Source organism: Balaenoptera borealis (genome assembly GCF_965194805.1).
Source record: "Balaenoptera borealis genome assembly, chromosome: 1".
NCBI classification, from domain to species: domain Eukaryota; kingdom Metazoa; phylum Chordata; class Mammalia; order Artiodactyla; family Balaenopteridae; genus Balaenoptera; species Balaenoptera borealis.
In genome coordinates this window covers 8,736,211-8,808,299 of record NC_138860.1, presented here as the reverse complement: position 1 = coordinate 8,808,299, position 72,089 = coordinate 8,736,211, and the positions used below count along the sequence as shown (strand labels likewise).

Genomic DNA, 72,089 nt, shown 5'->3' with positions numbered 1-72,089 from the left:
GTGTTTCTTAAAATGACATTGTAGTGTTAGTGGATGATAGGTCTGTTTTTAAATAGTAATTGGGGTGAACTTTGAGAAATTGAAAATCACATTATTTGGAGTTGGAATGAATATTATAATAAATACTTGTTGAAGGAATGTGATTAAACTGGATTCTGTCTATTGTTTTACCAATGAGGAGACAAAGAGGTTAACTGATTTTCTAATTGTTTTATATCTAGTTAGTCACAGAACTGGTACTAGAATACCTTTTTAGAATATTTTTATTATAGAAAATTACAAACCTTTATGAAAGTAGAGGAGATAGTATAATAAATGTCTTGTTTCCATCAGTACCTTCAAGCATATTCTGTTCATTTATTCAGTATTGTTTTTATCAATGCCCATCTTTACCCTCTGCTGTTCCCAGATTATTTTTATGCAAATCCCAGAAATCATATCATTTCATTTGTAAACATTTCAGTATTTAGCTTGAAGTGTTAGAGACAAAATATCCACAGTACCATTAATTCATTAAATAATAATTCCTTATTGTCATTAAAAAGTTTTTCTATTTTATATTGGAGCATAGTTGATTATCAATGTTCTGTTAATTTCAGGTGTACAGCAAAGTGATTCAGTTATACATATACATGTATCTATTCTTTTTCAAATTCTTTTCCCATTTAGGTTATTACAGAATATTGAGCAGAGTTCCCTGTGCTATACAGTAGGTCCTTGTTGGTTATCTATTTTAAATATAGTAGTGTATATATGTCAATTCCAAACTCCCAATTTATCCCTCCCTCTCACCTTTCCCCTTTGGTAACCATTAGTTTGTTTTCTAAGTCTGTGAGTTTGTTTCTGTTTGTAAATAAGTTTATTTGTATCATTTTTTTTTTTTTTTTTAGGTTTCACATATAAGTGATATCATATGATATTTGTCTTTCTCTGACCTGATTATCACTTAATATCCAGTCAGTGTTCACATTTACTTGTTTGTCTGATACATTTTTTTACACTTCATTTGTTTGGACTGGAATTCAAATAAAGTCCATACATTGTGATAAGTTTTATCTCTTAAGGATATTTTAATATACATGTTCTCCCTCCCTGACCCTCTGCTTCCCTTCCCCCTAATCTCCTTTTGTTTTTTCAGTTGTTGTTCATGAATCTAGGTCATTTTTCCTGTTTTCCCAAGTTTGAATTTTGCTGGTTGCCTAGAATACAATTTTCTAACATAAAATTTGTCATTTAGACCTACTTAAAAAAAAGAAAAGCTGTGCCATCATATTTATTTCTATTTGAAAAAGAAAAAATTCAAAAATAACATCTCAAGAAAGTTTTACCATGGGATTCCTTAAATGACCTTATTAATTTTCTGAAGTGTTTGTTTCTCTTTTCTCTTTGACACTTGGATGAAAACCAACTTTTAATTAATGCAGAAAAATACAAATCAGAACTGTGACAGGAACTTTCATAACGCTTAAGAGTTTTTGTTTTGTTTTTACTGATTAGAGCAAATCCAAAGCAGTTATATTAATTTTTTATAATTATTCAATTTATTAGCCATTCAGAATATGAACCAGATGGACATGAAAATCCCTAGTCTTCTAAGAACATATAATAAAACTCTCAGTAATGCTAATTGGTGATATTTCTGGGTACAGGAGTGTCATCATTTGCCCTTTCTGGTTTATATAATGCACAGGGCTTCAGGTTTTATCTCTGTAGGCTTCTGAGAATGCTCCTAGAGGTTTGTAATGGTAAACTGGAGACAACTCATGAATTTTCACTTTATTGCATAAAAACAAAGGGACTAAAATATATATTAAAGAAGTGTGGAATATGAACTTCCAATCACACTTAGGTAGAATTAGCTAATCCATCTTAATTGGAATAATATCTGAACAATTGGTGCTACATTGAAAATTTCTCTAAAAACAAAGTCATCTCCCTCATTAGAGATTTCTGTTCTCCTTTTGCTCCTTTGCTGACCTGACTTTCCTCTGGGCACTTTAATTTCTGCAGCTGTGAAAACACTGGCATCTTAAACAGAGCTGCCAGGGAGAAGTGGAGGAAGCCCACATGTGATTTCTTTTAATTTGAAACACTTAGGAGGGGACGCTGGGTGAAGGGTATATGAGGACTCTCTTAACTATACAATATTTTCAGTTTTTCTTTAAATTTAAAACTATTCCAAAAGAAAAATATTTTAAAAACTTGAGTTTTATTAATTTCACTATATATTAGTGAAATTTCATTAAGTAGGAAATACATATTCACTCATGCTTTCTTCAGCCTACCCCAATTTAATACTTAAAAAATAAAATCAGAAAGGAAGAATAATGTAAAGGCTTATATTTGGCATTTTAATGGAACAAAAATGGTTATTTTGTCTATTTCAAGGTTAACACCATTTACTGAATGTTTTCTTCTCAAAAGAGATGTCTGTTTAATGGCCACCTTATATTTTCACAAAAATAAAATTATAGAATGAGAAATATCACTTATTACAAGATGAGTTATTTTATTTATGAAAAGGGTAAAAATTAATAAATTCTGTGATTCCAACAATTATTGTTTCATGACATTGGAACTAACCAGAACGCTTGGAGATGAATTCTTAGTAGCCAAGCATTCTGGATGGTTGAGAATTTACACTTTAAGTGTGGAAGTTTTAACTATTACTGTAACAATTTTGAATATTATATTCCTCTCTGAAATTATTGTTTAATGCTTTCCTGGTGACTTTGCATCCTGCGTCTTATTCTGTCTTGTCTTAAATTTCTCAATTCCATTTTTCATAAGACTTCCAGAGACATCTTACTAAATATAAAAAATATTTTGAATTTCCTTCAGTGACTTTCTTCAGGCTTCAGGATAAAGTCCCAAGTCCATCCTGTGACAGATGACACTCTTATGCCCAGTCCTTGTGGACCCTTCCATCTGTTCCTTTCACCAACTTCCTCTGCCCTGGGTTCTTGTCATACAGACCCAGTTTTCACTCACTTTTTCTGTCACACAAAGTGTGAACATTGCCTGAATACCTTCTTCTACTACTGGCCTTGGTTAAAGCTTAATCATCTTTTAAATAGAAAAGATTTAAACAGACAATCCTCCTCCTCTTCTCCCTTCCTTCAGGCTACCACAGACACTGATGACCTCTATCACATTGCCTATGATGCTGTATTGTAATTGACTACTGGTTTGTCATCATATAAGATGGTAAATATTATGGACACGGATCATTTGTCATTGTTTTTCCAGCATTTATCAAGGTATCCTGCATATAAGAACCAATCAATAAATGGTGGTGGTTGTTGAATAATTATGACATTATAATTATTGGAGTTTACTGAAAAATATAGGGTTATATCATATTACATCAAATGCTGTGCTTTTTAAACTATTGAGTTTTCATGGTATAGTTGTTCTGGACATTCCTTCTCTGTTTGGTTGTCATTGGCCAATGCTTGATCCTCCAGTGTGATCTGTCCATGGTAGCTATATCTTTTTCTGATTTGATAATTTTCATATATTTTTTTTGTTTTCATCTCAAGTGAGAATGTGAGATTATTCTGTTTGTGACTAGAACTATTTGCTTCTAAGTGCATTAGTTAATTCTGTTCAAGAGCTGATTAATTAAATGCTATGACTAATTTTATAGTACTGTTGGTTTGATACGTGTTCCTTGAATTCTTTTTTTTTCTTTTTTTTTTTTAACATCTTTATTGGAGTATAATTGCTTTACAATGGTGTGTTAGTTTCTACTTTATAACAAAGTGAATGAGTTATACATATAAATATGTTCCCATATCTCTTCCCTCTTGCATCTCCCTCCCTCCCACCCTCCCTATCCCACCCCTCTAGGTGTTCACAAAGCACCGAGCTGATCTCCCTGTGCTATGCGGTTGCTTCCCACTAGCTATCTATTTTACGTTTGGTAGTGTATATATGTCCATGCCACTCTCTCACTTTGTCACAGCTTACCCTTCTCCCTCCCCATGTCCTCAAGTCCATTCTCTAGTAGGTCTGTGACTTTATTCCCGTCTTACCACTAGGTCCTTCATGACCTTTTTTTTTTCCCTTCTATTCCATATATATGTGTTAGCATACTGTATTTGTTTTTCTCTTTCTGACTTACTTCACTCTGTATGACAGACTCTAACTCCATCCACCTCACTACAAATAACTCAATTTCGTTTCTTTTTATGGCTGAGTAATATTCCATTGTATGTATGTGCCACATCTTCTTTATCCATTCATCCGATGATGGACACTTAGGTTGCTTCAATGTCCTGGCTTTTGTACATAGAGCTGCAATGAACATTTTGGTACATGACTCTTTTTGAATTATGGTTTCCTCAGGGTATATGCCCAGTAGTGAGATTGCTGGGTTGTATGGTAGTTCTATTTTTAGTTTTTTAAGGAATCTCCATACTGTTCTCCATAGTGGCTGTATCAGTTTACATTCCCACCAACAGTGCAAGAGTGTTCCCTTTTCTCCACACCGTCTCCAGCATTTATTGTTTCTAGATTTTTTGATGATGGCCATTCTGACCAGTGTGAGATGATATCTCATTGTAGTTTTGATTTGCATTTCTCTAATGATTAATGATGGTGAGCATTCTTTCATGTGTTTGTTGGCCATCTGTATATCTTCTTTGGAGAAATGTCTATTTAGGTCTTCTGCCCATTTTTGGATTGGGTTGTTTGTTTTTTTGATATTGAGCTGCATGAGCTGCTTGTAAATTTTGGAGATTAATCCTTTGTCAGTTGCATCATTTGCAAATATTTTCTCCCATTCTGAGGGTTGTCTTTTGGTCTTGTTTATGGTTTCCTTTGCTGTGCAAAAGCTTTTAAGTTTCACTAGGTCCCATTTGTTTATATTTGTTTTTACTTCCATTTCTCTAGGAGGTGGGTCAAAAGGATCTTGCTGTGATTTATGTCACAGAGTGTTCTGCCTATGTTTTCCTCTAAGAGTTTGATAGTGTCTGGCCTTACATTTAGGTCTTTAATCCATTTTGAGTTTATTTTTGTGTATGGTGTTAAGGAGTGTCCTAATTTCATACTTTTACATGTACCTGTCCAGTCTTCCCAACACCACTTATTGAAGAGGCTGTCTTTTCTCCACTGTATATGCTTGCCTCCTTTATCAAAGATAAGGTGACCATATGTGCATGGGTTTATCTCTGGGCTTTCTATCCTGTTCCACTGATCTATATTTCTGTTTTTGTGCCAGTACCATACTGTCTGGATTACTGTAGCTTTGTAGTATAGTCTGAAGTCAGGGAGCCTGATTCCCCCAGCTCCATTTTTCGTTCTCAAGATTGCTTTGGCTATTCGGGGTCTTTTGTGTTTCCATACAAATTGTGAAATTTTTTGTTCTAGTTCTGTGAAAGATGCCAGTGGGAGTTTGATAGGGATTGCATTGAATCTGTAGATTGCTTTGGGTAGTAGAGTCATTTTCACAATGTTGATTCTTCCAATCCAAGAACATGGTATATCTCTCCATCTATTTGTATCATCTTTAATTTCTTTCACCAGTGTCTTACAATTTTCTGCATACAGGTCTTTTGTCTCCTTAGGTCGGTTTATTCCTAGATATTTTATTCTTTTTCTTGCAGTGGTAAATGGGAGTATTTTCTTAATTTCACTTTCAGATTTTTCATCATTAGTAAACAGGAATGCAAGAGATTTCTGTGCATTAATTTTGTATCCTGCTACTTTACCAAATTTATTGATTAGCTCTTGTAGTTTTCTGGTAGCATCTTTAGCATCCTCTATATATAGTATCATGTCATCTGCAAAGAGTGACAGCTTTACTTTTTCTTTTCCGATTTGGATTCCTTTTATTTCTTTTTCTTCTCTAATTGCTGTGGCTAAAACTTCCAAAGCTATGTTGAATAATAGTGGTGAGAGTGGGCAACCTTGTCTTGTTCCTGATCTTAGTGGAAATGGTTTCAGTTTTTCACCATTGAGGACGATGTTGGCTGTGGGTTTGTCATATATGGCCTTTATTATGTTGAGGAAAGTTCCTTCTCTGCCTACTTTCTGCAGGGCTTTTATCATAAATAGGTGTTGAATTTTGTTGAAAGCTTTCTCTGCATCTATTGAGATGATCATATGGTTTTTCTCCTTCAGTTTGTTAATACGGTGTGTCACATTGATTGATTTGCGTATATTGAAGAATCCATGCATTCCTGGAATAAACCCCACTTGATCATGGTGTATGATCCTTTTAATGTGCTGTTGGATTCTGTTTGCTAGTATTTTGTTGAGGATTTTTGCATCTATGTTCATCAGTGATATTGGCCTGTAGTTTTCTTTCCTTGTGACATCTTTGTCTGGTTTTGGTATCAGGGTGGTGGTGGCCTTGTAGAATGAGTTGGGGAGTGTTCCTCCCTCTGCAATAGTTTGCAAGAGTTTGAGAAGGATAGGTGTTAGCTCTTCTCTAAATGTTTGATAGAATTCGCCTGTGAAGCCATCTGATACTGGGCTTTAGTTTGTTGGAAGATTTTTAATCACAGTTTCTATTTCAGTGCTTGTGATTGGTCTGTTCATATTTTCTATTTCTTCCTGGTTCAGTCTTGGCAGATTGTGCATTTCTAAGAATTTGTCCATTTCCTCCAGGTTGTCCATTTTATTGGCATATAGTTGCTTGTAGTAATCTCTCATGATCGTTTGTATTTCTGCAGTGTCAGTTGTGACTTTTCCTTTTTCATTTCTAATTCTATTGATTTGAGTCTTCTCCCTTTTTTTCTTGATGAGTCTGGCTAATGGTTTATCAATTTTGTTTATCTTCTCAAAGAACCAGCTTTTAGTTTTATTGATCTTTGCTATTGTTTCCTTCATTTCTTTTTCATTTATTTCTGATCTGATCTTTATGATTTCTTTCCTTCTGCTAACTTTGGGGATTTTTTGTTCTTCTTTCTCTAATTGCTTTAGGTGCAAGGTTAGGTTGTTTATTTGAGATGTTTCCTGTTTCTTGAGGTAGGCTTGTATTGCTATAAACTTCCCTCTTAGAACTGCTTTTGCTGCATACCATAGGTTTTGAGTCGTCGTGTCTCCATTGTCATTTGTTTCTAGGTATTTTTTGACTTCCCCTTTGATTTCTTCAGTGATCACTTGGTTATTAAGTAGTGTATTGTTTAGCCTCCATGTGTTTGTATTTTTTACAGATATTTTCCTGTAATTGATATCTAGTCTCATGGCATTGTGGTTGGAAAACAAACTTGATATGATTTCAATTTTGTTAAATTTACCAAGACTTGATTTGTGCCCCAAGATATGATCTATCCTGGAGAATGTTCCATGAGCACTTGAGAAAAATGTGTATTCTGTTGTTTTTGGGTGGAATGTCCTATAAATATCAATTAAGTCCATCTTGTTTAATGTATCATTTAAAGCTTGTGTTTCCTTATTTATTTTCATTTTGGATGATCTGTCCATTGGTGAAAGTGTGGTGTTAAAGTCCCCTACTATGATTGTGTTACTGTCGATTTCCCCTTTTATGGCTGTTAGTGTTTGCCTTATGTATTGAGGTGCTCCTGTGTTGGGTGCATAAATATTTACAGTCGTTATATCTTCTTCTTGGATCGATCCCTTGATCATTATGTAGTGTCCTTCTTTGTCTCTTGTAATAGTCTTTATTTTAAAGTCTATTTTGTCTGATATGAGAATTGCTACTCCAACTTTCTTTTGATTTCCATTTGCATGGAATATCTTTTTCCATCCCCTCACTTTCAGTCTGTATGTGTCCTTAGGTCTTAAGTGGGTCTCTTGTAGACAGCATATATATGGGTCTTGTTTTTGTATCCATTCAGCCAGTCTGTGTCTTTTGGTGGGAGCATTTAGTCCATTTACATTTAAGGTAATTATCCATATGTATGTTCTTATTCCCATTTTCTTAAATGTTTTGGGTTTGTTATTGTAGGTGTTTTCCTTCTCTTGTGTTTCTTGCCTAGAGAAGTTCCTTTAGCATTTGTTGTAAAGCTGGTTTGGTGGTGCTGAACTCTCTCAGCTTTTGCTTGTCTGTAAAGGTTTTAATTTCTCCATCAAATTTGAATGAGATCCTTGCTGGGTAGAGTAATCTTGGTTGTAGGTTTTTCTCCTTCAGCACTTTAAATATGTCTTGCCACTCCCTTCTGGCGTGCAGAGTTTCTGCTGAAAGATCAGCTGTTAACCTTATGGGGATTCCCTTGTGTGTTATTTGTAGTTTTTCCGTTGCTGCTTTTAATATGTTTTCTTTATATTTAATTTTTGATAGTTTGAGTAATATGTGTCTTGGTGTGTTTCTCCTTGCATTTATCCTGTATGGGACTCTCTGTGCTTCCAGGACTTGATTAACTATTTCCTTTCCCATATTAGGGAAGTTTTCAACTATAATCTCTTCAGATATTTTCTCAGTCCCTTTCTTTTCCTCTTCTTCTTCTGGGACCCCTATAATTCGAATGTTGGTGCGTTTAATGTTGTCCCAGAGGTCTCTGAGACTGTCCTCAGTTCTTTTCATTCTTTTTTCTTTATCCTGCTCTGCTGTAGTTATTTCCACTATTTTATCTTCCAGGTTACTTATCCGTTCTTCTGCCTCAGTTACTCTGCTATTGATCCCTTCTAGAGAATTTTTAATTTCATTTATTGTGTTGTTCATCGTTGCTTGGTTCCTCTTTAGTTCTTCTAGGTCCTTGTTAAATGTTTCTTGCATCTTGTCTATTCTATTTCCAAGATTTTGGATCATCTTTACTATCATTATTCTGAATTCTTTTTCAGGTAGACTGCCTATTTCCTCTTCATTTGTTAGGTCTGGTGTGTTTTGACCCTGCTCCTTCATCTGCTGTGTGTTTTTCTGTCGTCTCATATTGCTTATCTTACTGTGTTTGGGGTCTCCTTTTTGCAGGCTGCAGGTTCGTAGTTCCTGTTGTTTTTGCTGTCTGTTCCCCATGGCTAAGGTTGGTTCAGTGGGTTGTGTAGGCTTCCTGGTGGAGGGAACTAGTGCCTGAGTTCTGGTGGATGAGGCTGGATCTTGTCTTTCTGGTGGGCAGGTCCACGTCTGGTGGTGTGTTTAGGGGTGTCTGTGGCCTTACTATGATTTTAGGCAGCCTCTCTGCTAATGGGTGTGTTTGTGTTCCTGTCTTGCTAGTTGTTTGGCATAGGGTGTTCAGCACTGTAGCTTGCTGGTCGTTGAGTGAAGGTGGGTCTTGGTGTTGAGATGGAGATCTCTGGGAGATTTTCGCCATTTGTTATTATGTGGAGCTGGGAGGTCTCTTGTGGACCAGTGTCCTGAAGTTGGCTCTCCCACCTCAGAGGCACAGCCCTGATGCCTGGCTGGAGCACCAAGAGCCTTTCATCCACATGGCTCAGAATAAAAGGGAGAAAATATAGAAAGAAAGAAAGAAAGATGATAAAATAAAGTAAGATAAAATAAAGTAAAGTTATTAAAATAAAAAATAATTATAAAGAAAAAAAATTTTTTAAGTAAACAAACAAAAAACGGACGGACAGAACCCTAGGACAAATGGTGAAAGCAAAGCTATACAGACAAAATCTCACACAGAAGCATACACATGCACACTCACAAAAAGAGGAAAAGGGCAAAAAATAATATATCTTGCTCCCAAAGTCCACCTCCTGAATTTGGGATGATTCGTTGTCTATTCAGGTATTCCACAGATGCAGGCACATCAAGTTGATTGTGAAGATTTAATCCGCTGCTCCTGAGGCTGCTGGGAGAGATTTCCCTTTCTCTTCTTTGTTAGCAGGCCTCCCGGGGTTCAGCTTTGGATTTGGACCCGCCTCTGCGTGTAGGTCGCCTGAGGGCGTCTGTTCCCCGCCCAGACAGGACGGGGTTAAAGGAGCAGCTGCTTCGGGGGCTCTGGCTCACTCAGGCGGGGGGAGGGAGGGGTCCGGAGGCGGGGCGAGCCTGTGGCGTCAGAGGCCGGCGTGACGTTGCAGCAGCCTGAGGCGCGCTGTGCATTCTCCCGGGAAGTTGTCCCTGGCTGACGGGACGCTGGACGTGGCGGGCTGCACCGGCTCCCGGGAGGGGCGGTGTGGAGAGTGACCTGTGCTCGCACACAGGCTTCTTGGTGGCGGCAGCAGCAGCCTTAGCGTCTCATGCCCGTCTCTGGGGTCCGCGCTGATAGCCGCGGCTCGTGCCCATCTCTGGAGCTCGTTTAGGCGGCGCTCTGAATCCCCTCTCCTCGCGCACCAGGAAACAAAGAGGCAAGAAAAAGTCTCTTGCCTGTTCGGCAGCTGCAGACTTTTTCCCGGACTCCCTCTGGGCTAGCCATGGCGCACTAGCCCCCTTCAGGCTGTGTTCACGCCGCCAACCCCAGTCCTCTCCCTGCGATCCGACCTCCGAAGTCCGAGCCTCAGCTCCCAGCCCTGCCCGCCCCTGCGGGGGAGCAGACAAGCCTCTCGGGCTGGTGAGTGCTGCTCGGCGCCGAGCCCCTGTGCGGGAATCTCTCCGCTTTGCCCTCCGCACCCCTGTGGCTGCGCTCTCCTCCGTGGCTCTGAAGCTCCCCCCTCTGCCACCCGCAGTCTCTGCCCGCGAAGGGGCTCCTAGTGTGTGGAAACCTTTCCTCTTTCATAGCTCCCTCCCACTGGTGCAGGTGCTGTCCCTATTCTTTTGTCTCTGTTATTTCTTTTTTCTTTTGCCCTACCCAGGTACGTGGGGAGTTTCTTGCCTTTTGGGAGGTCTGAGGTCTTCTGCCAGCGTTCAGTGGGTGTTCTGTAGGAGCAGTTCCACGTGTAGATGTATTTCCGATCTATCTGTGGAGAGGAAGGTGATCTCCGCATCTTACTCTTCTGTCATCTTCTCATCTCTCCCCTTGAATTCTTGATTATTTCAATCTAATCAACCATTGTTTTTATATTATTCAATAACAGCTTCTATTTTTCTGGAACAAGCAAACTGCTATCACGTGCTATAAACATGAGCTTGCTGAAATAAGTTTAACCAGGTCAATTTCAACGTTAAAAGCAAAACATAGCCAACAAAAACTTTTAACTTAAAATTCACAAGGGTAAGTAAAAAAATATTTATCACCAATCTCTTATTCTGTTTATGGAAAGATGGGTACATCATGTCATGTTATCTCAAATGATCAGAATACTTTTTACAGTAAGAGTTGGAATGATGTTTATTTTTCAGGTTGATAACAACGAATTTTCTAAGTGAAACCGTGTGAGGATTGACTCTTTTCCTTCTAGCTTATAGATGAGAAAATCGGTATACAGAAAACTAAAGAGTTATATTGACCCCTCAATTTTGGCCATTTTTAGTGGTAATACCACCTCTTTTCATTAACTCTGTTTCAAAGGCAGTGATCATTTAACTCCCCTCTCTCCCATAACCTGTTTTTAATTAAAATATCATGTTATGTGCTTTGTCACACAATAGATTTAGGTGTCTCTTTCCTTGGGCGTCTTGTATCCTTGCTGAGACTATAGGACTTAAATTCATCTTCTCAAACAGTTAAATGTTCTCAGCAACGTGCCCTGGATTGACAAACTGAAAAGCAAGTTGGGCATATCGACGTGAGCAGGAGTGTGGAGAGAGTGCCCTATAAACTTGTTTTACTCAACCTTGAAGACAGGTTAAGTGTTAATTCCCTGCTTCCTATAAAGTACATCAAGTGTATATGCAGTGTTCCTGAGAGTTTCCTAATGAACTGAAAATCAAACAATTTGAGGTGGGAAGAAATATATTTCATCAGCCTCCTGCGCAACGATGATTTCCCTCAGCTTGTCCTACATACTTGATTCTGATTAGAATAAGGCAAAGGAGCTATTTTAACCTTTCTTGATAAAGAAATTGCACTTGTTATTAATAGAATCTCAGATCCCACATCATTGGGATTGTATACGTTGATTGTTAACACGCAGGCTAGCAAGGCACACGAGACAGTTAAGTCGAGGAATGTGTTTTAGAGGCCGTTTCTGGATAGAGAATTCATCATTTTTAAATGACCCAAATGACAAAGATGACGGGATTGATGTGATGACCTGGCTAAGGAGGCTTTCAAAACTTGTGATTAAAGTAAACTCCTCCTCAAATTGTTCTACTCCTTTTTGACATTTCTTATAGTTGGGTTAATAAACATAATGGTGGTGGCTGATGTTTAAAGAAAGAAGAAACGATGTCTTTGGGGAAAAACAGACTCAATGCAGAGATTTCTAAATTAAGATTCTTGTGCTACAAAAACACAGATGAAGGACAGCAAGACCAAAATGTAAGGATAGACCCCAGGCCCCCCTTACGTTGCTGTTCCCACTGCAGGTCTGAGTAGAAGAGGGCCACCTTGAGGCTTGTTGATATACTGCAGGGTGCCTATTAACAAGCTAGCTTCCCAGGTTCTGAAGTCAACTGGCCTCTACTAGGAACAGTGAGGCTTTTGAGAAATAATCTACATAATTTTGACCAAAACCCTACTCTGCCTAACGAGTAATAAATCGAGATGATTTCATAGTTAGCATGATGCTTTATGTTTCATAGAGCAAGTTCAACATGTAGTCTCAAGTGTTGTTCACAAGGACTTTGGAGGCACCATCATCATTTACTGACGAGGTTCATAGAGATTAAGTTACGTATTTGCTGAATAACTAGAACATGAAACTGGATTTTCTGATTTCAAATCCAGAGCGATTCTTCCATTTTGCTGTCTGGATTTTTACCTGAATGTTATCGTGGAAGTCACCTTGACACAGAACATCTTTCAGTGATCAGGCATTGATATCTACTCCTATATCTGTTACTGGTTCTTGCAACTAACTTGTTACAGAGTGTGGCTTTTTCTCTTCATGCACCCTGCATTTCAAACTTTGCATAGTAAAACATGATACAAAGATAGAATATGACTCTTTGGTTCTACCTAACATATTTTAATGTGATGTATTGTTGTCTTCTATAATGCTACTGTCTAATTTCATGTTAGGATTGTTTTGTGTGTGAGATCAAGTAATTCACTACCCTTTGGGATATTCTGGTTATGAAAATCTTGGTTTCTGGTTATAGAATTTGGGGATGTTTAAGATCCTGCTAAAGAAAGGCTCTTAATGGTCATATATTTTTATCTGAAGAAGCCAAAATATTTTTTCATTGGAATATTATTATTATAGTCAACGTTCGTTTATTGAAATACACACATATACCTACACCCCGATTTTCAGGATGGCTGCAAGGAATTCTATGTTATTTTAAAATGACATATAATATGTATATGGAAAATTTTAATAACCCACCCCTTACACATAGCCTCTGTTTCGTTCTCAGGAGTTTATTCAATTTATGATTAGTACCTCAGTCATGAGGCAGAATATTTAATATTATGAAGGTATATATTGTCCCTAAAGTAATAAAGTCTGTAATAGCAATATGATGTCAATAGCATTTCCAGATAGATTTTTTTGAAACTGAGAAAAAGTGAATTTCAATTGCAAATTTATTTGTAAAAATAGCAGGAACATTCTGAAAAAGAAGAGTAATGCAGGAAGAGAATGGTTTTTTATCAAATATTGCATTGTGTTTTAAAGCTTCAGGACATTTGGCACTAGCAGGGGTAGTAGAACAGTGTAGTATCCAGGAACAGGCCCCTATGAATATTCGTGTATATGAAGGTGGCATTTCAGTTCAGTCGAGAGAAGGTGTTTCACTCAATAACGAGTATTGGGAGAACAGTGGTTCATGTGGAAAAATAAAGATGGATCTCAACCCTTGCAACAAGTGAGACTTTCCCTTTTCACTAGTACTATCTTATGCTATTTCACATTTGTACTCTGTTCAAGTTTTATTTTTATAATAAAAGTAGCTTGTTTTTTAAAAAAGCTAATGACTTCATAATCTGACTCCCTTGTGTTGTGTTAATACCAATTTACTCTGTTGTTACCATAAAAATGAGTGATTTGTTATTCTCATGTTTTGTATTTTACTCTATGTAAACATTGAATATGTATTTTTAAATGTGGACTTTTAAGTTGATAGCAACAACAAAATACCTTGCTTAGAAAATGAATTGTCAAACAGGTACTTTTAATAGTTGCCCAATTTCCTTATGGTGCTTCTTGATGACGGCTTTTGATTCCACTTTAAGTCTTTGATTTTATAAAACTCAGCTTTCTCTTATGATGCAGTGCCTGTGACCTTCCTTGTAGGCAATGATGATTTCTGTTCACCATTTAATCTATGAGTTTCTGTTTTAAGCTGAGCTTCTTACAGCCATGACTCAGTTGTCAGCATGGCACAGCTTTGACCTCAATAAAATCTAGATGCCTATGGCAGCACCTTGGAAACACGATATCTTCATCTAATAATAATTTGAGATGAACTTGCATCCTTGAGATTGTTATATGATCTCAGAACACAAGAATCCTAAATGGTGGGCAACATTTCCTAGCAATGAAATATTTTTTGCCTCTCTCTTTTGGTGATATATTTAAAGGGGTGCTATATAATACCTCTAATTTATCCTATAGATAAATAGATACAGTTTTCTGTGGGGTGGGATATATACATATATATGAGTGTATGTGTATGTCTGTTTATTGCCTAAAATAGTGTTTTACATTATAAAGGATGGTTAATAAATATTCATTATAAGAATATTTGAAATACAAAGTAGACTAGTAGCTTATAGTAGGATTCAGACAACCACCCAGTTTTCCCTAAGCTGGGAATTTACATCGTTTTATTTAACTCTTAACTCTCATATTTACTCCTTCCTGATAATTCTTTCTTCTTTCTTTCACCTAACCTGCCACCTCAATGTACCTTTTCAGTTACATGAAAGATATACAAGAAGACATACATGCTGAAATCTTAACCTGTTTTTGTAAGACCTCTAGATGGTGTGAACTTTTGATGGAGAATAGTTAATAAAAGGCGAACATTTCATACTGGATTGAGGATAAGGTCACGTCTACTGTTTCAAATAGATGTCAACTCCACATGGACTTACCTACTAGAGAAAAGAAAATGTACTTCTTAAATCCATACCATATATATTTTTTACATATATATGTGTGTATATGTATATTTAAAAATTAAGACTTTTTTAAAGGTCAGTTTAAGGTTCACAGCAAAATTGAGGGAAAGGTGCAAAGATTTCCCCTGGCCCCTCATGCACTGCCTCCCCCAGTATCAACATATCCCTGCAGTCTACATTTGTTACAATTGATGAACCTACATGGACACATCATAATTATCCATGGTCCATCGTTTACCTTAAGGTTCCATCTTGGTGTTCTACATTCTATGGGTTTTGACAAATATATAATGATATGTATCTACCATTATGGTATCATTTTATAGAGTATTTTTACTGCCACAAAAATCCTCTGTGCTTTGTCTGTTCATTCCCCTGCTTCTCCAACCCATGACAACCACTGATCTTGTTACTGTCTCCATAGTTCTGCCTTTTCCAGAATGTCACATAGTTGAAATTATATAATATATAATCTTTTCAGATTGGCTTTGTCAGTAGTAAGCGTTTAAGTTTCCTCCGTGTCTTTTCATGGCTTGATAGCTGATTTCCTTTTTAGTGCTGAATAATACAGGCATACTTTGGAGATATTGTGGGTTTGGTTCTGGACCACTGCAAGAAAGCAAATAATGCAATAAGTGAGTCACATGATTTTTTGATTTCCCAGTACGTATAAAAGTTATGTTTACATTATACTGTAGTCTATGAAGTGTACAATAGCATTGTGTCTAAAAAACAATGTATATACCTTAATTAAAAATACTTTATTGTGAAGAAATGCTAGCTACCATCTGAGCCTTCAGCAAGTCATAATCTTTTTGCTGGAGGAGGGTCTTGCCTCAATGTTGATGGATGCTGACTGATCAGGGTGGTGTTTGCTGAATGTTGGGGTGGCCGTGCCAGTATCTCAATATAAGACAACAGCGAAGGGCTTCCCTGGTGGTGCAGTGGTTAAGAATCCACCTGCCAATGCAGGGGACGTGGGTTCGAGCCCTGGTCCAGGAAGATCCCACATGCCACGGAGCAACTAAGCCCGTGCGCCACAACTACTGAGCCTGTGCTCTAGAGCCCGTGACCCACAACTACGGATCCCACGCACCACAACTACTGAGCCCATGCACCTAGAGCCCTTGCTCCGCAACAAGAGAAGCCACTGCAATGAGAAGCCCGCACACAGCAAGGAAGAGTAGCCCCCGCTTGCTGCAACTAGAGAAAGCCCATACGCAGCAACGAAGACCCAATGCAGCAAAAAAAAAAAAAAAAAAAGACAGCAGTGAAGTTTACTTCATTCATTGATTTATTCTTCCTTTAACAAACAGTTTCTCTGAAGCATACTATCTTCAAAGAAAGAGTTTGATAGCCTTATAAGGTTGTAAGTTTGATAGCCTTATACTCACAGTAGAACTTCTTTCAAAATTGGAGTAAATCGTCTCAGACCTGCCCTGATACCTAACCAAACTTGGGTCTACTCACCCAATGCACAGCAAAGCCAATCTACTGACACCACTTTCTTTTCTCGTACATAAGAAGAAAATAAAATTGTTATTTCTTCTCTGTGACTTAAAACATTTTATTCTTGTATGATAAAAACATTTTATCATTTATCTTTAAAAACTATCTTAATTTCTAATAATGCTTTTTGCTTTAAAATTAATTTTTGGTATTAAAATAAAGATGTCATGCCCTTTCATAAGAAGTAACTCCTCATTCATTAAAGTTTTATCATGAGATTGCAGCAATTCAATCACATCTTCAGGCTCCACGTCTAATTCTGTTTCTTTTGCTGTTTCCATCACATCTGCATTTACTTCCTCCACTGAAATTTTGAGCCCTTCAAAGCCATCCAGGAGGGTTGGAATCAACCTTTTCCAAACTCCTGTCAATGTTGCTATTTTGACCTCTTCCCATGAATTATGGATGTTCTTGATGGAATCTGGAGTAATGAATCCTTTCCAAAACATTTTCAATTTACCTTTGCCTGGATATGGCAGAGGAATCACTATCTGTGGTGGCTAAAGTTTTACAAAATGTATTTCTTAAATAATAAGACTTGCAATTCATAATTGCTCCTTGACCCATGGGCTGCAGAATGGGTGTTGCGTTAGCAGGCATGAAAACAACATTAATCTCATTGTACATCTCCATCAGAGCTCTTGGGTGACCAGGTACGCTGTCAATGAACAGTAGTATTTCAAAAGGAATCTTTTTTTCTGAACAGAAGGTCTCAATAGTGGGCTTAAAATATTCAGTAAACCGTGTTGTAAATAGGTGTGTTGCCATCCAGGTTTTGTTGTTCCATTTCTAGAACACAGGCCGGTTAGATGTAGGATAATTCTTAAGGGCCCTAGGATTTTCAAAATTGTAAATTAGCATTGGCTTCAACTTAAAGTCACCAGTCACATTAGCCCCTAACAAGAGAGTCAGCCTGTCCTTTGCAGCTGTGAACCCAGCCATTGACTTCTCCTTTCTAGCTATGAAAGTCCTAGATGGCATCTTCTTCCAATATAGAGCTGTTTCATCTACGTGGAAAATCTGTTGTCTAGTGTAGCCACCTTCATTAAGAATCTTAGCTAGATCTTCTGGATAACTTGCTACAGCTTGTACACCAGCCCTTGCTGATTCACCTTGCACTTGTATATTATGGAGATGACTTCTTTCCTTAAACCTCATGAACAAGCCTCTGTCAACTCCAGACTTCTGCAGCTTCCTTACTTCTCTCAGCCTTCATAGAACTGAAGAGAGTTAGGGCCTTGCTCTGGATTGGGCTTTGGCTTAAAGGAATGTTGTGGCTGGTTTGATCTTCTCTTCAGACCACTATTTTCTCCATATCAGCAGTACGGCTGATACAGAGAAAATTAGGTTAGTTAGACCAGGTAAGTCTTGGATGAAGAATATGCAACTTCTAGGTTGAGAAGGACTTCAAACCTTGGTAGCTTAGAAGCAAAGCAGGCTGAAAGATTTGATCTTCCTTTCTGCTCTTTTAAATCTCAAACCTGGATATGACTACGTCAATGTGAGAAAACATCAGTTAATCATATGACAAGCAGAAGAAATCAAAAGACATGGCCCCATGTGCTGATGGCACCACCTGTGCAAGTGTGTTTCTTGAATCAGCTTGGGTTGCTTGAACAAAGTACCATAGACAGGGTGGCTTCTAAGGAACAGAAATTTATTTCTCACAGTTCTGGAGGCTGTGAGTCTGAGATCAGGGTGCCTACATGTTTGGGTTTTGGTGAGAGCCCTCTTTTAGGTTGCAGGCTGCCGACTTCTCCTTGTATCCTCAAGTGGTGGAAAGAAAGAACTAGCTTTCCTCTTATAAAAGCACTCATCCCATTCACGAGGGCTCTACCCTCATGACCTAATCCCCTTCCAAAGTCCTCACGCCCAAATACCATCACACTGGGGGTTAAGATTTAAACATACGAATTTGGGGGGAATAAAACATTCAGCCATTGTAGGGATGATGGGGAGGATGTGGTTACCAAGGCAGTTGCATCCAGGATCCAGGACACACAGCTGTGTGGGAGAGAGAAAGCAAGCATCTGCAGAGAGCAAGTCCAAACCAGCTGTGATGTGACTAATAATTCCACACGGTGACTCAAAGGATGTTTCAAAACCTGTTGAATCACAGCAATACTTTTTCTCCTCAGGGACAGAGGGTTGTACAGTGGACAGAGAATGGGTGGAGAAGAGTCATGAGCTTTCCTTTGAACTGTGGTCCTCATTCATTTTTTTCTATCCCAACACACAAGAGCAATATTATACTAGACCATCAGTAAAAATAGATCTCAGTGACAGTGAAGGAAAGAAATCATTCTCCCTCAGGGAATGGAATCAGACTATGAGGGAAGGAGGGATATGAGGTTGGAAGAAGTCCCTTCCTGTCCAGGGGATTCTGATGCACCGTGCCTCCTTCTGATTCATTAGGAATCTTGCCTTAAAATTTTATCCACAGGAAAACACATTGTAGGGAGGGTGGTGAACATGAAAGAAAATCTCTATACTTACATTCTGGTTTGTGCTAGATACTGAAACTAAGAGGACTATGTGAAAAAAATAAGTGATAATGCAAGATAGAGGTAAAACATAACTAAAATGGAAAGATAAATAGCCCTGACTGTATTTGGCCTAAAAAATGCACTGATCTTGCTAACAGTAATGAACTGTGGAAGGTGAGTTGGAATTCGTCAGTCATCAGTGGATGGATCACCGAACAAGTCAGTGTGATTTCTGTCATGTGTGACAGATCGATCAAGAAGACTCTACAAGAAATTTGACGATTCTGTGAAGTCTGAGTAAAGATTTTTAGATACATTGTGTGGCACCGTTGAATTATTTAAAATATTCTCAATATTTTTTATTTAAATGATTATTTTAACCTATAAAGTAGTTTATCTATTTTTGTTTTATTTATTCCTTTATTTCTTAAATTGAAGTATAGTTGGTCTACAATATTGTGTGTGTTTCAGGTATTCAGCGAAGTGATTCAGTTATACATATATACATATATATATATTCTTTTTCAGTTTCTTTTCCATTATAAGTTACTACAAGATATTGAATATAGTTCCCTGTGCAATACAGTAGGTACTTGTTGTTCATCTAGTTTATATATAGTAGTATGCATCTGTTAATCCCAAACTCCTAATTTATCCCGCCTCTTTCCCCTTTGGTAACTATAAATTTGTTTTCAATATTTGCCTGTTTTGATCATCAAAATATTTTACAAAGACATTTTCCCCTTTTAAAATGAGGAAAGTGCCAATAAAAATCACACACACACACACATACATGACTATATTTCAGTGGTTTATACAAGTTCTCATTCCACAATAAAGTGGTAATATGCAGATATTATAGAACTGCCCCCGGGAAATGTTAGTAATACAGGGAGATTTCCTGTGCTCATTTGGATTTTACCCAGTGGTATAAAATTGAATCATTGCTAAATATCAAGACAATTCGTGGAATGATTTCATCTTACTGTAATATTCCTCACCAGAGCATTTCATCCAATTCTTGGCTGAGGTTATTATTTCAGTGACTTTTGAGAAGGGAAATGAAGCACATTCCTTTCTGTGTGTTTATGGACCAGAAAAGACAGGTCTCTGGGCAAAACAGGATGATCTTAAAAACTAGAGCTTTACATGTAGAAAAGTGCCAGTATTTTGGAAGTGACACAACTTACCTTGGAGATTGCTCTTCAGGTCTAAATCATGTAAACCTCTACATGGTAACTGATTAGTAATTACAATATAGAAAACTTTCATTCATGTAGCTTTTTATTTTGCTTTTTCATCAATTCACAGCACAGTCTGGTACTCAGCAGTTTTATATCCTTAAGATATAATGATGAATGATGTTTACAGAAATATCTCAAAGGTACCATAAAAATCATTCAGTTCTCTGTGTCATCAAAGAGACATAAAACTATATTCAAAATAATTGTGTGAAATATGTTTATTATGTTGATTTTTTTATTTTGAAAATTATTATTATAAGGTACTCAACTGGAATTTTCCACTCAGTCATATCATATAATACAATTTACTGTGCTGACTCGATTTACTATATTTATATAGCATTATAAGTTATTTTATAGTCCAAAATTGTTTTGTTCTTGTATATTGCTAACAAAACAAAATGCAAGGCTTTCCACTTTGAAGAAAGAAAATAGAGGCTAGTAAGACCAGCACAGATCTTATAATAAAATGAAAAAATATTTATAAAGTACTAAAAGAGTTATTTTGAAAAATTCTAAAAGTGTTTATATATGTAACTAAAAGGAATTTAAATATATCATATCCTATGGTGATTTTTTTGTGTCCTATTGGGTATCTCTATATAGACCTCCTTTAAATCATTTCAGGAACAAGATACGGTTTAAATGTAATCGTATACCATCGACATTGAAGAGTAGCAACAAACCTAGAAAAAGTAAATCTTGTTTAAACACACTTGTAAGGGGTCTGTTAAATAGGTCCCTCACCCAGTCCCCACTCCACATACTGAAATCTAATTAGCAGTAATCAGGTGTGTTTTATTTGGCATTATCTGGAGGATAAAAAAATGCTTCATAAAAATAACTGAAGGACTAGTACAGAATGCATGAATTCACAATGTGGGATGAAAACTATAGGCAATTTCTCATACAATTAAATTAAACATAGTTATACACAAGTACATACCAATTATATTCAGTGAAGCTTTGGCATTCTCTCAGTCAATTTAGGCTAAGTTATGCTTTGGAAACAGGCAACCCTAAACTCTCAGTTGCTCAAATCACCAGAGTTTATTTAGTTCTCGTCTTCTGTGTAACAGTGTTTGGCCTTTGCTCTGCTCTGTGTCATCTTTACTCCAGAATCAGGCTGACTGAATGATTTTGTTAGAATATTGCTGGGCTCAAGGCAAAGGGAGAAAATGGCAAACCATGAGCTTTAAGGTTTAAGGTTCGGCTCAGAAGTAACATACATCTCTTTTTCATGTGTTTCATATTTCACATCTGGGTTCAACAGCACAGAGGTGAATAATTCCTGCCTTAGGGAGGGATTCCATGGTGAGGTGAGCATGCAGGAGAGGAGCAACGAATATTTGGAGCAGTAATACATTCTCATGTAGACTTAAACTTCTAGTTTCTTCTCATTAAGGAGCTGATAGAAATCCTTGGACCAGGTATGGTTAAATATGGTGCAAATAATATTAATAAGTGATTTCGTTTTGTGATTCCCATACTTTTACTGACTAGCTTGTCTTTAATGAATTTCTAAAATCATTTTTTCTTATTATTGCGGAAAACTCTCATACCCTAGACCTGTGGGTACTCCAAGTTTATTTTGTTCATCAAATGCTTAATAAGTGCTCTTATGTATTCATGAATATGGTAGAATTCTTACCCCCCAGAAGCCCAGCGTTTAGTTGAGGTTATAAATAATTATGTTGAATATTTTGAGGATAATAAAATGAAAATATAGGTTTATTACTCTGTTCAACATAATTTTAAAAACTATGAAATATGCTGTATGTAGATTTTCTCATTTAATACAACTGTGCTACCAGGTAGAGGTCATTATCTTTTTCATAATCACATGCTTAGGGTGGTTAAGTGACATGCCCGAGTCACATAGCTATGTTCAACTCAAACCAGGTTATCTATTCTAGAGCCTAAACTCTTTCATAGCACTATACTGTTAGCTCCTATTTTTATTTCTCTGAAAAGATCTTACTTTCAGTCTATTTGATCCTGAAGTTATTGTCTACTTTGTGTCCTGCATCTGGGGTATTGGCAATGTTGAGGGTTGTTTTCTCTCACATTTGATAGGATGAGTGTCTTCTGCTTCAAGGTCAAAGCTGAATGTATGTCTCATTGGGCAAGACATGGGAGATACATCACCTTCTGCACATCTTTGTTCAGCTTCCCCAGTAGTAAAGTTTAAGACTATTTCACCATTTATCTACTTCAGAGTGGATCTATTTATGTTCAATATGCTTACTCTAAAGCTAAAATGAATTTAAAACTTTATGACGTGGTAAATAGATTTAGATACCCTCACTTAAATCACTAAGCCTCAACTGCATGGAAAATAAATTTATCCAAAATATTTCTATTGTTGAATAGAGTGCAATCTACCTATCTAATTAATAAAGCCATTGTACACTTTTTTGATAAGCTTTGTCAAGCTCCCATGCTCTGAAAAGACTGATCAAAATTGTGAAAACTTCAAAACCACTTTTGTGAATTCTGAAGATTTGAGGACCATAATAATTGTCTTAATTTATTTTTTAAAAGATGGAGGAATTTGTTTCTTTGTAACTCAGAAGTAACTACGAGGGTTCAGATTTTGCCTGAATATAAGGAAGATTTTTTTTTTTTTTTGTACGTTAGAGCTTTTCTCCAAAAACTTGAATGCTTTTGGAGGTGGAGAGTTTTTAAAATCATTGTAGAATACAGGTAGAAACTAGATGTTTACTTTGCAGAGATGTGATGGAGGGGCTGTGGCATTAGCTGGAACCCAACAGATATTGGCAGTCTTTGCTCGCAATCTCAGTTTTTAACTCTTGAAGCAGGATTCATATATCTTATGCCCTTGACATCCTAATGTAAATTTATTTCCCCAATTCAAATTAGCAGTGGACACTTAAGTGAAGATTTCTTGCTGTTACAAAGGAGAAAATGTGTCACCGATCACACAGCAAAGAACTTTATGAAATCTTCATCAGATGTTTTGTTCTTCCAGAAACATCCCTCAGCCTTTATCTGCCAGGGTATCTCCTGCTCTCTACCATCCGATCTTGCCCACTCGGGCTTCTCAATTTTCCTAGATCTGGTTCCTTTTCTGAATCCACTGCCAATTGATACGTCTCTTCAAATTTCTATCTCCTTTTTAAAATCAGAGCAGTTTGGCTCTTTCTGATTTCTCTAATATGTATCCCTGTTCTGTTCACCTTGCTGTGCTAATAAAGCACCCTCTGGCTAGCAATCTCTACTCTTCCTTGAATGCAGTGGCGATTATCAAGAACAAATGTAATTTTGCTGTGATATACATACCTACATGCAAATATGTAGCCTTGAGATCAGAAAGTCTCAAAAATTAAAAAAAAAATGGTGAAGATGCCATTGGGATTGAGGAAGAAAATTGCAGGTACAAAAAAGGTATCATTTCTGAAGTCAATAAGCTTAAATGTTTGCACTTAGATACTACTTTTGGTGATTGAAATAAATCATGCATAGAAGGCAACCAGAAGACTTGACACTAACACTCTATTCTTACGTTGTTGCAAATATAACATGATACTTTAAAAAAATAAAATCATTAGTTAAGATGTACTTTACTCTTTATTTATGTGCAGTGTATCCAGAGTTCCTGGAAATCACAAGAGGAATGTAGAGGGGAAAGACTGCATTTTTTTTTCTTATTTCTATTTAACACAGGCCATCATGACTGACCACAGTCCATTCTCTGTGGTATCTTAGTAGCTGTCAGAGCTGCTGCATTTTCCCTCTTCTTCTCTTCTTCCAAAGTCCTTACTGAAGGACAACCTGAAAGGCCACAGAAAAATGAATCTGTAGATTATTGATGCTCCAAGAATTCTGACCTGCAGAGCAGAGTTTGTGAGACACCTTTGGGAAAGGAAGAAGAAAAAAAAAACTTCCAGGAATTAAGAGAAAATGAGATGTTTAGAGGAGAAGGGTATGTGAGTTGGGTTCTAAGGGAAAAAGTAAATATGAAAGCTTCTGCCTTTCCTCTTGGCTCTTTGAAGTTCTTTCAAGGATACATTAAAAATACCTGGATTTACCTTATGATATTGAGTGAAATTAGAAGCACATTTTTATAAACAATTTTCTTTGAAATTCAGTGTCACTTAAAATTCAAAGCATCTCATCTTTATATGAACTATTGAATGTACACTGCAGTTTCTTTTAAATCTTGGACTTCTACCAGTCTGATGTTCTTCTTCCTCAAGATTCGTGAGGTAATGTACAAAAAAAGTACAATAACATAGTTTTATTAAAGTAAAAAAGTATTCTGAAATTGGCAGAGTGATAGAAACAAGAAATCATAACTTGGCTCCCTTCTTTCTTTCATATTTTGTGAAATTAGAATACTCAGAACTGTCATGGGATGATCTATCCCTTGAAAACTATCCTACAACTTTAATAAAATAGATATATAATCACAATTGTTTAATTTTTTAGTTTTTACCCAATTATAGATTTTTTGCTGTCTTAAATATAGATTCATTTTCCATGTAAGAACTTACCTTCTCAGCCATTAAAGCATTTTGAGAACATATGGTTTCATTAAACTCTCCTTATTGAGAATCTGTCCAGAGTAATCAATATTTTAAAATAACTTGTTACCTTATCTCGGGACATTTCCATTTTCTTTCCCTTATGAGCTGGTAAGCTGTTTGAAATAAAAATTAGCAGTATTCTAACATTTTAGTTTTTTTCTTAACAGGGATGAGCTATTAAATAAATTATTAATTTGGGATGTATGAACAATTTCAATAAACATCAAAAAACTAGATGGTTGAGGTTGATGGTAAATAACGGTCTTAAGCAATCTTAATTTTGGAAAATTTAAGGGAATAAGATGGACTCTTTTATTCTTTAGTAATGTCTATTACTGCAGCGTTGTTTTCCAAAAGTTTAAGGAATCCCAGGACAGATTCTTGGAACATTTTAAAAATTAGAGAAGAGATTGTTTTTATAATAAAGCACCTGTCATGTTACTATTTTATGGTATTTTTATATAATATGTTCACTGATTATAGTGTTCTGTATATGCAATGAAAATATGAAGAGTTAAATGCAGATTTCATGGTTAATTTCCTCACTAAAACATTAGTGTTCAGAACCTACAGGGATTGAAATGTTTTGGATAAAGTTATTTTCCATGCAGTTAGGGTTTAGTATTTAAATGAGGCTATCTAAAATGACTGTGTATTAAGATTTATCTAATACATCATAAGATTTTAAATTATTTTGCATTTTGGGGTATACTGAACTTAGTTAATATTGAGTCTGAAAGATGTCATGAACATCCTACTTTAATTTGCTTCTTTGGGAGCTTTCCGATGTAGCTGTAGATTCGATTAGGCTTCATGCATTGACAAGGTCTTGATGCCAACTCTGGCTTTAAATCTTTCCAAGTGATTCTTTAACATAAAAATTAATGAAGTATTGTTTTATTGATTGACTATGCTAGGTAAAATTATTGACATCATCAGATGTGAACCAGTTTTATCTAAATTATAAAGATATTCCTTTGTAGACTAAAAGAGTGCCTAACCCCATGGTATGTGTTCAAATCAAGATTTATTGAATGAGTGCATACATGACATAAACCTACTCTGTAGAAATACTTCAACCATTTTTCTTCTGTGCCATTTTCAGGTCATGTGTAGATAGCCATTTCGTTGTGGTGATTGCTGCAATTTTCTTATACATGTGTTTTGCCTTTTAGTCAAAGTATGAGTTGCTCTGTTATGTTCCTATTTATATACTGCAGTTCAGGGTGTGGAATTTTATAGTTTATTTTGTCTTATAATAAAATGAAAAAATTTAATGAATTATTAAATTCAAAATGAAAATTTAAATGAAAATTTAATATAGTTTATTTTGTCTTATTTATATACTGCAGTTTATTTTGTCCTATTTATATACTGCAGTTCAGGGTATAGAATTCTATAGTTTATTTTGTCTTTCATTTATTCACTCAGGAAGCATGTATTAATTACTTTCTATGTGCCTTTGCTAGGAGGAGAAGCTACAAACGTAAGACCTACTCTCAAGAAATGAGAGAAATAGAAATGTTCACATTTAATTATAAATCAGTCTATAACATACATGCTCAGTAAAACAAAGGCACAATGTACTTAGGGTTACTAGAGAAAGGGTGAGTTACGGTCACCTTGTGCCAAGTAAGCCCAAACGTGGAATAAGCAGAAAAGTGGGAGTGAAGGAAACTGTAAAGGATCAGTTTTAAATTTGAAGGAGGGAGTATGGATTTAAGAGGCTAGAAGGGGATGAAGAAACACAGGCTCCCAAGAGGATCCTGCAGACAGGAACTAAGTAGAGAATGGTCTCTTTCTATTGATAACTGACCAAGGGTGTTCAGGAGATTTTGCCTGGGACATAGCCTGGGAGAAGGAAGTAAAACGTCGTGTAGGACACTGGATAACTTCTGTTCTTCAAGTTTTATTATATTTCTATTTCTTCTAACCAGTTACAAACTTTAATGAAATTTTAATTTTTTTAATATAAATACATTCCAAAGAGGGCCCTCGCCAACACTTCCCTCTTTCCCATATAGGTTGGCAGTCCTTTCAGTCTTTGAATGAATCTAAATTCTGGTGTGCGTCCGAGTTGGCCAGTGTGAGAAGCCGGGAGCCTCAGGTGTGTAGATGGGATGGGGGGAGGGGCTGCTTCTTACGATTACCTGTTAATTTGCTTTTGCCTAAGCGAGTTGCAGGACACTTACAACACTGAGATTTCTCAGCACAGTCTCGCTGTGTGCATTGCTCCCTGCTGGAAACGTAGTGCTTAGTGTTTATCCTTTTATAATGTATCTCTTCTTCTTCATCTGATTGTGAGCTTCATCAAGGCAAAGATCTTGTGCTTGAAACATAGTAAAATCTCAAGAAATGCTAAAAATTGCTTATTACATTAGTGAATACATGGATGAACACATGAATGGTGTTTGTTATCCAGGCCCTGGAAAATTTTAGACTAGAACCTAGGCTTCTAATTTTCAACCCACTTTTATTCTCACCCTCTGTGTCTCATTTACCTACCAACTATTCCATGTGAAATTCTTGCTTACTTATATATCTCCTAATGAATGAAGCTAGGTATTTTTAAATGCTTAAAAAGCATTTATGTTTTTTTCCCTCTGTTAACTGTTTATTCATGTCTTTTATACATTCTTTTAATTCTTCTGTTGGAATTTTTTTTTTTTTGGCTTCTCTCACCTTATGGCTTACTTTATATATTAGGTAACTTCACCCTTTGCCATAAACAATTTCCCATTTCATGGTTAGTATTTTGGCTTTTCTCATGCTGTTTTGCCAAATGGAAGTTTTCATTCACTTTTTAAAAAAAATTTATTTATTTTATTTATTTATTTTTGGCTGCGTTGGGTCTTCGTTGCTGTGTGCGGGCTTTCTCTAGTTGCAGCGAGCAGGGGCTACTCTTCGTTGTGGTGCGCGGGCTTCTCATTGCCCTGTCTTCTCTTTGTTGTGGAGCACAGGCTGTAGGCGCGTGGGCTTCAGTAGTTGTGGCACGTGGGCTCAGTAGTTGTGGCTCATGGGCTCTAGAGCGCAGGCTCAGTAGCTGTGGCGCACGGGCATAGTTGCTCCGTGGCATGTGGGATCTTCTGGGAGCAGGGATCAAACCTGTGTCCCCTGCATTGGCAGGCAGATTCTCAACCACTGCGCCACCAGGGAAGTCCCTCATTCGCTTTTATGGAATTGACTTTATCAATCTTTCCTTTGTGGCTTCTGGACTTTGAGGCATGGTTATGTCAAATGTAGACTCCTCAAAAGACAAGTCTAAAAAAAAATCTGTTAATCAAGTAAAGTTAAGCTGATTAGTTCAGTTAATTAACGCAATAGGGGAGAACACCAGCTTGACAGAGTAGAATAGTATCTCAAAAAGAGGAAATTAGGGCATGGATTTATAGGGTTTCAGGGCCTCAAGGGATGAATGTAAGGCAAGTCTTAGAAGAGTTGGCTGAGGTTGTGTAAAATATATGGCAAAATTGCTTTGGGCTGCTGACAATAATGAAATGAGGATCTTGAAGACAGCCTTGGTAAACACGCTGTTAATCTTGATAGGTTAATTCTTAGTCTTATCTTTTAGGAGCTGTTATTTCCTGGAGAAAGCAGCTGAGATATTTTTACCTGGTCCTCATATTGTTTAGTGCAAAAACAGTCAATTATATCCATTCTGTATCATTCAACACAAGCGTAGCACGTGATGTTAGATTTACTTCTCAATTATGAATAAATTTTACCTTTTCTGTCATTTTACCTTTTATTACTGCATAACTTAGTCTTACACTTGACTCTTTGTTGTTAACGTTAATGTACTTTATTCTGATAGACTGTATGGGTTCTGATCCAGCTTCGTTTCACAAAATGGCTGCTTGGCTATCTCAGTACTATTTATTAACTAATTGAATGTTCTTCCAGTGATTTGAGAGGTTATCTTTATTATATACAAGACTTCATCCATATTTGGTTCTCTTCTGCACTTTTCCTTCTGTTTCATTGATGTGTCTGCCTTTGTATTGCTGTCACATTATATGAATTACGGGGTCTGGGGATGTTTGGAAGTTTGGTAGTGGTCATTCTCCCTCATTTTGCTTCCTTTTAAGAGATATTTCTGGCTCTTCCTATTTGCTTATTTTTCCACAGGAACTTTAGAATCAGCTTTTTTTTTTTTTTCCTAAACTGATATTTTCTAAGAAATTTTAGAATAGAATTAGAATATTTTCTAATAAAATATTAGCTTATATTTCTGTGGGAAATAAAAAAAATTGAGTTAGTTTAGAAATGAATTTAAAACAACTTGACTAATTTTTCTCCGAGTAGAGTGTACTCCTCTAGACCATGGATACCCTTCAGAGTGTTTTGATATATTTTTGCAATTCTTGCATCATTCTTCAGAACTTTTATTTTCGCTTGACTGTCTTTTCAACTTGACATTATAAATGAGAGCTTTCCTTCTAGCTATATCTATATATTCAAATTTATGACTGATTTCATTATTTAAAGCTGTTAAATTTTATGTCAATTATTTACCCTACCATGTTACTGAATTCTCTCATTGCTTATGTAGTTTTTAGGTTTATGCTTTTGACTTTCAAGATGTACAATTATTTCATCAGCAAATAGTGTTAGTTTTACATCTTCTTTTCAATTTATATACCTTTTTTTTCTTGCCTAATTGAACTAACTAGTATCAGTACGTTCAATACAATGATAAATAACAACGGTAATTGTGAGCACTGCCTTGTTCTTGACTTCTGTGGGAATGCCTCTAGGTTCTGCCCATTAAGCATAACCCTGCCTTTAAGCAGAATATCAGTGTTTTATAATGTTAAGAATCTTTCTATTTCTGTTTCAATGCCCAGTAACTTTACTAGGTTATATCTTCAAATAGAAAGTTTTAGGTCCATTTCCTCTGCTATTAGGATTGCTGGATTCAAGTGTTATTTCATGGGACTATTTTTGAATTATAAATTATATATTTTTTCTTCTCTATATTTTTGGTTTTCTTTGCAAATACATTTATATATTGAATCTGCTTTGCATATCTTTTATATATCTGTGTCTTTATTTTTTCTACTTCTTTCAATTATTTATTTTTCATTTGCTTAATTTTTTCACAATTATAACCATTTTATGCTTCCTGCAGTATTCATTCTTCTTTATGCAAACTCCAATTATTGTGTTTATTACCGTGAGTTTCTGTGTGCCTTGTCCAAGTCCTTTCCTATCAGTTCATATCTCTCCTCCTGTTTTATTCATTATCTCCATGCTGAGTTCCTGCATGCTAGTTTTGTGGTCTCCTTTTATTGGCAGTTGGTATTTTTTTTAACGGTGCAATGTATATTCACAAATTTTATCTGTTCTCTAATACACTTCTTTTCTCTTCCATGTTTTTCCACTGTAGATGAGTTAGCTACTATTTTCTAATAGCGTCTTTGCATTGAATTTGTACCATGGTATTGTTATCGATTTCCCTATCATAGCTTTTGAAAGAGGTTCCTTTGGGGATGGGGGGGGGATAGCTTTCTAGTCTCTACAACCCAGACCTTCCTCCTTCCCCCAATCATGTGACACAGGGACAGAGTGATTCTTGCACATAGGGTTTTACTGTGTGTGCATATGTGTGTGTGTGTGTGTGTGTGTAGGTAAAGCTCTACCTCTTCTGCTTCTCTGGTAGACCAGCTATAGGAAGGCGTCTATGACTTTAACTTTTCTTCTTCCTTCTTTAAAGACTGTAGCCCTTATTTCCCAAGGTAAACTCATCTTCGAAAAGTGTATTTTTGTTGTCACATTTTGAAATCTTCCACCTGTGATCCCCTCAACACTCCCCTGAATCTCTTTCCTCATGGATTCTGACCATTCTGAGATGTGTTATGCAATCCTTCCTATATTTTGAAGTCTGAGGTTTAAATGCCAGAAACCGGTGTTTGTGAAACTTTAACAGTTCACCTTGTAGCTTTATACAGTTTTCAGAAGAAGCAAAAGTTTTGAATTATGATATGTTTAGGTCAGGAATCTGAATGGCCTTTTACTTAATTCTAAGAGAGAAAGAGCTAGAAAATTGGGTACTCATTACTAAAAGATGCTATCAATATAGGATGGGCTAGGAGATATTACTTGTAACTCGGTTACAAGTTACTTTTCAAATTTTTATATTTTACGCTCTTAATATTTGTGTAGATTGCGTAAAATGGCACTTATGACACTTTTCCTCCTATCTCTCTATGCATGCCCTTTTGCCAAGTCCTTTGACTCTCTTCCCATCAAAAAATGGAATCTATTTATCCACCCTCATCAACCCTGGCTGATCTTGTAACTTGGTTTGGCCAATAGATTAGAGCAAAAGTGATATTATGTGTAGGAGTTCTAAGCCCAGGTCTCTCCTCATTCTTGTGGAGCTCTGTCAGCCCCGTGTGCAGACACCAGGCTAGCCTCTTTGAAAGTGAGAGAGCATGAGAGAGAGGCCCAGCCTAACTTCAGAACTAATTCCTAGATAAGTGTTTGAAGCTATTTAGACCGCTCAGCTGCAATTGCACTGTACAGATGACCCCAGGTGAGACCAGCAGAACATCTGTCCAGTTGAGCCTCACCCAAATTGCTGATCCACTGAATTATGAACAAATAAAGTGGTGGTGATGTTCAGTCTATACATTTTGGGGGGCTTTGCTATAGAGCAATAGAAAATTGATGCAATAGTTCAGTATATTTAATAAATATTTCACTATATGCTATCCATCATCAGACATAATATGAAAAAAGCTCATGCATTATTACTATTTGTAAATAGTAGAGTACACTGCATTATAGAATAAGGTTTTAGTGATGTGCTGAAAATAAGCTCTTTGAAACTATATAAAATGAGACTTGTTAATGTATTCAGAATTGCTTTATCTTAAATCAGAGATTCAGCATTCTAAATTATTGCTCTCACTCCAGTCATTTGGTTGGAACTCTGTGGCAATACATGTAAATGTGTCAAATATTTAATAATTTATCTAATAAATTTTATAAATGACTAAAAAATATTCTAAGATTATGGAATAAATTTTATATTTACCTGTTGGAATATATAGTATATCACTTTTTAACTTGTCTCTAGAAGGTTTTCCATCATTCCAAATAGCAAGGTCTTAAATTGATATCTAGACAGAATTTCTTTGAAGATGTGTAGAATCCATGGTGAATAAATTAATCAAAGAAAATTTTGAGTTTCAGGGCAAAGATCAGCAAGTTCTGAAAAAGGAAGTCAACCTCCTCTCTAAAATCTCTCCTCCACTGATGAATTTGTTTTTAAATTAGGTTGTTTCTTTTTTTTGTTGAGATAGATTCATTTTTAAAATGTCAATTGTTTCAGGTATAATGTACATAAGATAAACTGCATTTATTTTTAGTGTAGATTTTGATGATTTTTGACAGAGGTGTTTTGATGAGTTTTTGACACCATGTAATCATTTCTTCAGTCAAGATCTAGAACATTTCAGTCACCTTAAAAGGTCTACTGGGCTTCCCTGGTGGCGCAGTGGTTGAGAGTCTGCCTGCCAATGCAGGGGACACGGGTTCGAGCCCTGGTCTGGGAAGATCCCACATGCCACAGAGCAACTGGGCCCGTGAGCCACAACTACTGAGCCTGTGCTCCGCAACAAGAGAGGCCCGCGCACCGCGATGAAGAGTGGCCCCCGCTCACCGCAACTGGAGAATGCCCTTGCGCAGAAACGAAGACTCAACACAGTCATAAATAAATAAATAAATAAATAAAAGAACGTGAATTTCTAAAAAAAAAAAAAAAAAAAAAAAAAAGGTCTACTGTGTCCCTTCCGAGTTAATCTCCATCCCTAATCCTTGGCCTTAACCAACCACTAATCTGTATTCTATCACAGTTGATTATACTGTTGCCTTTCTTAGGATTCCATAGAAATGGAATCATACACTAGTGTTTACTCTGTGTCTGACTTCTTTCACTTAGTGTCGTATTTTAGAGATTTGCTCCTGTTGTTGTGTGTATCAGTAGTCTGTTCCTTTTTATTGCTGAGCGATAGTCTATTGTATGGATATATCACAGGTTATTTTTCCATTCACCAGTTATGGGTGTTTGAGTTGCTTCCGATTTTTGACCACTATCAGTTAAAATTTGTGTGAACATTTGTGTTCAAGGCTGTATGGAGATAGTTTTTCATTTCTTTGGAGTAAAAGCCTAGGAATTGGAATGGCTGGTGGAAGAGTAAGCACATATTTAACTTTGTAAGACACTACCAAGCTTTTTTCCAAAGTGATTTTACTGTTTTACATTGTCATCATCAAGGTATGAAAGTTTTAGTTGCTATCCATCCTCACTAACACTTGATATTTGTTAGGCTTTTAAATTTTAGCCTAGTGAGTGTGTAGTGTTACTCATTGTGGTTTGACGTGCAGTTCTCTGATGACTAATAGTTTTGAACATCTTTTTATATTGTTTTGGTTACTTTATCTTATTTTCAAGGTGTCTGCTGAAATATTTTGCTCTTTTTTACTTGGTTGCCTTCCTCTTTCTGATTTATAAGAATTTTTTAAAATTAAATTTAAAAAAATTCTGGATGCAAATCTTTTAATATCTATAGAATATTTTCTCCCTGTCAGTGGCTTATCTTTTGTTTTCTCAGCAGTATATAAAGAAGAGCTGAAGTTTTAAATTTTGATAAAGTCCAAAATCGATGTTGTTCTTTTATGGTTTATACTTTTTGTGTCACATCTAAAATATCTTTGGTTCCCCTAAGGTTGCAGAAATTTCCTCTTAGGTTCTAGTTTTTTATAATCTTAACTTTTCGTTTAGATCTGTGATCCATTTTAAGACAATTTTTGTGTATTGTGTGTGTGGTATTGTGTGTGGTCAAGATGCATTTAGTTTTTTCCATCTGGTTATGCAGTTACTCAAGCACCATTTATCTGAAAGCTCTCTTTCTGCATTGAATTACCTTGTCCACTTTGTTGCAAGTGAATATATGTGTATAGATCTATTTCTGCACTCACTATGGGCACAGGGTATTTTTTTAAAGTAATTATCATCTTTATTTTACTTGTATTCTGATTACCTTTTAACACATAACTATAGTTTAGTCACAATGCAGGACTGACTAGCTAGGGGAATGAGAACTGGAAAGGAGGAGGTATTGTAAAGACTGAAAGATGGCAGTGGGACAGCCCCAGCCAGGAATGAAGGTGTGGAACAACATGCATGCTTGAACGCTGGCCGGTGGGAGAAGGATATTACATGAGAAAGGTTCTCAACAAATATGTATTTTAATTAAATAATGAATGACTTGACAGATGAATAAGTGGGGAAGTGGAGTAGCAAATACATTTTCCCTCCTTATAAATTACTACTATTTATTCCTAATTTTTTAAAGACTTGCAATGGATTTCATTCTAAGACCCATTTTGAATAGTGTCAATAACCAGAATAAATTTAGATGCCATCTGGTAAAAGTTTCTCACTTTACATCTTAAGAAAACATTCCACTTACCAGGGAGAAAGATAATGTTCAAGGCACATAGTAAATGGTCAAAGTAGAATCTCGATTCAGATCTTTGGACTTTTTGTGCAGGGTTTGGGTTCCTTCAACTATTCTAAAAGTTTTGTTTCAAACACCAAAAATGGTGCTTTTAAATAAATAATTGAATCCACTTTGGTAAGCTAAAAAAATATTTAAAAATCTCTAAAGGAAACTTTTTAGAAAAAAATGTCCAGGAAGTGAATGTTTTACTAATTGTTAAATGTAATGCTTTCCTCCATCCAAGATCAGTTTGGGTCTAAATAATGTTTCAAGACTTTGTAATACTGTATCAGGATATAATGCCTAATTGTCTAGTGCTCAAATCAAACAAGAGATCCATGCATAGTCCCTTCTGTATTTTTTTTTTAACAGGGCTACTCTTGCAGAAATCAAACATCTGTGGTAGCGATAGGAAGGTAAGAAGTTGCAAAAAGTTTGTTTCTTTTTGTCTTGTGACTGAGTACAAACTGTTATATTTACTGAAAAAAAGATTCCTCTCAAAAATGTGGAATTAAGACTGCTTTCTGCAAGCTAAATTACATAATTAACACATAATGGGTCAGAATAAAGATATTCAACATTAGCTTTAGGGAGCAGAATGGCTTTCACAGTCAAAGCTAGACTTGAGACTAAACTAATTTGAAGGCAATAATCTGTTTAAAGAATGAACGTGTCATTCAGGAGAAGGGTTAGTCAGTAGTGGAAAGATAGGCAAGAAAAGTTAGGGATGCAGATGCATGCAAAGAAGTCCCAGTGGTGCTGAGAGAAGAGAATGTTCTCTTTTTCACCTTTTATTTTTTTGGTGAGAACATGTTAAGTTCTACTTTCTTAGCAAATTTGTTATATAATACAGTGTTATCAGCTACAATCACCATATTATTACAATTAGATCCTCAGACCTTATTCACCTTATAACTGAAAGTTTGTACCCTTTTACCAACTTCTCCCTCCCCCCCCCCCCAGCTCCTGGGAACCACTTTCTGCTCTGTTTCTATGACTTCAATTTTTTTTTTTTTTGGAGATTCCACATTTAAGCTATACCATATGGTATTTGTGTTTCCCTGCCTGGCTTATTTCACATAGCATAAATGTTCTCCAAGTTCATCCATGTTGCAAATGACAGGATTTTCTTCTTTTTTAAGGGGGACTAATATTCCATTGTATACATGTACCACATTTTCTTTATCCATTCGTCCTTTGATGGACACTTCAGTTGTTTTCATACCTTGGCTATTGTAATAATGCTGCAGTGAACAGGGGAGTGCAGATGTCTCTTTGAGATAATGACTTCATTTCCTTTGGGTATATACCTAGAGATAAAATTGCTGGATCATATGGTAGTTCTATTTTTAATTTCTGGGGGAACCTCTGTACTCTTTTCCATAGTGACTATACCAGTTTACATTCCCAACACCAGTGCACAAAGGTTCCCTTTTCTCCATATCCTCACCAGTATTTGGTGTCTCGACTTTTTGATAGTAGACCTTCCAGTAACTCATTGTGGTTTTGATTTGCATTTCCCTGATGATTAGTCATGTTGAACACCTTTTCATGTACCTGTTGGCCATGTATATATCTTCTTTGGAAAAATGTCTATTTAGGTACTTTGCCCCTTTTAAATTAGATTATGATGATGATGATGATTTGCTATTGGGTTATATAAGTTTCTTGTATATTTTGGATGTTAACTCCCTGTCAGATATGTATTAATATTTACAAATATTTTCTCCCATTCCATGGGTTGACCTTTCATTTTGTTGATGATTTCCTTTGCTGTATGGAAGCTTTTTAGTTTGACGCAATCCCATTTTTTAATTTTTGCTTTTGTTGCCTTTGCTTTTGGTGTCAAATCCTTGTCAGATGTTAAGGAGTTTCCACCTATGTTTTCTTATAGAAGTTTTAGGAATTCAGGTCTTATGCTCAAGTCTTTAATTCATTTTTAGTTGATTTTTATGCATGATATAGGATAATGGTCCAGTTTTACTCTTTTGCATGTGGCTGTTTCCCCCAATACCATTTATTGAAGAGATTATCCTTTCCTCATTGTATATTCTTGACTTCTTTATCAAAAATTAATTGACCATTTATGTGTGGTTTTATTTCTGGGCTCTCTGCTCTGTTCCATTGATCTGTTTGTTTTATGCCAATACCATACCATATTGATCACAATAGTTTTGTAATATAATTTGAAATCCAGAAGTGTGATACTCCAGCTTTGTCCTTCTTTCCCAAGATTGCTGCGGCTATTTAGGGTCTTTAATTATTCCATACAAATTTTAGGATTGTTTGTTCAATTTCAGTGAGAAAAAATGCTGTTGGAATTTTGATAGGGATTACATTGAATATGTGGATCACTCTGGGTTATAAGGGTATTTTAACAATATTAATTCTTCCAATCCATGAATATAGAATATCTTTCCATTTATTTGTGCCTTCTTCAGTTTCTTTCATTAATGTCTTGTAGTTTTCAGTGTATAAATTTTTCACCTCCTTTGTTAAATTTATTCCTAAGTATTTTTTAAAATTCTATTTTAGATGAGATTGCTTTCTTAATTTCTCTTTTTGATTGTTGTTGGTATATAGAAATGCAATTGATTATTTATATTGATTTTGTATCTTATAATTTTACTGAATGCTTTGATTAGTTCAACAGTTTTTTTTGATGAAGTCTTTAGAGTTTACTGTATATAATATCATATCATCTGCAAATAGAGACAGTTTTACTTCTTTTTCCCCAATTTGGAGTCCATTTATTTATTTATTTCTATTGCCTAATTGCTCTGTCTAGGACTTCCAGTAGTATGTTGACTAAAAGTAGTGAGAATGGGCATCGTTGTCTTTTTCCTTGTCTTAGAGGAGAACTTTCAGTGTTTAGCCATTGAGGATGATGTTAGTTGCGGGCTTGTCGTATATGGCCATTATTATGTTGAGGTATTACTATGTTTCTTCTATATCCAGTTTGTTGAGAATTTTTATCATGAAAGGATATTGAATTTGTCAAATACTTTTTCTGCATCTATTGAGTGATCAGATGATTCTTATCCTTCATTTTTTAATGTTGTGTATTACATTGATTGATTTGTGGATATTGAACTATCTTTGTGTTCCTGGAAAAATATCGCTTTGTCATGTATGTATTGTATTGTTCTATATTGTTGGATTTGGTTTGCTAATGTTTTGTTGATGATTTTTGCCTCTGTGTTCATCAGAGATATTGGCCTATAATTTTCTCTCTTTTTTTTTTTTGTAGTGGCCTTGTCTGGCATTAGTATTAAGGTAATACTGGTCTCTTAAAATGAGTTTGGAAGTATTCCCTCCGTCTCTATTTTTTAGAAAAGTATGAGAAATATTAGTGTTAATTCTTTAAATATTTGGTGGAATTAACCAGTGGAGCCATCTGGTCCCAGCCTTTTTTTATTTAAAGGTTTTGGTTAGTGATTCAATCTCCTTACTTGATATTGGCCTGTTCATATTTTCTGCTTCTTCCTGATTCGTATTGGTTGGTTGCATGTTTCTAGAAATTGATTGGCTTTTCTAGGTTATCCAGTTTGTTGGCATATAACTGTTTATAGTAGTCACTTTGATTTTATGTATTTCTGCAGTATCAGTTGTAATGTCTCCTGTTTAATTTCGGATTTTATTTATTTGAATCCTTTCTTTTTTTCGTAGTCTCACAGAAGGTTTGTCAATTTTATTTATATTTTAAGAAAACCAGTTCTTAGTTTTGTTGATCTTTTCTATTGTTTTTCTGGTCTCTATTTCATTTCACAGATCCACTCTGAACTTTGTTATTTATTTTCATCTGCTAACTTTGGACTTAGTCTGTTCTCTTTCTAGTTCCTCGATGTATAAAGTTAGTTTTGCTTTAATATGAGATCTTTCTTGTTTCTTAATGTAGATGTTTATAGCTATAAACTTCCGTCTTAGAACGAACTGCTTTTGTTCTGTCTTTGCTGTGTACTTATATCAGACAAAATAGACTTTAAACCAAAGACTGTAACAAAAGACCAAAAAGTAATTATATAATGATGAAGGGGTATATAACAATTGTATATACAACATACGAAGGATATAACAATTGTAAATACTTAAGCACCCAACATATGAGGATCTAAATATATAAAGCAAATAGTGACAGTTCTGAGGGGTGACATAGACAGTGATACAGTAATAGCAGGGGATTTCAGTACTCCATTTTCATCAACAGATAGATTATCCAAATAGAAAATCAGTACGGAAACATTGAACTTAAACTACACATTCAAACTGATAAACCTAACAGACATACATAGAACATTCCATCCAACAACAGCAGAATATGCATTTTTCTCAATTGCACATGGAACATTCTCTGGAATAGATCGCATGTTAGGCCACAAAACAAGTCAGTGATTTTAAAAGGTGGAAATCATATCAAGCATCCTTTCCTAACACAGTTGTATGAAAGTAGAAGTCAACTGCAAGAAGAAAACTAGAAAATTCACAAATATGTGGGGGTTAAACAAAATGCTCCTGAACAACCAATGGGTCAATAAACAAATCAAAAGAACACATTTAAAAAATTCTTGTGATAAATAAAAATGAAAATATAACATGCCAAAACTTATGGAAGAATGTTCTGATCTGCAGGCATGGTGTGTCTTATTTGGGTGTCAAATATAATCCTGCTTTAAGGAGGAATGGTTTAGGTTGCCTGATGTCATTAAACATTTGAATTTTATGTCCCACTTCCTGTGCTCTAATTTGTGGCCATCAAGTCATCTTCAATTTATATTTTGACTTCCCAGAAGCACACTCATGTTGACAGCATAATGGCCAGAAGATATTAGTTTCTGGTTCTATTAATCATTAATATTATGAAAGTTACTGAATAAAGTACCATTTTGATTTCATATCTCAAACTCCATCATATCTGGGTACAGACTCTGCATCCATGAATCTGATAAGCAGCTGAGGAGATGAACATCTGTGAGTCTCCAAGGGAGACATGGTAGAAAGTAACTTTTTCTTGTGAGAGATAAATCATGGCATCATGTCAGATGTTACTGAGGCAACCAACGGGGGTTTCATCTGTGGAGGGACTCTGGGATCAGGAATATTTGAAATTCAGTTTTAAATTTTTCTTATCTGTGTTATAATTCACTTATATGACCTTCTGATTTTCAATATGGGAACCGTATGAGGATGCATTGGAAAGAAAGGATTATATTTTGTACACCTTTGTGGCAAAATTAAACTCAGCTGCAGAAGAGCAATAAATTAGTTATGAATACAAGAAGGAGCCAAGAGAGCAGCCCAGAGCTCTGCAGTAGCCCCAAATCATTAGATGTGTATTTGCCAAGTAACAACGGCAAAGGGTGAGTGTCCTTTTATCCTCAATAAGATTATCCAATGCAAAGAAGTATTGGATATATTGTTTTCATTATTTCTTTTTGTGCAGCAATTGTCTTCCCGGGACTAAGTTGAATAGAGTCCTATAGAATTATTTTTTTAATCTCAGGTAACATTTATAGATTTTTTTTAAAATGGCAGTTTCTTATAAGAAAAACATGCTTATATGGTTAAAATAGAATCACCGATGACCTTTTTTTCCTCAAGGGTGTCATTTGATGTGTGGAAAAAGTATTAGAGTGACATTGGTGATAGTCCTTTGTTACCACCTGGCTCAAATTGGTATGTTTTAAACTTAGAGTTTGGAACAAGAAAGACATAGCTATGAAAAATGATATCATCATTTTCACCAGGATAATCTCCAGTGACTTTTGATAATGACAGAGTCTGACAAAGTATTTCCATCTAAACACTCTTTTTGTGAAGTAATCCAGTATAGAATCTCACTGTCATCCTCCCACTAAGCAAGATTTAAGGTTCTGGTGAGTGTTTCCCTTGGACTGTATTAAAAGTTACATATTTGTAGTCAAATGAGGTACATTCTTCTTTACTCAGTTCAAAAAAAAGAGTGTATACCTCTTCCTGTTTGCTCACTGCAGGTGAAATCTGGCGTTCTACTATCCCCTTAGTAATGTATAGAGAGGACTATGTCATAGATTGTGAGAAAGCGTTTGGTAAATTAATGGAAGCATAAGCTTTAGCACTACTTCTGTGAAAATTAAATGTGGAATTCAATAGAGTGTGTCTAAACTAAACAGAGCACTAAATTAAATTTGTATTCCTTCATTTTGGTTTAAGAAAATAAAGGAATTACTGATAGAGCATAGAATGTGGATTATTCATAGGACTGGGGGAAGTAATTAGTTTTAGATAGAAGACATTCATATTTGAAAGAATGCTTGGATATTTAACATAGCCATAATTTGTGAGCTTAAACATATAGCAGGAGAAACGAAATATTTATGTTAAGGTTGAAAGGTTGGAAGTTGTAAGTTTATTACTTACTTGGAGGAGGAAAAGTCTACAAAAAAGTGGAATTAGAGAGCAGAGATTCTATATGGAAAACATAGATCAATGACTGGAGAAGAGATTTAAGGGGAAAACTACTGCACCTCACAAAAAGCTCTTAAATACTAAAGGGGAAGAGGCTGCTGAGGGATTTAACTGTGTGAGACTGCCCTTCATGCCATCAACATCCAGAAAACTGAAGACAATATATGAAACATCTGTTTGATATATAGAACAACAGGCAGTACATAATGTTCATGTGTGAGAGAAGAGACATAAACATGGCGAACCCTACCCACCATGGCTTTCTGACCAAAGGTAATGTCTGGAATGTACTACAGGGAGAAGTAGCCACCCAGACTGGCAGTGTTGCTGAATTGAGGAGACACAGATCGTAGCTCAGGGAGGTCTTAGCAGGTGGGATTTGTGGGGCAGAGCGATAGAGAATTGGGATTTACATAGAGAGAGAGCTCTGAAACTCAGTGAAGTGCACCTGTCAAGTCTGCATGTAGGGAAAAAATCCCACGAGGTCAAGCAAAGAACAATTGTGCAAAAGCCATAACTCACAGGTGCCTGGGAGACACCTGCATGCATACTAGTCAGAATCAACATGTGACGGAGAACCCATCGAGGTCTCACACCTTAGTAGAGGGGCTAAACTTGCTCTAGAGTAAAGGTTACTCTAGAACCACACTAACAAAGCTTAAAAAACAAGGCTTGAAAGGATTAAGCTGATTTGCAAGAAACTTAGTGTCAAGAACTCTGAAGGGTCTGTATGAGGTTTCACCCTACTTGTATGTTCACATGTTAGCCTGCCATAGTTTCATGGAAGCTGGCAAGAGACGCAAGTCTACTGGATTTGAGACAAAAGACAGTTTGTTATTTGCAGCAGTAACGGTAACCAGAGTGCATGTATTTTTGTGTTGTTTTCCTGAATCTCAGATCCCACAGGCAATGCAAAGAATTCTGTGTAACAGTGGGGTGTCTTACAGGAGAGGAATCCAGATCTTAAGGGATCTGAATCTTTTATAATGGAAAGGAAGCATGCCTATCCCTTGCTTCCGAGGGAGACAATATTAATATTGTCTGTCTTCTGAGGGAGACAATATTTAATATTATTAAAGATAATATTATCTTTATTATAGTGGACAGTGAGGATACCTAATATTTGTTCCAAAAGGAGACAATATCTCTGTCTTCCAAAGTTTGTTGTTATTAAAATATCCTTGAAAAGATAATACAAAACCAGGGGCAGTTCATGACTTGCTCATAAGATCTGCAGAAACCCATGGAGAATTGTGTCCCAACAGTATCTACCATCGTTTCTATGCCATTTTGTCTTCTGGTAAATTTTCCCATGAGTAAGCCACTGTCTTGGCCACTCTGATTAATGTAACTGACAGTGTCTGGGACCAAATCCATTCTATTCATCTCATGGAGCATTTAATTAAGGCCAATGTCAATAGGACTTCAAACAGCAGGATGAGGCCAACCTGAAGTTTTGACCTCAATCATGCCTCCAACTAAACAAATCCCCATAACCCATTAAAGTCAACTTTAGGAAGCAACCTTTATGTTGAACAACCTATAGCTCAAAGGAAATATCAAGTGGTACATCAGAAAATACTTGGAATTGAATGATAATGAAGCACAGCATGAAGCCGTGGAATGCAGATAAGGCAGTGTCTGGACAGAGGTTTATAGTTTTAAGTGCTTATGTTGGAAGATAATTAAGATCTAAAATCAGTGATTTAACCATTCACCATAAAAAGTTGGAAAAAGAACAAATTAAACCCAAAATATGTTGAAGAAAGGAAAAAAAATAAAAAGGGAAGTCAACAAAAAAGAACACAAACAATAAGAAGCAACAAAACTAAAACCTGGTTCTTGAAAAGATAAAGTTGATAGTCCTGTAGCCAAACTGGTAAGGAAAAAAGAGAGATGACACAAATCATAAACGTCAGGAATGAAAGAAGTGATTTTCCATAGATTACAGAGAAGTTAAGTGGAAAATAAGAGAACATTATGTTCAATATGTTGCAACATGCAATATTGCATATAAAATAGATGCATAAATATATGCAATAAAATAGACAACTCAGATGAAATAGACAAACTCTTGAAGCAAATGACCAAGTTGTCACAGGAAGAAACAGAAAATCTTAATAGGTCTATGTATTAGTTTTCTAGGGCTGCCATAACAAAGTACCACAGATTGAGTGGCTTAAACAACAGAAATTTATTTTCGCAGTTCTGGAAGCTGGAAGTCTGAGATAAGGTGTAGGCAGTGTTGATTTCTTCTGAAGACTTTGTTCTTGTCTTGTCCCACTCTCTCTTTACATGGTCTTTCCTCTCTGTATCTGTCCTAATCTCCTTTTTATATAAGGACACCAGTAATATTAGATGAGGTCTATTGATCTCATTTTAACTTAATGACCTTTTTAAAGGCTCCATCTCCAAATGCCAATACATTCTGAGGAACTGGTGGTTACAGCTTTAACATATGAATTTTGGGGACATACAGTGTAGCCCATAACCTCCTATATATTAAAGAAATGAAGTTGGTAACACAACACCTCCACAAAAAAGTCTAGGTCCAGATGGCTTCACTCATGATTTTTATTACACATTAAAGAAGGAAATAGTACCAATCCTACACAAGCATTTGCAGAAAAATAGAAAGGAGAATGCCTCCTATCTTGTTTTATAAGGCTATCATAATTCTGATACAAAGCACAAAGACATTACAAGAAAAGAATAGTTACAAATATCCTTTAAAAATGACAAATTGAATCCAGCAATATATAAGAATGAAAATACATTATGACTAAGTGGCATTTATTCCAGTAAAGCAAGGTTGGTTATACATTTGAAAATCAATGTAACTCACCTATTAACGGAAAGAAGAGAAAAAACGTATAATCACATCAGTCTTTCTAGAAAAATTTAAAAAAAAATATCCACCAATTCATGATTTTAAAAATTCTTAGACTCAGAATAGGAGGAAACTTCTTCATACTGATAGAGAAAATCTTCAAACATGTTAAGCTAGGGACTTCCCTGGTGGCGCAGTGGTTAAGAATCCACCTGCCAATGCAGGGGACACAGGTTCGATCCCTGGCCCAGGAAGATCTCACATGCCACGGAGCAACTAAGCCTGTGTGCCACAGCTACTGAGCCCACGCACCACAACTACTGAAGCCCGTGTGCCCTAGAGCCTGCGTGCCGCAACTACTGAACCCATGTGGTGCAACTACTGAAGCCAGTGAGCTCTAGGGCCCATGTGCCACAACTACTGAGCCCGTGTGCTGCAACTACTGAAGCCTCCATGCCTAGAACCTGTACTCCGCAAGAAGAGAAGCCACCTCAATGAGAAGCCCATGCACTGCAACGAAGAGTAGCCCCCACTCGCTGCAACTAGAGAAAGCCTGTCCATAGCAATGAAGACCCAAGGCAGCCAAAAATAAATAAAATTAAAAAACTTTGACTGGTCCCCAATAAAAAACTAAGTTTCCTTTAAAAAAAATATCTGAAGCTAACATCATACTTAAAGGTGAAAATTTGAACCCTTTTCCTTCTTCAAAATCAAAGTATGTCCACACTCACCACTTCTGTTCAACATTACACAGGAGGTTTTAGCCAATGTAGTAAGGCAACAGAGATATAAAGGCACACAGATTTTAAATGAAGAGGTATAATTGTATTTGTAGACAACATGATCATGTCTATAGAAAAATCTACGTGGTCTGTAAGAAGCCTATTTTAACAAATAGTGAACTTCACAAGGTTGAAGGATATAAGGACAACATGAAGAAATCAATTCTATTTCTATTTACTAGCAGCAAACAACCAAGAATTGAGATTAAAAAATCATTTATGAGAGAGTCAAACACATGAAATACACAAGAATAAATATAACAAAATACATAGGTGGCATTTACACTGAAAACTATAAAATATTACCAAGAGAAATTAACAAAGACCTAAAAATGACGGACTGATACAGTGTTCATGAATTGTAAGACACAATATTGCTGAAATATAAATTCCACCAAAATTGATTTATAGAATCAATACAATCTTTGTAGACTTTAATTTTGTTGAAACTGATAAGTGAATTCTAAAATTTATATGGAAATTAAAAAGACCTTTATATAGTTGCTGAAATAATTTTGAATAAAGTTGGAAGATTTATATTGCATGATTTCAAGACTTACTATAAAGCTACAGTAATAAAGACAATGTAATTTTGAAACAATTTTATATGTGTGTGTGTGTGTGTGTGTGTGTGTGTGTGTGTATCTATATATAGCCAAATAAACCAGAAGAGAGTCCAGAAATAGACTCATACATATAAAGTCAACTGAGATATTACGAAGCTCTTAAGGTAATTTAATGGAATTATGATTGTCTTTACTACAAATGGTACTTGAATAACTGGATATCTTAAAAATAAATAAACCTTGAATTTACTGCTTACAATACACAAAATTGAACCATAGATCTTAGCATAAAAGCTAAACTTATACAACTCTTGAGAAGAAAAAAAAATGGAGACTTTTTTCATGAACTTGGGATAGGCAAAAATATTTTAGATACAAAACCAAAATCAAAACCATAAAGAAAATAATTGACAAATTGAATTTCATCAAAGTAAGCAAAATCTGCTCTTTGAATGATACCAAAAGAATAGATACATGTATAACTGAATCACTCTGCTGTATACCTGAAACTAACACATTGTTAATCAGCTGTACCCCAATATAAAATAAAATTTTTTAAAAAAAAGTTAAGAGAAAAAGAACAGAGATGGTTCCTGGCCCTGAACAGCAACAACAAAAAAAAGTGAAAAGGCAAGTCACAGACTGAAAGAAGATATTTGTAACTGATTTGTATTTATCTTAGGATTTCTATCCAAAATATATTAAAAACTTTTTAAACTCAATAATAAGACAGCTAAGAACAAAGTAAGTAAAAGATTTGGGCAGTTTCCCAAAGATGACATAAAAATGTCCCCAAAGCATATGCAAACTGCTAAACATCAGAGTTTTCAAGAAGATTCTAATTAAAATCACAATGAGCTATTACTACATAGTTAGAAGAATATTTGGTGAGAATGTGGAACAACTGGAACTCTCATATGTTATAGGTGGAAATAAAAAATAACACAATCACTTTGCAGTTCTAAATTCCAAAAGGAATGAAACAAATGTCTACACAGATACATATATCTGAATATTCATAGCAACTTTATACATAATTTTAAAAACTGGACCAACCCAAACGTTTATCAACAAGTGAATACCTAAACATATTTTGGTGTATCCGTATAATGGGATACTACTCGTCATGGTATATCTATATAATGGAATACTACTCGTCAATAAAAAATAAATGAACTACTGAAACACATGACATGGGAGAGTCTAAAAACCATTATGCTAGTCAAGGAAGCCAAATCAGAAGACTACATTCTATGTAATACATGTTAAACTCTAAAAGAGGGAAATCTATGATGATAGAATGCAGAGCAGTATTTGCTTGGAGTCAAGGCTGGGGATAGAAGAGTTATGGCAAAGGAGCCCTAGGGACTTTTGGGGTGATGGAATTGTTCTTTGTTGTGATGGTAGATATATACACACATATATATATACTTATATAAACTTTATATATACTTTATATATACTTACATATATAAACTTTACATATATATATAAAGTATATATATTCACTTTTCAGAAACATTGAATTGCATACTTCGAATTGGTGCCTTTTAATTGTATATAAATTATATCTCTATATAGTTGACTTTTAAAAACTATATAAAGAGTAAAAGAAGATATTTGGGGTTAAAACAATTGGCTTTCCTTGAACTATGAAAAACTGTTTAAGTAGAATTGAACTTTTTCACTCATTTGAATTTAGAGCTGGCCAAGATTTTATTTAGTTAAGGAAATACTTGAGTAGGTCATGTGTCACCCTCAATCAGAAAATTAAAACCCATTAAATGCTTCCCCAAGCTCTCTCTTCCCTCTGACAATATTTGGGATGGTGGTTTCTTCATGAGCACAGATTTCTGAGTGACAGGGTAAGCAGAATATTAATGCAGGATAGATATGTAATAAAACTCGGTGGTTTTAAGCTACTGAGATTTTGGGGGTTTTGTTTGTTTGTTTTTTGTTTTTGTAGGTTAAAAATAACCTACCTGGACTGACACAAATATTTTTCCTTTTACAAATGTGCCTGGCTTAATTATAGTCTTACTGTGTGTATGAGCCCATAATTTCCTTAGGGAGTACAGTCTATTTATACAGCTTTGACCATGATTTCTATTCTTAGATGTGCCTGTTGGCTTCTTTCTGTTCTAATACTACACCCTGTAACTCTTAGATTCATTGAGGTAGACAAGAAAATGTTGTGAGAGCAAACTGCGAAGTGAGCCAGAGGTGTCGTCATAGCAACCAAGCCCTTCTGATCGCCAGCTGATGTAAAGTCATAGAAACCAATTAAATTCTCAGTGCCAAATATATGTGAGTTCATATAACGGAAACTTTTATAATATATTATAAATGGATATATTCAAACAATATTTTGGCTACTTAGAAATTTTTCTGAAATGTTATTTTTGAAAAGTTAGGTTTTTGAGATATAATTTACATACAGTAAAATCCATTCTTTTTAGGTTTATAGTCTTGACAAAACTGTTTAGAGTTTTGACAAAAGATACAGTCATACAGCCACTTCTGCAATCAAGATCTAGATTATTTCCATCACCTCCCAAATTTTCCTTCTTTTCCTTTATTATCAATCTCCTCCGTCCACCCCTAGCCTCTTGCAACCTAAGTTTTGATTTCTGTCCCTGTAGCATTGCCTTTTCAAGCATGTCCTATAAATAGAATCATATAGCATGTAGCCTTTTGTGTTTGAATCCTTTCACTTACCATGATGCTTTTGAGTTGTATGCCTGTTGAATGTATTATTAGTGCCTTTCTTTTTATTCCAGAGTAATGTTCTACTGTATGTATATGCCACTGTTTATCCATTCTGTAATTGATGAACAGAATTTTTAAAATTATCTGTTTAACATTTTAAGGGACATTCATTTTTAAAATTATTCATAGATTCATTAGGACGATCGTCTGACGATGTCAGACCTAGAAAAAGGAAAAGCCAGTAAATTCAAGATGGATGAAAACTTGATATAAGAAAATGTGCAGTATTTACAACAGAATGACATGTTAAATTCTAGTCTCCTTCCAGAGGCCAAGAAATACAGACTTTTTGTTAAACGGCCGGAAAACACAGCAGTTGAAAGCATGGTCCCCCAAGGCAGGCTCTTTCGGTTCAAATCCCAGTTCTGCTACTTCCTCATTACTTAGCGTTTTTAAGTTGATTAACTACCCTTCCCCTCAATTGTTTCAAGCTTAAAATAGACATAAAAATGCTCTCTACGTCGTATTGGTGCTTTGATGAATTGAATGACTTAACACTTGTAGAGAAATTAGAACAGTGCCTACTATCAGCTATTATTTTTGTTCTCGTACATTCCGGCAAATACACATTTCAAACCAGCACCGCTCTGCTCCCCGCTTCCTCAGCACTGTGCACAGTTGCTTGAGGCTACGCCTCATCAACTGATCAGCCCATCAATAAAGAATAGCCTCGGTCATTGCAAATTTGTTTGCCTTTAGAACTCTGCTGATGAGGGTCTATCTGAATGGATGTGGAGTTAATTTATACCCTTTAAAAGATCACTCTTTTATGTATTCTAAACTAGAGACTGATTAATTTATTGAATATTCCATACACACAAAATAGCAGTTTCAGATCTGATGACGTGTAAATCTATTTTCAATCTATTTTCTATAAAAAGCAAGTTTGTGGTAAGGTTGTACACTGGAGAGCACTGTTATTTCCTTTATAACGCCTAGGGACAAACTGCCAGGAATAACAGATTTTACTTTTATTAACTTTTGCTCAGTCTTTGATTCTGGGGGGAGGAATTGTTATGGGCTAAGTTTAATTGGCCAAACGTAAACTCTTGAAATCGATGTCCTTGTGGAAGCTGAATTGTAATAGCTACCTGAGAGTCAGGCTATACCTCTGTCTGCTAATCAGTTAGTGATTTCCAGTGACACAAAATAGGGATATTTTCTCTCTTTCCCTTAAAAACATTTTCCTTAATAAGTCAATACCATTTTTTAATTAATCAGACATTGTTATAGTGAACGGAAAGAGATGAATTGTCTTATACCTGACAACACTGAGGAAGAGCCTTGGAATTATGACTGAGGCACAAATAAAGAAAATCTGGGGAAATGTATTCGTTGCACAAAGCTTTATTCATTGCACAAAGCTGCTTCTTGTAGAATAGAGAAAAAAATTTTCTTCTTCTAGCTCAGAGGACTTCCCTAAAAAATTTATTTTACTACTGGTAATGAATTAAGTTTCTGGTGAAAGTTCACCTCCAAGATATGTGATCATTCTAACAGATTTGCTATCTTCTTTTAGTCAAAGACAGTGATATGAAATAGAGATGATTGCATATTATTATACAGGAGGCATCCAGGTGTTCTTTAAGATTACAGTGACATGTAGTGAAACCTGTAATTGCCTTATAAAAATTGTCTTGTTGGCCCACCTCAGCGATGACGCTATCATTAAAAGGGGACACAGTGCTTTCTGTGTTATAGCAATAAAGCCTTTTCTTATCTTCTAATTCCCAGCATGAACTGGTCATTTCCTCTTTCAAAACTCTCCACTGGGCTGAAATTTTGGATGTTACAGCCAGAACCAACTTTATCTTACGTTTCTGAAAAGAAATGTATGAACTCCTTCTAAAATATTCTCTGTTTCAGACCTGAGTGAGGAACTCTCCTCAGAACCAGCACATGGCCCATTCCGCATCACATTGTGTATATTTGATTTTCTCTATTTGTTGGTCCTTTTTGTTTGAAAGAAAGGATCAGGCAACCTGAGTCCAGAAAAGCCCTCATGATTGAGTTGGGGTATCAGTGGTTGTAAGTGGGGAGACTTCTCTTAACCCTATTGAAATGAGAAATGGGCCGAACATTGAGGAAAATGGGCAATCTCAAGAGGCTCAGTTACAACTTTTAAAATATGACCCTAACGTATGTAAGTTGGTGAAAACTTTAAAAAACAAACAGAATTTTACACTTGAAATAGTCAAGAATTCCTGCTTCTCCCTACTGTCTTGGTATGTAGTTACCTTGTGAGGCTTAATTATTCAGGCCCAATGATTAATATGTACCGAACATTCTTAGATTGAAACGTAAAACTAAATTCTTCTAGAACTGTTTTCATATTGCAACATTGTTAATACTCTGTTTTCTATATTATCTTTTTTATTGAAGTATAGTTGATGTACAATGTTATGTAAGTTACAGGTGTACAGTATAATGATTCAGAATTTTTCAAGGTTCTACTCCATTTATAGTTATTATAAAATATTGGCTCTATTCCTTGTGTTGCACAATATATCCTTGTAGCCTATTTTTGAATATAAATTATGTATTATTTTTGAATATAAATTCATAGAATTTGTTCATTAAGTTTCTAAAAAAATGGCTTGTGTTTGAACTATTCACACAGTTGAGCCTGTGGCACTTTTCTCTGCCTCTTGGTTGTTCCAAGGCTCCTGTATCTTCTCTAGGGCTGGACTTTTAAGAAGAGACTGTATAATGGGGTCAAGTCCCTGGAAAATAAGGTGCACAAATTGAGTACCCAGGTTCACAGTGCACTGAATTGTTTGTAGCCTTTCTGTCATAGCCACTTGTTGAATCCACAGACTTCACTTACTCCATCTTACTCACAAGTCAAAGAAGTAAACATGGAACATGATCATAAAACCTGTAAAATCTGTTCAATAAAATAATAATCAATAGAAAATATCTGGCTAATATAATAAATAAAACCATTGCATAGTTAGTGCCTCATGTGTCTGTCTGCCTTCCTGAAGACAGCTCTGGAAAGGGTGTTGGCAATGAGTTCTGAATTCCCATTAGTACCCTCCTCCAAGACTTTTACTAAATTTAATTCAACGTCCTAAAATTCCAGTTAGAATAAAAGTACATGCGTTCTAGAGATACGAAAGCCCTTTATTTATGGAACCAGTTCTATTTTCATCACTATAACCATTCTTAATAAGAATGTTCCACAGGAAAATAATAATAATTCTATTATAATAATGACAGTAATGCTGCCAACTAGCGTGAGTGCCCCAGCATCTCTCTCCAACATCACGATTGTGTCAAGACTGCACAAGAACTGCTCTGTCTGCACAGAAACGCCTCTTGTTTTTTTTTTTTAAAAAAAGCTGAGATTAAAGTTTCCTCTGGAATATGTCATTTGTAACTGATTTCACCAAAGTACAGACCCAGTGTGCCCCCGATGACTGAAACTGTTTCAAATGAGAGTGTATTGGTTTCCTAGGGATGCCTGAAAAATTACCACAAACTGTTTGCTTAAAACAATAGACATTTATTCTCTCATGGTGTAGGAGGCTTGGAGTCTGAAATCAAGATATTGGCGTGACTGGTTCCTTCTGGAGGAGAAACCATTCTTTTCCTCTTGCTTAGCTTCTGGGGGCTCCTGGCAATCCTTGGTGTTCCTTGGATTGTAGCTGCATCACTGCAATCTCTTCCTTTATCATTACACGGCCTTTGTCTGTGAGTATGTCATCTGTGTCTCTGTGTCCAAATCTCCGACTCCTTTCTCTTATAGACACCAGTCATTGGATTTGGGGCTCACCTTGATCCAGTATGACCTCAACTTAACTTGAGTACATCTGCAAAGATCTTATTTCCAAATAAGATTACATTCACAGGGATAGGGGTAAGGAATTGTACCTATCTTTTGGGGGTATATAATGCAATACATTATAGATAATATATAGATAAAAATATGTCAAAGAATTGAATGGAGGTGCAAGACAAACTACTGCAATAATTCCTTGTTAATGGGACAGACATAAACATTTTGGTTCACCGTTTAATCGGCTAAAATTTAAATATTTTACAAGCAATTTGTAGTTATATTATCAGTTATATTTTGTTGATATCATGATGGTTAGTTAAAATTTTTTTAGACACAGATGGCTCAAACTTGAAGAAAAGAAAACATACCACTTTGTTGTACAGCAGAAACTAACACAACACTGTAAAGCAATTATACTCCAATAAAGATGGTTAAAAAAAAAAAGAACAAAAGTAGAAGTATCAATTTTAATAAGATTCAAACTTTAGGAGCAAAATTAATTTGGGTGTGAGGAATTACAAGTTTTACAATTACAGTTAAAAGCTTGTTTTTTTTTGCGGAACTAAATACAATCTTTTTCTTAAAGATAGCTTCAGAAAAATGCTATTACTCTGAAATAGTCAAGATTTTCAATTTGCTCTATGATATTAGTTTATATAGAATAATTTATTAGGATAGTTATTGCCAATCTGATCTAGGTCAGACTTTTTTAGGGTCCCGATGTACAAATTACCTTTATCACATAATAATTGCTGTATTATCTCAATCTAGGAATTGCTTTCACAGAGAGCTAGACCCAGTATTTACTTATTATTTGCTATAAGGGTTAAAAATAACTAAAGAAGATAGTTTAGTATTTTAGGGAACACAATTACATCTTAAACTAATTTATGGAAAATAATGATACATCAGGTCACCTTATTCAGATACCTTTTTTGTTTCCCCGCCCCCCAAAGAGACTTTCTTGGAAGATTTAGCAGGAAGTAGCACTGTATAAAGCTGGGTATTCTATGAATGCTTCATAGAGATTTATTTTTATGGCAGTTAGACATTGGGTTGCTCGTTTCAAACTTTTTCAAGCTAAAATTAATTTCTAAATAATGATCTCTATGTTATAAATTTGTGCAAACAATGTTTTGTTTTTTCTAAGAGGCTTTATATCCCTCTCTGCAGATACTCCCTTAATTTAACATTGAAGAAAGTTCTAATATCCTAATTTCAAGTACTTGTTATTTTTAGTTTCCTTAATTCTCAAACAGCAGTGTTACTTCTATTTCTGAATTCTTGAATTTAACTGGTAAATAAATTCACTTCATAGCAAGTTGTGTAAGGTTGATCATATTCTGATTTTAGCTTACCTGCTCTGCTTCGTTTCTCACCTCTACCCTGTATGTAACTTATATCTGGTGATTCTGAAATATTTTCCCTTGTTGGTAGGGGACATGGGCTTTTTAAATATTATTGTTGCTTGTCTGAAATTTGTCTCTTGTAGCAGCTGCCACATTACTGCTCTCAGCCTCCCAAAATCATCTGTCCGGCTAACTTCTCATATTCTCTTATCTGTGTCAGCACTTCATCCAGGACTTTCTGTTTCCTCCTTCTGCCCGGTCTGGATTAAATGTATGTGTTCCCACAGTTATAGTGGTCATATAAATTGTCATCCCTGACAGGACACTTTGAGAGTCAAATGGGGTGCTGATTAGATGAGGCACTAGGGAGACAGACATAAATTTTCCTAGGTATCCTGAGAGTGGTCATGCTATAGCATATTTATTCTGGGGCAGTATTACTATTTTTTCCATGATACTGCTAGCTTCCTGTGGGTAGTGATTATGTCTTTTAATTCTGGGACTCAGTTCCCGGCATTTCATAAATGCTTGTTGAAATGAAATAAAAATAAAATGAAATGAGTGAATTTATAAATATGAAAAGAAGGGGCTGGAATAGATAAAATCTAAGGCTCTTTTAAATTGTAAAGGAATTTAACAGTCATGGTGACTATGAAATTACCATTCAGCTCTCCTGTGGCAGGGAGCAAACTTACCTGAGCTGCTCCTGGCCTTTGGCCTTCTGGATTCACCTTGACCTTTGCACTGTGCTTCTCATGCTGCTCCCAGCCAGTGACAGTGACGGAGCGCAGTGGGGATGCTAATGCAGGCTCATTCCAGCAAGACGGTTTTTCATATTTATTCATTCACTCTGTTAACAAGCAACTTTGGCTGAAGGGCTCCCCACAGACCTTGCAGATCTTTCTTAGCCCAGCACCGCAATCAGATTCTTTTCACTAATTCCTCCTTCCCCTCCCTTTTCCATCACAGGCTGAGCTACCTCCATTTTTTTTTTTTCTCTTCCCTTTATCTACCATTGGCATCTCCCCCGATAAATTTGTTGCCTATTATTGTAGGTTGAATAATGCCCCCTGAAGATGTCTATGTTTTAATTCCCCACACCTTTGAATGTGTTACTTTACATGGCACAAGGGGCTTTACAGATGTGATTACATTAAGAACTGGGGAATGGAAGATTATCTTGGATTATCAGGGTGGACCCAGTATAGTCATTAGGTTCCTTGTAAGAGGAAGGCAGAAGGGTTGGAGAGAGAGAAAAGGCGATATGACAGCAAAATCAGGAGAGAAGGAGAGTGGAGAATGGAAGCAGAGGCTGGGATGAGGCAGCCAGGAGCCCCAGGAGCCCAGGAGTTTGGGAGCCTCTAGAAACTGAAAAGGCAAGAATTGGATTCTCCCACAGAGTCTCCAGAAGAAACACAGCCTTTCTGATTTTAGCCAGTAGGATCTGCTCCAGAGTTCTGACCTTGAGAATTGTAACATAATACATTGTGTTGTTTTAAGCCCTGAAATTTGTGGTTATCTGTTACAGCAGCCCTAGGAAACTGACATCCACACACCCACACATCTAGTTCTATTTTTTTTTTGGCCGCACTGCGTGGCATGCAGGATCTTGCAGGATCTTAGTTCCCCCATCAGGAATCGAACCCGTGCCTCCTGCCGTGGAAACATGGAGTCTTAACCACTGGACTACCAAGGGAGTCCCTATTTTGACATCTTCTTCTTGGGGATCTGAACTTATCACAACTGTGATTGTTTATAATGTTTCACTATCTGATGAAAAAATATATATAATGACTTAAGGGATTATTCATAAAGTTATTGGATTGTTTTGTCACTTTTGAAAGTCTTTAATTTTTAAAGAAATAAAAGTTCCGTGATGGAATGAAGTTCCAGAAAGAAGATACTCTCAAACTTCAAATAGCAGCCTAAATCATTTAGAAATATTATACATAATATCTGTGATTAAGGAAAGATATTTCACAGACATATACATTGATAAAATATTGAGAAATCATCCTAAATAATGAATGATGCCAGTTAGAGGGAGAAAACAGTAGTCTAAATCTTTGTCCTGGGATATATTGCAGAGTTTTGTCTATGCTTATTAGACTGAAAAGCCTAAGCAAGTTCTATGAAGGCTTTTACTGTCCAGGAATGTGGACGGACAGTCAGACCCTGCCTGCCAGCCATTTAGCCTCTGTGCCGCCGCGTGCACAGTACAGCATTGAACCCACCGGACAATGATGTTTTGTTCAAGTTCATGCTCTGGCTCCATCTGAGAACTTATGCAATATTGAAAACATTGTATTCTTCACGACAGTCTTTGTTAGTAGCCAAGTCCATGGTAAGTAAGCCTGTTGGTTACTTTATAGACCAACAGGCTTGAAAACTCTAAGGTTTTCTTAGAAACTTAAAAATCAAATTTTCTGTTAAATCCAAAGAAAAGGCTGTGAAACATGTTGTCTTCATAGCTTTCTTCTTTATGTGAACTTATCATATCTGACCTTGTTATCTGCTCTGCTTAAGTTGCCTGTCTTCTATTGCATTTTGTGGAGTGTCCTTATTACTCTGGTAGTCTGAATTGAATTAACTAAGCATTAATGGCTCATATTGTCTGGGAAATTTGAATTTAAATGGATGGGGATTAATAAGATTAGCCTTTCTCTAAAAGAAAGAAACAAATTCCAGGAAAACTAGCATAAGCTCTTATGGTTAGGTCTTTTGTATGGTTTTTAGCTCAGTTTCTCATAAAACATAATGTTAACATGGCAAGGTTTAATTTTTCAAATAGCATTTTGACACACCTGTAATTTTCAATTAACTGACCACAGTTTAAATGTGATGTGGCATCTACATATTCTGTATCACAAGAGCAATTAGGAGGATGGTACGATGGACAGATAGATTAATTCAGATCTATCCTGATATGTTATGTATCAATCAACTCACCAGTTTATTTGCTAATTCAGTATTCACATTTTTAATACAACTTCTTTGAGAATTTATGTGTTCGGAACACGTATACCAGACACAGAGAAAAACAGTTACAACCCAATAGCTGCCTCCAGCTATTTCACATCCAAATAAGAGTTGGACAGGTAAGTAAATAAAGTGTGACAGCGTGTTATAGAAAGCACTGTGGTAGCATTATGGGTAGGTGGAAACACGAAGAAGAGTGCTGAGATCTGGACTGGCGGGTGGGTTAGAAAAACCTTCCTGGAGGGGGTGGTGCCTCAGCAGAGAAGAAGGTGAGAGTGAGTGACCAGGGGGAGAAAGGGGAAGGAGGAGTTTGTCCACACAGTGGGAACGGAATATGTAAGGTGAGAAAAATCATGCTGCCTTTGGGGAAGTGGTTGGCATTGCTATTGCTCTAAGTCAGGATGCTTCTGAGGTGGTGGTAAGAGACGAGAATGAGGCGTTAGACTTAATGCACTCAGGGCCATACGAAGCTCCTTTCTTTACATTCTTGCCTGAAAAAATCTCTCTCAGTGCCTATTATTACCTCCAAATTTCTTTCTCTTCTCCTAATTTTATTTGCTTTTTCTTCCTTTTCTTTTCTTATGGAAGACAATTTAGTTCAGATTCCATTCTTGCTGTGTGGCTTCCCCTTGGGGTATACCTTTTGAAACTATTTTTTCTTTGTTTGAGTCTTGGATTGTGATTTCTGATTTGTTTCATTCTCCGGTGTGCACTGTTGGCCCTACCCACTTCTATATTTTCTCAGATCTGAAAGTTCAGCTTGGATGCTTGCTACGAAAGAGAGGTTAGAAAGTAGAGGGAAGCCTGAGAGGCTGGGTGTGCCATGTTTAAGTTTTCTAAAAAACATGATATGAGATTTAAATTTTAGAAGGATCACCCTGGCAATACTCTTTGGTAGAGTCATCTGACTGAGCTAGAATAGAGGAAAGGAATTAGGAAGCCAGAACAGAAATTGAATCAAGAAATAATAATGATAGCAGTGGGAAAAGTGAGGAAGGGATGGATTTTAAGGTACAACTAGTAAAATTGCTCACAAATTAAATTTGTGCAATTTTCTAGCTTGGGTGTCTCATTGGATGCTGATATGATTACCTTAGCTAGAAAACATGGATAGAAAAGCAGGTATAGGAAGAAGGATGGTGCCTTCCTTTTTATTGACAATTTGAATTTGAATTGCTGGAGATATCTAGAATGGAATTGAATATATGGTTCTAGAACTCATGAAGTCAGTTCTAGACTTGTAATATGGATTGGAGTGTCATCAGTCAAGAGATAATAGAGAAAACTGTCAAATAATACACAGTTAATAAAAACTAACATGTAACAAATACTGTGTACCAGGCACTGTTCTAACGGCTTTACACATGTTCAGTCATGAAATTATCACAACTCTGTGAGGCAGGTTATATTTTAACATCCCTGTTTTATTGATGGGGAAACTTAGACACAGAGAGGTAAATTAGCTTGTCCAAATTACAGCTAGATGTGGAAGAGCTGACATTCCACTTAGCCTGTTTTCCATTCTCTTGATCATTACGCTACCCTGTCAGGAGAAACGGAACAAAAGAGAAGCATTTGAACATCAGATCTCTGAAGAAACACCAGTGTTTGTAAATTGATGGTGGTAGAAGAAACCACAAAGGAGCCTGAGAAAGAACAGGGAATAAGCAGAAGGAAAGAAAGATAAATTGCTTTAGAAAAACAAATGGAAGAGAATGCTACAAGGAAGGGGTGGTCAGTGGTACCAAATATTGGAGGAGAGCAAGTAGGTTGAAGCTGAAAAATGTCTGTTTAAATTAGCATTTAATTCTCTGGTCTCCGCCTATATTGCCCACAGACTTCTTATAATGATGAAAAATAATGCTGCCAATATGCAGAGAACAGTGACTCTCCAAATAAATGTACTTTTATTATTGTGGGCGAGGTATTAGACTATTACCGATACTCAGTTTTTTCTCCTTGTGGGCACTAGGTCAAGTTGTACTTCTCTGCTGTCTTTGAAGGTAGGTGAAGCCATATGACTTTCTTTGGACAATGAAATATAAGTGGAAACGATTTCTGTCACTTCTACATTTAAGCACCTATGCACATTTCACTGGTTCCCTTTTCTGCCTTGGTGAGCCAGGAGCTGCTGTTAGCTTGGGCACTGAGTAGCCCCCAACCGCGTCATCCTGTGCGGGACATGTGATGTGAGGTGTGTGTGTGTTAAGTCACTACGGCTCAGCCCATCCTGATGCACCAGTGGGTTAGTAACATCTTCACTTTCCTGGGCTTTTTGTTTGCTTGTTTTAATTCTCATGGTCGTAATAGATCGGTGTAGGAGAATACATTACAGCAGAGAAGGAGAGTATATATTATTCTTGTGCTCTTGGGAATTAAATACAAAAATATTTGACTAATAAAAATATCCAAGAAATTAATTAAACACAATTTAATAATAAAATAGACATAGAAGAGTCAAGGGTTCTTTTTACTCTAAGTTTATAAAATCAGGTATATGGACCATCAGGTATATGGAGTATTCACACATATAGAATAAACCATGGTAGCAAACATTTTTAGAAAGCTGATACAACTTAAAAAATTTGTAGTGAGTTTATAATAAATAAGGTTAAAAATCCATGTGGTGATAATTTGACCATCTGTTGATTGATAGGTAAAAACTTTTTACTGTTTAATTCCTACAGTTATATGAAATTCGACTAAATAAATACAACCTTAAAAATACTTGTTTCCTTCTTAGGATTTATTTAGAGCTTTTAAACTTACAAAGCACTTTTCATGTACGTTATTTCAATTAATCAACTGACATTTGAATCTTTATTTTTTTTAAGAAGTGAGAAAACTGAGGGTAGAAATTCACATTTTTAAAAAAGAGATTTATAATAAATTGTATTATTTTAAATTAATACTAAAATATTTTTGCTCTGAAAAAATTATGTGCTGCCTGTAGTGAAGCAAACTCACTGTAGCATTACAACAAAATGAGTATTGTCATCATTGGGCAAAAAGCCACATAACATCCTGTCATATTTGTAATGGAATAGTTGGTGTTTGTAGTTGAGAAACTTAGGCAGGAAGGGCTTTAAAATGTACGTATCATGTAGTCCTGTGTTTTAGACAGTTACCTACTCTGTATCTCTTTTCTCCCAACTTAGCATTCTAGAATTTACTTTTAATTAAGCATATAATAATGAAGTCTGAGGAGCATGAATGTTTATCAGTTGCTTTGTTGAGTCTTTTTTCCCCCCCCTCTATATAACGTGATCTTGATTTTCCTGGATTCACGTTTCTTTTGAAATCTATTGACATTTCTTCTCCTGTGAAAATGTGAAAAACAGAGAGAGAGTTGGCAGCTGTGACACGTCTGGTGATGGAAGTGGTCCAGGTGATTGGTTGTGTGGCAGATCTTGAAAGAGAAATATGGAGAAAAAAATCAGTGCAACAATGAAATTTCTTTAAAGAGAACCTTTTTATTCATTAAAGGTAAAGTTAAGGTTTGAGCAACCCACAAGGATGGGGAACAATATCGTGGGTCTAGATAAAGAGATGATAAAAGCTCGTATCCACACAGGACCCTCACGTTCCCTGGGGCCAGGATGATGGGGAGGAGTGGAGGCTGCAGGGTAACAGGAAGAGAGAATAAATGCAAATGAGGATACACATGGGTTTATAATAGAGGGCACTGGGGTCCTTCAGGTGCTGAGATTATTCTCACAAATTTGTCCTCTGTGAGACACATGCCAGGGGAGTGAAGAGTCCAGTGATTACTGCCCTATTATAGGGAGGGAGCTCCTTGCAGTTAGAACCCAAGTCTTACACGTCTGTAGATTTCCTATTCTTGGTACCTAAAGGGAGAAAATAAATGTTAGGTGATTTGACTATTGGAACATATCTACTTCAATCAAATGGCAACAGTGATGCCAGAGAAATGGAGGAAAAAGGAAAGTTTTAGTAAAATGTATTGTTATCTAGGTTGGTCATAGTTAGCAAAAGGAAAAACAAAAATAACAGGATACCTAATTGGGATTTTAAATAAACTTAAATAGTTTTCTAGTATAGATATTTCACAGATATTGTCTCCTTATTTTATCTGGCAAACCTAGTGATATCATACCTCTCAACACCTCCTTGCCCCATGCCTATTTGAGTTTACTGTTTTCTTTTCTTGAAACATTTCTCAGTTAAAAATGATTAATGGATTATAGCCACAACTTTTAAGTTTGATTCTCGTCAACAAAAATTCCATCGCAATTTTATTATATCTTTTCTTTCTGTAATAATATCAACTATAGTATTAGCTTGAGGGCTATACCTATAGAAAATGATAAAATCTACACTTCTGAGGACAATGTAAGTTGACATCTTATTGCAATTTTTTATGAAGTCAGACTGTGAGTTCACTGAGTACAAATAGCAACATCAAAATAACATGAATTATATCTTACATTATTCTACTCAAGCTGACAAAGCAAAGGGATTTATAGCCACAGCTGCCATTCCTCTATTTAGGTATTTATTCATCTCTCTTTTTTCAAATATAAGTACCGACTCTCATTACTTTTATCATTTATCTTGAAAGCTGAGACTGGTAGGACCACATTTTCCTGGACTAGAGTTTTCTGAATAGCACTTAGAAATATGCATTCAGTGTAGATCTTATTATTTCTCTAGTTTTTTCCTGTGGGGTGAATTGGTTTATGAAGCTTTAGACTACAGAATATGTGGCTTATAGAGCTTTGTTTCTATTTTTGGAATTTTAGTTCTAGAATTCACTCTGAATGTATATTGTTTTAATGATGAAGGAAATAAAAAACTGATTGTCTTAATACATGTCGAACTCAGACCTTTCTTATTATTCAGCCTTTTACATTTTGACATATTCTAAAAGTGGTTATTTTCCTTAACATGAGCACAGAGATCCATGTACACAAAGTATATGTGTGATGCGGTCTTTAATTTCAGGCTTTTTACACGTAATGACAGAGTATCTCCTGTGTGCTTATTCTTTAATTAAAGTTTTATTATTAGTTTTTAAAACCCTGTTTTAATATTGTTTCCATTACAAGATAAAAACCTGTGGTTTGGGGCTTCCCTGGTGGTCCAGTGGTAAAGAATCCGCCTTACAATGCAGGGGACGCGGTCCGATCCCTGGTGGGGGAACTGAGATCCCACCTGCTGCGGGGCAACTAAGCCCACGTGCCTCAACCACTGAGCTCACGCGCCTCAACTAGAGAGCCTGTGTGCCGCAAACTACAGAGCCCATGTGCCCTGGAGCCTGCGCGCCACAACTAGAGAAGAGAAAAAAACCCGCACGCCACAACTAGAGAGAAACCCGCGCGTCGCAACTAAGACCCGCTGCAGCCAAAAAAAAAAAAAAAAAAAAGAGGCCGTGGTTTGGGATGCTATCTAGATGTTAGCATTTCCCAGTTTTATTCATAAGAAAATTGGGCTGTAAGTAACAATAACCAAAATAAACAGTGGTTTACATGATTAAGAAAATAACACTAATTATCCAACAGAACCGAAGTGTAGAGTCAGTGGTTCCAGTGCTGGGTCAACAGCTCCGGGATCCTTCTGCCTCACCATCATTAAAGTATCAGCCTTTTGTTCTCAGGTTTGTTGCTTCATGGTTGCAAGTTGGCTGCTACAGTTTTACCATCATATCTTCCTATTGTCAAGTTCAGAGGCCTGCAGCTATGGGGTCAGAGTAGCTAAACAGCTCTCTTTTCTGTTTTAATCAGGGAGCAAAGTATTTCCCACATGTTCTCCGGCAGATATCCCTTCCTCTCTGTAGAATAGATTCATGTGAGTGGGATTCACTTTCCCATTTTGGGGAAGCCCACCCCTCCAGTTTAATAGGCTCCGTTAGGCTGCATGTCCTGTGTCCTGTTACTGAGGTTTAACTCTTACCTTCCTATTCACAGACTTTGGGAAAATGAGATTGTTATGGAAAATTTGGATTCTAAGTGTTAATAGATGTTTCTTCAGTCCCTGTATCCTGTGTTTGCATTGTTTTAATTTTGAATGAAGTGGAGAATGGTGATACTGTTATAGGCTGAACTTGATTTAGCCTATATCATCTATATTATGCTACTAAATCAAGCCAAATCATATGATTTCAATGAGCTTATGATATAATCTAATGATATAAAATAGGTTAATAATGAAGACCAATGCCAAGACCTAATGATCTTTAAAATTTCAAGTGAAAATTTGCACTTTATTTCTGCCATGTTAAATGTGGCTTAATTTTTTTGCTGTGATTTTCAAATGTGGGTTAACTTTTTAAATTTGACTTTATATTCTAGTGTTAGGGTGATGTTGACAAGAGTATAAATGAAAAAAAGGTGTCTTAATAAAACTAGGTATAGAGGAAGAAATTATTTCTGAGAAATGTCTAGTAAGAACCCTTCTTGCTGGGCCTTGGAAAAATAATAGCATTGCTATTATACTTACTGAGTGATAGGTCAATGGCCCATTAATATTATGTACCAGCCTTAAATTAGCCCAGTGAAATTCATAGGTGGCAGTAGGGCAGATGATGTCCAGTGGGTACCAGGATAGGAGAACTGGATGTTTACCTCTGTAGGACATGGTGAAAAGCAAGTAAAAATTTGGACCTGCAAGGCAAAGTTGGAACGGGCATGTAAACACAAATTCTAGACAACATTTTAGGATCTCAGAGACAGTTATATAACAGAAGATAGAACAGCAGCCAAAATATATGGGCAGATGAGGAAATGGAGTGATGTCATCTGTTTTCAGAACATCAGTATGATTCTGATGCAAAGATTGTGGGTGGATGAGGAAGTTGAGAGCTACCACTTAGTTCTCTGAGTAGGCACTCAGATTCCTCAGGTTGTAAGGGAAAGGTTTTGTTCTACAAGTATAAACTGAGATGAAATCTTAGAAAACTCAAAAGGAAAAGAAATCATGTCATCAAAGAAACACAGTGGATGGGGCTTCCTTTTCTTCCCAACTCTTTGCTTCCATCTCCTCATTCTTTTCTGGTTTAAGTAGAAGAAACAAAATGGAGAGGTAAATAGAATTCTGGATCTTCGTTTTCCTCGTTTTGAGAAGACTGAGAAAACACTTTTTTCATAGGATGTTTGATAAAGATGTAATTCTATTGATCTCCTAATCAAGTAACTCAGAGTCACAAAATTGAGTAGCACAGATATCCTCTAACAAAATGGAATATTCAATAAGAAGCACTAAAGATATAGAAATATATAACATGGAACTATAAATTAGATTTTCCTATTAAGGAAATATCTCTATTTACAAGAATTGGATGGCTGTCCTAGACCTGATAATTTGTTATGGACTTGGTGAAATAAACGAAGATCTGATGGCTTCTGTTCAGAGGAAGCTTACAATTTAGGAGGGGAGATAACATTCAGTTAACAGGTCTGCACTAACCTGTTGAGTTAGAAAGACAAGTTCCAAATCCCTGAAACTCAGTTTCTTCATGTGTAGGCCTTGCTCTGAAAGGTTACTTTCAGTTTGTAAATTACATTGTTCTTGAAGACAAGGAAATATGTTATCAAATATATTCATCTCTCAGAAAGCATCTTGGACTTATGTATGATGATCAATAACAGAATGAGCAGAAAGGCAAAAGTGACATATTATCTGAAAATTTCTGTTGCTAGAGGGAAGAGTGCAGGCTAGAATCATGGCTGCAGATTTTAAGAAGGTAGATTTTTATCTGCTCATCCATTGACAGGCACTTAGAGTGTTCCTATATCTTGACTATTACGAATAAGGCTGCAGTGAACATGGCTGGGTGTATATCTCTTTGATACCCTGTTTTCATTTCCTTTGGGTATATACCCAGAAGTGGAATTGTTGGATCATATGCTAGAAGAAACTTTCATGGCTGCACCAATTTACATTCCCACTGACAAGGTATAAGAGTTCCTTTTCTCAACATCCTCACCAACATTTATCTCTTCTTGGTGGAAGGCATTCTAATGTGTGTTATACGTAGACAGTGGAATTTTACTCAGCTGTGAGAGAGAAGAAAATCTTGCCATATGCAACAACATGGGTGGAACTTGAGGACATATGCTTAGTAGATAAATCAGACAGTGAAAGATAAATACTGTATGGCATCACTTACATGTGGAATTAAAAACAAAACAAATAAGCTTGTAAAAACAGAAAGTAAAATGGTAGTTACCAGGGGCTGGAGGACGGAGGGATAGAAGAGAGATTGTTTAAGGGTCCAAACTTGCAATGAGTAATAAATAAGTCCTAGAGATCTAATGTGCTGTATAGTAAGTATAGACAACACTATTGTATTATTACAATCATCAAACTTGCCAAGAGACTAGATCTTAATTATTCAAACCACAAAACAGAAATTATAATTATGTGATGTGACAGAGGTGCTAACTATTGCTACAGTGACAGTCATATTACAAAGTATACATGTATTAAATCAACATGCTGCATACCTTAAATTTACATGGTATTGTATGTCAAATATGTTTCAATAAAAGTAAATTTTGATAGTGATAGAAAAAAGTAAGGACTAAAGATAAGTCCTCAAAAATGAAATTTTGATAAACAAATCACAAGCTAATTAGATGAGAAAGAAAAGGAAGAGACGTGATGAAAGTGATTTAGCTGAATAAATAATTTCTTTGAGGAATGCTCACAATGGTATGGGCACAACTTAAATGGAGAGGGAGCGTATAGACGGATGGCCTTGTGCTCTAATATATATGCTGAGAGAGAATGACGTCATTAAGAAAAGGACTCCATGGGAAGAAACTTGCATAATGCTAAAAACAATAAAACAAAATTTTAAAAAATTTCCACCAAGCAAAGGGAAGAATAAAGACAAACGAGGCCTGTGGCTCAAGATCAATCACATAATATGAACAATTGATGATGAGAAGCATCACTATTCAACTCTTGTGTTGCCCAGTTCTCTCTGTTGTGGAGACTGATTGTCAAATTTTTACGGCCAGGAGTACCGATAAGAAGATGATTACAAAGCCCAAAATATTGAGAAGAAGCAGAGGACTCATTGGTGCTTTGTGTGGGTTCATTTCTTCTAACGGTCCCGTTTTATCCCCAAGCACACACACAAATTGCATGAAATTGGTGAACTGCTGTCAGTTATTTTGGTGGAATAGAGGTAAACAAAAGGAGTTCCAGATTAGAGATGGACCAAAACTTTTATTGGATCAAATATATGTGTAAACGTTCCATAGAGATTGGGTGAAATATAGAATTACTAAAGATCATTTGTGAATTTTCAAAAAAAAGTCTAGATTTCCTATTTAAAATGAGTTTTAAGTAGTCCAAATTATACATTTCCTTCACTTTAAAATTCATAGTAAAATTACTAGAGGAATATGTTAAGAGACCTGATATCACATGTGGATAACATGCTGGACCCTAATGTAGCATGTTATCCACATGTGAGAGACTTTGAAATTCTTTATTATGTGGTGCAAGAGAGTTCAGATTGGGAGAAAGATTGAACATAAATAATTTATTGATACAATGTGTGAAATAAAAGTTCTCCTATAAAAACACCCTAGACTAAACCTAAGAATTTTCCCTGGGTGAGAGAGCGGATATGAGGGAAGGTCGGGGAGCAGATAATTGGGCAGTTTCCCCTCCTACTAAGGTCTTTGGATACGTAACAGTTGACAGAGCCCACAGGTGCCAAAGCAACCTTGGCTCGGTAAAGCGGGGCCACTCAAACTGGCTCAAAAGGTAAACTTCTGTGTTATGGCCACCTACAGCTTTAGCTCTTTTCCCAGACCAGCGCATCTGCAAATAGGTTGGTTTAAACTGCAATAATCTACACTTTCCCTTATCCTTTCATTTGGGCCTGCAGTATTGGATCAGAGACCACACAGTCCCAGAAAGTACACATTTCTTTTTTTTTTTTTTTTTTGGTATGAGACAAAAACACAAAACCCTTAGTTCGTAAGATGAGCAGTGAAGAAAAAAATGCTGAATGTGCAAAAATACTGAACATCTCAACCTTTGGGGAAATTTTAAGAAATAAATTTGCTCTTTATGAGAGTGAAGAGGAAGTAGTAACAGGTTTAATTGTGGACTGTGGGAAGTGTTTTTTTCCTTTTTCACCTATGATAAACAGTTAAATTCTGGATAATTCACAAGTGGATTGGAAAGCAGGAGTGGCCAAAACTAAAACGGTTTTCTTCCTTTACTTGGTACCAGCTAGTGTCCGTGTGGTCTTTAATGACACTAAGCTCTTGTCCTGGAAGCACAGTTTTCAAGAGATAAGTGCTGTAGAGACGGCATGTTGCCTAAACTTTTAGTTTGCTGGGTCAGGACCGTCATCCTTAAGGTCCCATTGAACTATTCAGTTACAGAATAGTTACTGAATAGTTGCTGAACAGTTACTGACATTTCCTTAAAGCAACCACACGCATTCGGGTGAAAGGCAGCCCGGGATGCAGCTCTGAAAACTCCCATTTCTACCTGGCATCCAGAGCCCAGCCAAGAGCAGATAGAAAGAAAATATTGAGGAGCATAAGTTCGGGGCTTTGTTGAAATTTCATTTCTCCTGTTTCCGTATCATCATTGCCTGTTAGGTTTATGCGCAGCAGGGAACTTGTTTAGTTCACAGGTCTTTGATTTGGGAGGAACCAAACTCCAGGATACAGTTAAGTCTCCTACATACGAACAAGTTCCATTCCGAGAGCGCACTCATAAGTCCAATTTGTTTGTAAGTCCAACAAATTTAGCCTAGGTACCCAACTAACGCAATAGACTATATAGTACTGTACTGTAATAGGTTTAAACTTTTCACACAAATAATACATAAAAAACAAACCCAAAAAATAAAGAAAACATTTTTAATCTTACAGTACAGTACCTTGAAAAATACAGTAGTATCAGCTACATCACCGCTGCTTTTACTCTTGCTTCCAGACCTCCTGGGCTTGAAATAAAGATACCGTACCACTGTACTCTATACAGTACTGTACAGTAAAGTACAACCACTTGTAGAGGATGCACACATGTGACAATGTACGTGAGACACGTGAACTAACTTACGTGATTGAACAGTTCTCAACTTGAAGATTCTTACCTAGGGGGACTTAACTATACAAGGCAGAAACCTCATCTATGTCCGGTCCTGATTTGGAGAATGAGATCTAGGACCACAAGCTTGAACCTGATGCTGGGGCTCTTGGGAGCAGATAAACATGTTTTGCAAGTGTTACCAAACCAAACTTGGGTCCGCTTGCCTGTGTGCAGTAAGGCCAATCTACTTACAGCAGGTTGTGGTGAAGGGAAGTCCACATTTATTGCAGGCACCAAGCAAGGAGTCCAGGTAGCTACTGCTCAAAAAGCCTGAACTCCCTGAAGGCCTTCAGGGAAAGGTTTGTAAAGACAGGGTGAGGGAGGGGGAGTGTGGGGTGTGTGATCAGCTCGTGGACATTCTTCTGAATGGTTGGTGGTGAGGTCATCAGGAGTCAGCATCATCAACCTTTTGGTTCCAACTGGTTTGGGGTCTCTGTGCTTGTGGGCAACATACACTTAACTTCTCCCACCTGGTGGGGATTTCAGTATCTGCAAAACAGCTCAAAGGACATGGCTCAGAATATTATCTATAGCCCTTGAGGAGGAACTAAAGGTCCTTGACTTTGTTTAATGGCTAAAGTATTATTATTTCATCTTGCTTGACTGTTTTCCTTTCTTTCTGCATTTTTCTCACTCCTCTGATTAAATTTATTCTTTGATTAAAGGTTTTCTACAGACACAAGGCAGGCAGAGGACATGGGTTGGGGAGGGTCTTTTCTGGGAGGGCCTCATAGTGTCCTGCTCGGTTACATAAGTAGGGGGAATGCAATTTGTGGCCAAAGAGCAGACTATTGCAGATAGTCTGGATAACTGGACATCCTGTGGTATTCCTCTCATTAAAATACGACTTCTGTGTCCCCTCCCCTTGATCTGGGCTGGGCTGGTGTTACCAGTAATCTACGGTGGAAGTGATACTCTGTTGGTTCCAGGCCAGGCTTTGAGAGGACTGGAAGTTTCTACTTTCTTTATCTTGGGGCCCTGAGCAGCCATGTAAGAAAGCTGACTCTTCTGCTGGAGGGACCGTGTGGAGAGGCCCTGAGACCACATGGAGAGGAAGAACCTAGCTGAGTCCCACCTTCTGGCTGTCTTTGCCCAAATAATACTGCAGTCCTGGAAGGATGCACATGAAGATGGGAGTGGAATGAGGCTGCCATGGACTGAGTATGTGTGTCCTCCCCAAATTCATGTGTTGGAGCTGTAATCGTCAATGTGATGATATTAGGACGTGGGACCTTTGAGAGGTTATTAGGCCATGAGGGTGGAGCCCTCATGAAAGGGATTAGTGTCTTATAAGAAGGGACATGGGACTGATGATGTAAGGATACAGTAAAAAGGAAGTCTGCACACCAGGAAGAGGGCCTTCACCAGACAGAACCTGCTGGCACGATGATCGTGGTCTTCCCAGCTTCCAGAACTATGAGAAATATTTTTATTTAAACCATCCAGTCTGTGGTATTTCACTGCAGCAGCCCAAACTGACTAAGACAAAGGCTCTACAAGATTTCTCACTTTAACTCCACCATAGCCATGGCCCTGTTGGAGCACAAACATAATGGTTAAACCTATGTGTTCAGAAAATAAACTGGAGGAACATTGGTGGTATTCCTATTCTGATTTTTCTGAGGCAAGGCTTTCTTTGAAATCCCTTAGGTTTTCTTAACCTCACACTCAAACTGGAAATGTCGGGGGGCAGGGGAGGGGGAGGATTAGATTTGCATGGTTCAGCCCCTTGTATGCTCTTCATTTTGTATGACAGCTGCCTATAGGATGCATACAATTTGGTGTGCTTCTCTGTGCCTTAAGTGGGGAGGACTGAGTTTGTGTCTCTGGTTGAGAATTCTAATTCTGGGCTCTGGGCTGAAACCTATTGCTGATACATAAATGAGCTGCACCCTCCCTTTCAGTTTTCATTGGTAGCAAAACTGATGTTTTGATCTTTAAATGCTTTTTCTATGTGTGTCTCTCAATTGGTTGCAAACTCTTGATGAGAGAAACGGTGTTACTTATTGGTTCCTTGAAACCCAAGTATCTAGATGCTTTTGTTAGGGCCCACCTCGTAACTCTTTAAGTGTAGATAAACAAGAGCACTCCATGAGAAACATGGGGTTGAGAAAAAGATGTAGATGTTTCGTTTCATCTCAGTCATGTTCCCTGAGCAATGCTGATGCAACTGTAGCCTATTGGTAGAAGTATATTATCTAGAAAATGATTTTTGTGCCAGTCAGTTCACTGTAGACCTATTTTTGCTAAACTCTTCAGTGATGAACTCAAGAGATGATTGGTTAAACTAAAACTGGTTTGAAAGAAAGTGACTTGGATAATGACAAGATAAAACCTTTGGCCGTTGAAAATATATTTGAAGAAGTTAGAGATGCTTGGCTTTGAGAAAGGTAGATTTATGGGAATTTGAGAATTTTCTTCTGATCCTCCGCATTCATCACACGGAAGAAAAACGGGCCTTGTGTGAGCAGCTCCTGACTATTTTGCAAGTTTCAAGGAAGCAGATCTGGCTCCAATTTATTGTTTTCCATCACATGAGAAGGGTATACTTGAGAGATGGTGAAAAACCTCTAGAGGTTTTTAAGCAGTGATTGAGCAAATGTTCGTAAGTGATATTTTAGAGGACACTCAAGTACCAGATAGCAGCTAGGATATCTCTAAAATTTCTTCCAACCTTGACTTTTTAATCTCTTAATTCTGTGATTTAGATTAGGCGATACAATCTAGAGTGCTGTGGAAAGGTGGGCATAGTACGTAAAAGATAGAGGGCATTGCTCACTGAAGTCACCCAAAATATCCCAGACAGAGGCCTCATAGTCTAGTATGATCTTCGGCATCCACCCTCGTCTAAGCCTCAGCTCTGCATAGCACAAAGGTGATTTTATCATTCTGCCAGTGTTGATCAGACTCAGGAAAGCTTACACACTCTAATGAAGTTTACTTGAGGCTGCTGTATGAAACCAGAATGCCAATTTATTCATTTACAATGAGAAATAAACCTGCTAATGGAATATATATTCAGTTACTCTGGCCAACACATCTCTTTGTATGAACATTATATTGGAAGCCACATTAAAATCAGACCGTTGTTTGATGAGCATGGGATCAGAACAACCTGGGATAACTCTAGGAATTTGATGTTTGATGATGTCAAGCCATCAGAGCTTGATGCATCCTTCTCTGCAGTAGGGGTGTACACTGCAATCTGGATATAGCAGGTCTTCTTGTATTATTATTCTTTCCTTTGGTTTGCATTTACTGGAACTGTCTGTGCTTCTCATTCAGCTATAATTTTTCCTAGGCTTCCTGGAATGAGCCGTTAACTTTTCTTAGTGGTTAAGAATACAGGCTGTGTGAGTTCTAATTTAGGTTCTAACGCCACTGAGGTTTCTTGGGCAACTTGCTTAACCTCTCCACGGATGTTGCCACATCTATAAAAAGCATAATAATAGTGCCTACCTCTAGTATTGTTATAATGATTTAGTGAGTGAATATGTCTAAACGAGCTTTGAATAATGCCTGGCAGACATTAAGAACTCAAATATTAGTTATTATTTTTGCTAAAATAGCCACAGTTAAGTGACTTTGTTCTGTGAGACCCTGGTTTTATTTAGGTTTATTTTGATAAAAATATTTCGTTTTCTTGGTTGATATTTTGATTTCATTTCACATGATAAAGTTACTGGCTCTATGTCATTGTTCTTGGAGGGTATTTCACTATTTCCCTGCTCACCCACACCTATACCAACACCAAGTATGCAGGTAGAGAAAGAAAAAAAATGTAACTGTAGGCTATGATTAGTCAAGGGAAAGTTCAAGATCAAATAAGTGTTGGAGGTGGGATCATGATGGCCAAGTAGGAAGATCCTGAGCTCACCTACTCCCATGAACACACCAAAACTACAATTGCACAGAGAATAACTCTCTCTGAGAATGACCTGAAGACTAGCAGAATGACTCTTATATAACTAAGGATATAAAGAAAAAAACACATTGAAACAGGTAGGAGGAGCGGAGACATAGTCTAGTCAGGACCCACACACCTGGTGCAGAGACACACAAGCAGGAGGGGATATCACATATGTGGAAGGTCTTCCCTAAGGACAGAGGGATTTGAGCTCCACATCAGGCACCCCAGGCTTGGGGACCTGCTCTGGAAAGATGATCCCCCATAATATCTGGCTTTTTAAACAAGGGGGGCTTCTGTCCAGGAGCGCTGGAGGGCAGTAGGAAACTAAAACTCTGCTCTGAAAGGGCGCTTGCACTAACTCGCTTGCTCTGTGTCCCAGTGTAGAGGCAATAGCTTGAAAAGCTGTATGTGAAGGAGATTCATTGCCTAAGTTTAGGCCGAATACCAAAGGGGCAGGGGTCTATTGGAACTTTCTTAAGGCACTGAAGCACTAGTGGGCACCATTTAAAAAAAATTTCCTTCCACCCTGCTCTCCAGGAGCAGGCAGATGCCATTTCTAACATTTGCCATCTCCTTGCTAGCACGGTTCGCCCTGCCCTGGCATTTGCTGCGGACCTGCCCAACCCAACACACTTGCCTTGGCTGGCCCTCCTCCAAAATGGCTCCTGTCCCACCACACCCAATGGGTGGCCTCAGTTTGGACTGGCACCTCCACAAAGTGTCTTCTGCACTGGACCCCACATGTCCACCAGGGTGCCTGCAGCAGTCATAGCTGTGCCTCACAGACAGCTGGACCAGGGGCCAGCCCCATCCGCCAGAGGCCCACAGCACCACCACAAGAGGAGGGCACATGCAGTCCACACAGGGGATACCTCTGGAGCTCCTGGCTCTGGTAATAAGGGGGAGGTTGCTCTTCTGAGCCCCACAGAAGATCTACAAAAGGCCACTCCTTTAAGACCAGGAGATGTAGCTGAACTACCTAAGACATAGAAACAAACAGAGAATTAGGAAAATGAGAAGACAAAGGAATAAGTTCCAAACAAAAGAACAAGATGAAACCTCAGTAAAAGTCCTAAACAAACAGAGATAAGTCATCTCTCCCGTAGAGTTCAAAGTAAAGGTCCTAAAGATGCTCACTGAACTAGGTAGAAAAATGGATGAACACAGTGAGATCTTGAACAAAGAGGTACAAAACATTAAAAAGAACCAATCAGAGCTGAAGAATACAATAACTGAAATAAAAGTACACTAGGTAGAATCAACAGCAGCTTAGATGATGCAGAAAAATGGATCTGCAATCTAGAAGACAGGGTAGTGGGGAAATCAC

At 36.6% G+C, this 72,089-nt stretch overlaps 1 long non-coding RNA gene across 1 annotated transcript; it reads left to right on the top strand.

Annotated features, from left to right (window-relative positions):
• The first annotated feature begins 28,490 nt into the window (after window positions 1–28,490).
• On the top strand, window positions 28,491–49,843 carry LOC309605680. Its single transcript, XR_014231500.1, has 2 exons — window positions 28,491–32,227; window positions 32,533–49,843. It is a non-coding gene; the product is annotated as an uncharacterized lncRNA (long non-coding RNA).
• The last annotated feature ends 22,246 nt before the right edge of the window (window positions 49,844–72,089 follow it).